Source organism: Ictidomys tridecemlineatus, chromosome 11 (genome assembly GCF_052094955.1).
Source record: "Ictidomys tridecemlineatus isolate mIctTri1 chromosome 11, mIctTri1.hap1, whole genome shotgun sequence".
Classification (NCBI taxonomy): Eukaryota; Metazoa; Chordata; class Mammalia; order Rodentia; family Sciuridae; genus Ictidomys; species Ictidomys tridecemlineatus.
This window is the reverse complement of record NC_135487.1, coordinates 121,450,825-121,522,913: the sequence shown is the minus strand read 5'-3', so window position 1 is coordinate 121,522,913 and position 72,089 is coordinate 121,450,825. Positions and strand designations below refer to the sequence as shown.

At 40.6% G+C, this 72,089-nt stretch overlaps 1 protein-coding gene and 1 pseudogene across 1 annotated transcript; both read left to right on the top strand.

Moving 5' to 3' along the window:
• Positions 1-23,320: 23,320 nt before the first annotated feature.
• On the top strand, positions 23,321-25,340 carry LOC101963390 (T-cell surface glycoprotein CD1a-like; annotated as a pseudogene).
• Positions 25,341-50,099: 24,759 nt separating this feature from the next.
• On the top strand, positions 50,100-52,439 carry LOC144368717 (T-cell surface glycoprotein CD1a-like). Its single transcript, XM_078027843.1, has 6 exons — positions 50,100-50,154; positions 50,495-50,749; positions 50,963-51,028; positions 51,409-51,687; positions 51,874-52,155; positions 52,345-52,439. The coding sequence occupies exons 1-6, from the start codon at positions 50,100-50,102 to the stop codon at positions 52,437-52,439; spliced, it is 1,032 nt and encodes a 343-aa protein (XP_077883969.1).
• The last annotated feature ends 19,650 nt before the right edge of the window (positions 52,440-72,089 follow it).

Sequence of the window (72,089 nt, the reverse complement as noted above, 5' to 3'; positions counted from 1 at the left end):
CTCTCTCTCTCTCTCTCTCTCTCTCTCTCTCTCTCTCTCTCTCTCTCTCTTCTCTTTCTCTCTAAAAATAATAGATTTCCACAGATAGACAAATTAGAAATTCAGAAATCCTGACAAATGGGGATTGATTAATGACCCCAACTCTCAGTGAAAGTTAAGATATTTACAACCAGTCTTCAGTTAATTTATATTCATAAACTGATTTAATGTCTCTTAGAAACCTACTGTATACCTACTCTACATATTGAGAATACTGTAATGAAAGAAAAAAGATCATCATGTATGTTCTGAGCTTGAAATTTTTGACTACCCACTTTGATTCTTCAGTCTATTATTTTCATTGTTTCTTTTTTTCTTGGCTTCTGGGAAGATCTTACTTGAGGTGAGCTTGGGTATAGGGGCTTAGTCTCATTTTGCGCTGGCAGCTGAGAGGAGGGAACCCAGGGAAAGGGGAACATCTAGAGAGATCCGGTGCAGGTGCCAGCACATGTAAGAAACTTTTCCATGGATTTCCTCCTGAGAAATTCATTCCTGCATTCACTTGTCCTGCCTCCATGCATCACACATCTATCCTTTATTATATGCAACATATTCACTGAGAATAGTTCCAAGATGGAATTAGGCTTGTTTAGATTACAATTCAGTGTGCATACATTATTTAATGCTGACTATAAGAGTGGAAAATTATGGGTGAAGGAGCCCAGAGGGAGATAAAATCCTACATTTACAGCAAAGTTTCATCTGCCAAGCTCCCCCCACACAATATGGTTTACTTAAAAGTATCAACTATAGTCTTCCTGTTCTTATTAAAGCAGTGGGTTAAGAAAATGGTCCTAGTGGACAAACAGCTGTCATTGCAGATGAGCATTCTACAGCAGGCAGCAGAATTCCAATTGGGAACAGAGTGAAAAAGCAATTTTTTCTCTTTGAACACCTGCTGATGCTTGTGAATGTTTATATTTCACCACTAGGTGGCGCAGAGAGCTGAACAGTTAACCCAGGCTGTGGGGCTGTGGAGTATTGAGGCTTTCTTATGAAAAACAAAAAGATTAACTTTTGAATTTTGTGTACATGTGTGACAACATAACATGACAGTAACAGACACCTCTGTACTGTCTTTGACAAAGCAACTGTGACAGGCTCACTTCAGCTGAATTACCCACCCTCTGCACATTTGACCCATGACTTTTCCTGCAATGTGGTTGGGACTCCTGAGAGAAGCCACTTAGCATTTGTCAATGCTCAGAACTGCAAGTGTTGGGGTGTAATACCCTGTGGACAATCCTTGACAATTAATGGATGGCAGGTCATGAATATGCACTCTTCTCATTTCTCAGGAATACATTTCAGAGACACAATTACTATGGAGAAATCAGAAGCCCCCAGCAAGATCAGATCCCGGTATTTTGTAGTAGTGACCAGCCTGATAACATCATGTATTGGCTTTCCCTCCTTCCTCTCTTACCCATCCTAAAGTCCCCTCCTGCTACCTGTTATCATGTCTCCAAATAAAGTTTTATCTTTAAAGCTTCCAAAGCTGATATAGACTATATGGGTTTTGTCTTCTTTTTGGTTTTAGGATCTGCATTGAAAAGGAATCCAAGCACAATCCACTACTATGTTCAGCACTCAGAAGTTCAGTGCTTCTCTTTCCAGTCAGTAACCTCTTAAAGGCAGCCAATATTCTTATCTCTGCCACCCTAGATTAATTTTGAGTCCATTTTTTGAATCTCATATTTTGTAACCTTAATTGTAAATACTATGATATGTCTCCCCTTTTTTATGGCTGAACATTATTTTTGTGACATTTATTCATGTTGCTCCATGTAGCAGTAGTTCAACCTTTTTCCTAGCTATGTAGTATTACATTATGTGACTATGCAATATTTTTTCCATTCTGCTGTAAATGGACATTTTAATTGTTGCTAGATTTGTTTGTTTGGTACTGGGGCACTCAACCACTGAGCCACATCCCCAGCCCTATTTTGTATTTTATTTAAAGACAGGGTCTCACTGAGTTGCTTAGCACCTCTCCATTTCTGAGGCAGGCTTTGAACTCATGATCCTCTTGCCTCAGCCTCCCTAGCCACTGGGATTACAGGTGTGCACCACCATGCCTGGCCTAACTGTGCATATTAATGGTGCTTGTTGTGATATTTCTACACATGCATATAGCATGCAAGAATCTAATCTCACTTTCTTTTATCTACCTCCCCCTACCTTCAAAACTTCTATGAATTACTATTCTATATTCAAGTTGAAAATTTTTAACTTTCATGTATGAGAGGGGACATGCACTCCTTGTCTTTCAGTGTCTGGGCTTGTTTCATTTAATACAATGTCCTCCAGTTCTATCCATTTTGCTGAAAATGTCAGGATTTTCTTTATGGTCTAATAATATTCCATTATGTATATATGGATTAAAAATCCATCCATCTGTTAAGGAACACCTAGACAATTGCATGTCTTAGCTCTTGTGAATAGTATTGCATAAACATGAGTGTCTATTTTTCTCTCTGGCATGATAATTTGCTGTCCTTTGGATAAACACCCAGAAGTGGAATAGTTGAATCATGTGGAAGCTCTATTTTCAGTTTGTTTGAAGAACTTCCATAATGATACTCTTCTCCATGATGAGTGTAATAATTTATACTCTCACCAGCAGTGTGTAGGAGTTCCTTATTCTCACTAGCACTGGTAGGTTATTTATTTGTTTGTTCATTCATTCATTCATTCGGTTCTGGGGATTGAACCTAGGGAATATTACCCCTGAGTTAGATCTCTAGTTCTTTTAACATTTTTTTTTGAGACATGACCTTGATAAGTTGCCTGTATTGCCCTTCAACTTGAATTCCTCCCGTCTGAGTCAGGGATGAAGGGAGTGTGCCACTGCACTCAAGAGGTCATTCTAATTGGGTGAGATGATATCTCATCATAGTTTTGATTTGCATTTCCCTCATGGACAATTCTATTGAGCATTTCTTTGTTTACTTATTGGCCATTTGTATTTGTTTGAGAAGTGCCTTTTTAGATAACTTGAAAATTTTTAATTGGACTACTTTTTTCTTTCAGTTTCCTATGTATTCTTGATATTAACCCTTTGGGAGATACATAGAAGACAAGCATTTTTACCCATTCTGTACATTGCCTCTTCACTTGGTTAATTTCTTTCTTTGCTGTACAGAAGCTTTTCAGTTTGATGTTCTTTCTTTCTTTTTTTAAATATTTATTTTATACTTTTAGGTGGACACAATATCTTTATTTTATTTTTATGTAGTGCTGAGGATAGAACCCAGTGCCTCATGCATGCTAGGCAAGCACGCTACTACTGAGCCACAACCCAAGCCCCCAGTTTAATGTTATTTCATCTGTCAATTTTTGCTTTTGTTTCCTGTGATTTTAGGGGTTTTATTCAGGAATTAATTGTCTCTGTCAATGTCTTTAGATATTTCCCTGTTTTCTGTAATAGACTGAAATTTCAGATCTTCTATCCATTTAAGTCTTTTATCCATTTTGAGTTTACTATTTCCAGGGTCACAGATGGGGGTCCAGTTTCTGTCTTCTAGATATGGTTATCCGTTTTTCCCAGCACTATTAATTGAAGAGACCATCATTTCTTCAATATGTGTTTTAGGGACCTTTGTTTAGAATTAGTTGGGTGTAGATATGTGAGTTTATTCCTGGGATCTGCACTCTGTTCTGTTGGTCTGGGTGTCTGTTTTTATGCCAATACCAATTTGTTTTTGTTACTACAGTTCTGTTGTGTGTCCTGAAATTAGGGATGTGATGCTTACAGCTTTCTTCATTATGCTCAAGATTGCTTTGGCTCTTGGATGTGTTTTTTTGCTTCCATAGGAATTGTAGGACTGGCTTTTCCTCACTCCATGAAAACTGGCATTGGTGTTTTGGTGGGGATGACATTGCATCTGTAGATTACTGTGAACAGTATAGACATTTTAACAACATAAGTTCCTCTAGTCAATGAGCATGACATGTTTTTCCTGGATGTGTATTTTTTTTAATTTCAAGGCTACTTGTTCTCTGGGTCCTGGGGTGCCATGTGGGCTTGGAAGCCTATGTCTTGCACTTTCTGCTTGGCTTGATCTCCAAGAAGCTGGGATTATGGTGATGTAGTCATCCTTGTAGTCATAGGGAAATGATGGTGAAGTTGGAAGTACAGCTGTGATTACTAGGTCAAAGGGCAGGACCAACTCTAGGAATGGGTGCAAATATAAGATGGAACCCAGCATAGATCATGGGAACTGTAAAATGTATAATATGGGTTCCAATTCTGTGACAATACAGTCATGTGAACTCTGGGTGACTCTCCAAATTGTGTTTGGGCTCTATTTTTCCTGTGGAAGTCTCCTGTGCAGTCATCTGTGGTGGCAATGGGGATCACTGGGGACCTCCTGCACCCTTTTCCCCCATAAGAAGTCTGTCTTGGTCAACCCAGGTGGGACAGAGTGTGAGAGAGACAGAGTGGCTCAGGTTGCTACCTTCAGTTTTTGAGTACTACATGCATCATGATACTTGCCTACTAATCTCTGGCTTACTTTCTTAGTCACTCCATTCTGAATATAGTTGTATATTCTTTTTGTGTGTGGGAGGTAGAAGTATTGTAGGCTACTTTATTTGGCCATAGTACTGATATCAAATGTCAAATTTTCTTTTTTTAATGTCAGGAAATTAACTATAACATTGATATGTAGTACTTTCTTATATAATTAAAATTTCTATCCCACCCAGATTGGCTCAGATCAAAGATCAACTTCTCCTTATGGAGAAAAAAGTAAGGTGGAGATCTGCAGTGGTCCTACTGTAACAGCATATGACTATACTATATTCCCGTGCTCCCCCTCTCTAGCCCACTATGAGTCAGTCACCTTATATAAAAAAAAATATTTGGTATTTATTTTGGGGGGGGATTGGATAACTTCACATAGCATTATCTTCTGTAACTGCATTCACTTACCTGCAAATGCCATAGTTTTATTTTCTTTTATTGATGAGTAATGTTCCATTGTGTATATATGCCATATTTTTTAATCCATTCCTCTATTGAAGGGCATCTAGGTTAGTTACACAGTTTAGCTATTGTGAATTGTGCTGCTATAAACATTGATGGGGCTGTGTTCCTGCAGTAGGCTGTTTTTAAGTCCTTTGGGTATAGACTGAATAGTGGGATAGCTGGGTCAAATGTTGGTTCCATTCCCAGTTTTCCAGAGAATCTCCATACTGCTTTCCATATTGGCTGCACCAATTTGCAGTCCCACCAGCAGTGTATGAGTGTACCTTTTCCCCCACATCCTTGCCAACACTTATTGTTGTCTGTCTTCATAAGAGCTGCCATTCTGACTGGAGTGAGATGATATCTTAGAGTAGTTTTGACTTGCATTTCTCTAATTCTTAGTGATGATGAACATCTTTTCATGTGTTTGTTGATTGATTGTATATCATCTTTCGAGAAGTGTCTCTTCAGGTCTTTGGCCCATTTATTGATTAGGTTATTTGTTTTTTTTTTTTTTTTTGGTGTTTAGCTTTTTGAATTCTTTATATACCCAGACTACATGTCTGTAATATTGATTTTTTTTAAATGACGGCCTATGTGATTTTGCTTGTGACATCATTGAAAAATTCTTTTAGAGGCTAAAGGTGTAGAATCAAAAGAAATACTCCTGACTTTTATGTTTTTTCATTACTGAGAAAACAGTATCTTGTACACTATGAGTGAAAGAATTCCGGGCACAAAAATATAGTGATGATTACAGAATAAGTGAAACTAAGGGTCAGCAATTTTCTAGAGTATATTTGGAGTCAAGCAAAACCTTCTCAGCAATATAAATATATATACAACACCTTGAACCAGTGCACGGGAACTGCTAAGGACCCCTCTGCATGTCATCCTTATAGTCCAGAAATATGAGAGAAAGCATGACCAGGAGAAACCTATCTGAGATAAGAACAGAAATAGGTTCTCAGAAAATAGTAGTACAAGACAGACCCAAACTTGAAATTTTCTTTTTTTTTTCCCACTGGTGGTGAGGGTGCTATTTTTTCAAATTATCTTACTGTGAAACAGAAAAAGAGATAAGGCATAAAACAAATATATAAAATTAAATGTACAATTATACATTTAACTGCAATGCAGCAAAGTTGATTGGTTTCTTGAAATCAAGTCATGAAAAGGAATATTGCAGTGCTGAGGTTTGATGTGATATTTCCTGCAAAGCATTAATGCTGGAATTTTGGTTCCTAATATAAAGGTATTGAGAGGTGTCACATTTTCAAGGGGTGAGGCCTAGTGGAAGGTCACCAAGTCATAGGGGCCACACTATAGTTTGGATGGTGAATATCCCCAAAGGCTCATGTGTTAAATGTTTGGTTCCCAGGGTGTGTTTAATGGGAGGTGGTGGAAACTCTGGAAGTAAAGTCCTTAGTTCATTGAAAACTTGCTGGTTTTTGTCCTCTTCTTATTTTCTCTCTGTGTTGTGATGCCAGGAGTTTGTTCTGCCATGCTCTCCCAGAATGATATGCAGTCTCACCATGGAACCAAAGCGATGGGGTCACCTGACTGTGGACTCAACCCTCTAAGACTGTGAGCCAAATAAATCTTTTTTTTTTCTTGGTAAGTTAATTGTGTCAGGTATTTCATTATAGGATTGGAGAACTGGCTAACACAAGACAACACCCCGTATTCATCATCAGCTTTCTATTGAGGAGTTAGGAGAAGGTGACACCTGAACTCTGAACGTATCATATGTGGAGTTTAGTATGTATGCTCAACTTCAATCCTTTCTGACATCTTCATAAATTTCTGGATTAAAAATCAGTTGAGATCTTCTCCTGTGTATGTGTTCTCACTGACTTGGCCATGCCTGATTACTTCAGCCAAACTTCTGGTGCTCACATTGAACAAGGCCATGTAAACAGTGGTAATGCAAATAAAACACATTTAGCAAAACTTATTCTTTTCTCTGTACTTTCTCTGATATGCTATATATATAGTTGATTAATATATACTTTTCTCTAGATTTTCACCTTTTATCTTCTTTTCTTTGAGTTGATTTTAACAATTTGTATGTAGTAGACATCGACTGAATGCCATTAAGAAATAAATATAGTGGGGCTGGGGATGTGGCTCAAGTGGTAGTGTGCTCGCCTGGCATGCCTGTGGCCTGGGTTCCATCCTCAGCACCACATACAAACAAAGATGTTGTGTCCAACAAAAACTTAAAAAACAAAACAAAAAAAACTAATATTCTCTCTCTCTCTCTCTCTCTCTCTCTCTCTCTCTCTCTCTCTCTCTCTCCTTAAAAAGAGAAATAAATATAGAAACAATAATGTTGTTTTACATATGTCTTATATTCTGGATCTTTTTACTTTCTTCACTTTACATTGAAACTTTTGCCTTTTGTTTTGATTATTTTTTTGGTGGAAATTCAAGCATTTTATTGAGACAAACAGAATGGTATACCTATTATTCATGTACACCAAGTGGGATTTCCATAAATTGATGATTCTCCTGTGACCCAGACCCAGATCAAGACACAGAACATTGTGATCACCCCATCCTCCAATTTGTTCCTGTTCTGTATGTTAAGCACTCTCCTGATGTTTAATAGCATAGTTTTTGCCCACTTTTATGATAAATAAACTCATATAATCTATTATTTTCTGGAATTCGCTTTCCTCAATTATTGAATTTGTAAAGTTTATCCATAATGTTGCATATATTTGTAGATCATTTATTTTCATTGTAGTATGTTTAAAATTGGATTTTATTGATATTTTCTTGTTGTTGTTGTTGTTAAATAGACTGCTGCCTTCTCTTCTGACAGAGAAAAAAATGATGATTGACTGGAGATTCCAAAAACATTATCATATAAGTTTATTCAAGGAAGTATTTAAAAGATAAGAGCAGCTCATCGTTGGATACTACTACCCGTAAGAGTTTGTAAGTTCATAGCAGCTTTGATGGAGAATACCACAATATATTTTAACAAATTTAAATCACATAATTTCATAACTTGATATGTTTAATTATATTGTTTATTTTTGAAAACCTTCATATTTAGAATTACTCACTTAAAATAGGATGGAACTTACCATAAAAATTAATCATAAATATTTATATTTCTTTTTAGTTAGCATTGGTATCATAGTGACTAGAAAACTTGGAAAGAGCAATTAAGAAGGAAGAGTTTGTTTTGGCTCATGATCTTAGAATTCTCAGACAGTGGACTTCATTACTCTGGGCTGGAGGTGAGACAGACCATCATGGCAGAAGGATGTGGTGGAGGAAAGCTCAGAACATGGAAACAAGGACACAGAGAGAGGTTTTCTCACCAAGGAGATAATATAAACCCCAAAGACACAGGCCAGTGTCTCCTACAGTCACAAAATACCTACCTACAGTTAGCACCTAGTTAATCCATATCAGTGGATTAATCAACTGCTTAGTGCACACCTCCATCTAAGCATTTCCCTTCTCAACCTTCTTGCATTGTCACACGTGAGCTTTTGGGGGTCACCTCATAACTAAACCATAATAATGTCTAAGTAAACTTTACATCCATGTCTTAAAATGGATTCTTTTAGGAATAAGAATGATAAAAATAGGAGTGAGTGATGTGGTGTTGTTCAAATTTTATAACTTAAATTATTTTGCATTCAGTTAACTTTTTATAATTCAAAAGTTTGTTCAAACCGCCCTTCAACTACTGATATGTAAATATGGAGGACATTTTGCATTTCTTTTTATGTAAATGTTTTATTTGTTCCTTTTATTTATACTTGACAGTAGAATGTATTTTGATATATCATACATAGATGGTGTATAACTTCCTATTTTTTGTGGCAATACATAATAGGAGGTTACACTGATCGTGTGTTCACATATGAACATAGGAATAATATGTCTGATTTATTATACTGTCTTCCTCATTTCTATTCCCCCTCCATTCCCCTCAGTATACCTTCTCCAATTTTGTGAACCTCCACTCTTCCCCACTGCCCTGCCACCTATTGTGAGTCAGCATCCACATATCATAGAGAACATTTGGCATTTGGTTTTGGGGATTGGCTTATTTCACTTAACATGATAGTCCAGTTCCATCTATTTACTGGAAAATGCCATAATTTCATTCTTATTAATGACTGAGTAATATTTCATTGTGTATATATACCACATTTTGTTTATCCATTCACCTGTTGGCTCATTCATCTTTTTCTTTTTATTAATTGGTTCTACTTAGTTACACATGACAATAGAATGCATTTTGACACATCATACATAAAAGAAGTATAACTGCTCATTTCTCTGCTTGTACATGATGTAGAGTTACACTGGTTGTGTAACCATATATGTACATACAGTCATGATGTCTGATTCATTCTATTTTTTTCTGCCCCTAGACCCTTTTTCCTCCCCTCCCTTCACCCCCTCTGTCTAATCAAAAGTGCCTCTATTCTTTCCTATCCACCCCCACCCCCTTATTGTGAATTAACATCCACATTTCAGAGAAAACATTCAGCCTTTGGTTCTTTGTTATTGGCATATTTTGCTTAGAACAATGGTTTCTATCTTTATCCATTTACAAGTAAATGCCACAATTTCACTCTACTTTAAGGGTGAGAAATATTCCTTTGTGTGTGTGTGTATATATACACACACACACACACACAAAGGAATATTTTATATATATATATATATATATATATATATATATATCACATTGTCTTTATCCATTTATCTGTTTGGGGGTACTTAGGTTGCTTTCATAACTTGGTTATTGTAAATTCAGCTTCTATAGACATTAATGTGACTATACCACTGGAGTAAACTGATTTTAAGTCCTTTGGGTATAAATTGAGGAGAGGGATAACTGGGTAAAATGATGGTTCCATTCCTCGTTTTCTTAGGAATCTCCAGATTACTTTCCATATCAGTTGCAACAATTTGTAGTCCTACCAAAAGTATATGAGTGTAATATACACTCATATATACACAAAGTTGTGTTCCCCACAACCTTGCCAACATTTATTGTTGTTTGTATTTAATATCTGCCATTTTGAGTGGAGTGAGAGTGAAATCTTAGAATAGTTTTGATTTGCATTTCTCCAATTGCTACTGATGTTGAACACTTTTCATATATTTGTTGATAGATTGTAATATTTCTTCTGTGAAGTGTCTGTTCAGTTTCTTAGCCCTTTTATTTATTGGGTTATTTGTTGTTGTCATTAAGTTTTTTTTTTAGTTCTTTATATCCTGGAGATTAATGCTTTATCTCTGAAGATTTTCTCCCATTCTGTTGGCTTTCTTTTTTTCATTATTGATCATTCCCTTTACTGAGAAGCAGCTTAGTTTGAACCTACCCCACTTATTGATTTTACTTCTTACACTTTAGGAATCTTGTTAAAGAAGTCAGTTCCTAAGCCAAAATGGTCAGGATTTGAGCCTACCTTTTTCTTGTATTAGATGCAGTATCTGTGTTCTAGTTTCTAAGTTTTGATCCACTTTCAGTTGAATTTCATGCATGGTAAACTTCTATGTTTAATTTCATTTTGCTACATATGGTTTCCAGTGTTCCCAGCACCGTTTGTTGAAAAGGCTATCTTTTCTCCAAAGTATGTTTTTGGTGTCTTTGTCTGGTATGAGACAACTGTATTTATGTTGTTTTGTTTTGGTCTCTTTACATCATTGTTCTACATGTCTGTTTTGGTGCCCCTGCCCTGCCATTTTTGTTCCTATGGCTCTGTAGTATAGTTTACGGTCTGGTATTGTGATGTCCTCTGCTTCACTCTTCTTCCTAAAGATTGTTTTGGCTATACTTGTCTCTTATTTTTTTTTTCAAATGAATCCTCATAATTGCCTTTTTTACTTCTAAGAAGAATGTCATTGAGATTTTTAATAGGAATTGCATTAGGTCTTTATAGCCCTATTGATAGTATGGACATTTTGGCAATATTAATTCCACCTATCCAAGAATATGAGAGTTCTTTCCATCTTCATAGGTCTTCTTCAATTTCTTTCTTTAGTGTTCTGTAGTTTTCATTGTAGAGGTCTTTCTGTTATAGTTAAAGCAAATTCCTGGGGTTTCATAAATTGACTTCCAGATGATTCATGTAAAATTGAATCAAGCCTTTATTGAAGCAGACCGGTGGTGACTGACCAGGAACATAAAGTCTATTCCAGATCAGCTCCCAACAATTGTAAGGGCACTCCTTTTAAGCTTGAAAACCACAAAAGGAATTCTATATTAGGTAAGGGGGTTAGGCAATGCAAGCAAGCCAAGTTACAGAAGTGGGAGATTACAGTTAGGCAGTTTGAAGCTTAGCCAATCACTTTAGCCCAGTCACCCCAAAAACAGAAACAGAGCCCCATTAGATAGTTCATTGTTCTTGAGGGTTTCTACAACAAAAGGAAAAAAAAAAACTACTTTCCCCAGTCATGTTATTTCTATTTGGCATGGCTGTTTTGTAGTCACTTTGGCTTTACTATCACATTTCACCTCTTTTGCAGACTAATACCCAATTCTTTTTTTTTTTTTTTGAGGCTACTGTGAATGGGGTAGCTTTCTTAATTTCTCCAAAAGCCCCCAAAATATTTGAGAATCAATTAAATAAAAGTGGTGGGGCTGGGAATGTGGCTCAGGCGGTAGCACACTCATCGGCATGCGTGCGGCCCGGTTCGATCCTCAGCACCACATACCAACAAAGATGTTGTGTCCGCTGAGAATTAAAAAATAAATATTAAAAAAATTCTCTCTCTCTCTCTCTCTCTCTCTCTCACACACACACACACACACACACACACACACACACACACACTCTCTCTCTTTAAAAAAATAAATAAAAGTGGTGAATGACCTCTACAAAGAAAATTACAGAATCTAAAAAAAAGAAATTGCCTGTTTTTCAATCCTGACATTCACATATTTCATTAATTCTGAAAAATTCTTATCCCAAATTTCTTTAAATATATCATCTAACCAATATATATTTTTTTCTTTATGAAATCTTTATTGGACTTATATTGGAATTAATAATGATCTTTTAAAATTTATTTATTTATTTATTTTGGTACTGGAGTTTAATCCAGGGGCACTCTACCACTGAGATACATTTTTATTTTATTTCTTTTGAGACAGGGTTGACCAAACTGCCCTCAAATGTGGAAACTTGCTATTTCAATATCTAGAGTTGTTGGGTTTAATGGCAGGACTATCTCTACTAGCTAAACTTCATATCTTTCAATGCCTTTTTTAATTTACAATAGGTATTATCTCTGTATTGCTTTAGAAGACATTTTCAGATCTTCTGATTCAAAAATATTTCAAAATTATTTCACATTTTCTTGTTTAATTCACTTTATGAGATTTTATATAATCATAGTAATAAGAGTTATTTTAAGCTTAAGTTTGCTTTACAAATGTACATGGTATTTTATTGTTTTAATAATGTCTTTTTTGATTGTATGATTTGTTTTCATAACTGTAAGCATTTCAAATGTAGTTCCTTTTTGTATAGAACTGAATCTAGGCTTTACTCTCCTGCCAGGTGTTTAAAACCCAAGTTGGTAAAAACTGACCTTATTACTATCTACTCTTAAGAGTTAGCTGAGATTCTGCAGAGATCATGCTTAGTGACATGTGTGAAGCCTCTTTTCTCCTTTAGCTTTCCTTTACCAGTAGTGCCATCTGCCAGGATGGGTCAGAGTCTTGATGACCATACATGTCTTCTTTTGGAAGCATCAGAGGCATTTCTTGGCATAATGTGCACTGGTTGGCTTCCTGTTCTATAGGGTCCTCTCAATCTCCCTGATTGGCAGGTCAGGTAACTTATGAGAGTTGCAGCACCCACAGAGGGGTGCAATCCTGCTTTGTTTAAAGAGAACACTTACTGGTTACCTAGAAAAACCTTGATTTTATAAACTTTTACATAATACTTAGACAAGGCTTAGATAGATACAGTTCTCTGTTATATACTTCTATCTAGCCACATATATTTAGGGTCTCAACTATATTCTTATAACCTAAAATAATAGTTGTTTATCTAATGTTTATCAAATGAGTTATGAAGTAATCATTTAAATAATTTTTAAAAAGATATAAACCCTAATTCTCTTAAGACTTAGATTTTCTAAGTATTAAAACCTAACAGATACAAAAAAATTATCTTGATAGATAAGAGCAGATCAGTGTTTTAGACTTTGTTTCATATCATTACATTAAAGTTCAGACAACTTTGACTGTCTATACTAATTGCAGTCAATTTAATTACAAACAAAAAAAATTGTAGGTTTACCTTCTGCAAACATTCTGTAACTTACTTAGATATTCAAAACTTGTTTACATCTTTAGTTTCATCTTCTCTTTTGTTTTTGACTTTAGCACATGACTATTACTTTACTGAACAAAATACCTTCTCATCCAGAAACGTTTCTTTTACCTTCTAATTTTCTGTACTAAAATTATTTCCTTACTTATAATAAACTTTTTTTTTAGTTTTGGATACTTTCTTACATTCACATTCTGAAATAATTCTTATGAAAATCATCTGAGCATTTAATTTATACAACAAATTTATCCCAGGAAAAAGTTGAATAATTCAGCATACATTGTACATGAATACCTTTTGTTCTAGTTTTCATTCAAGGGATTGGAGCACAGGATATTTTTGAGCCTGACTTCTCTCTCTTATTATTATCACAATGCCAATGAGCTTTAAGTGAATTCCCCCCTATCAATTGCACTGAAAGTCATCTTTGGGGCTTTTTTCTTACACTAGACATATTGATATTCAGTGGAAGTGGTCAATTTATATATTTATTTATTTGGTACTGGGAATTGAACCCAGGGGCACTTCAGCTCATTTTTATATTTTACTTAGAGAAAGTATCTTGCTGAGTTCATTAGGGCCTTGTTATATTGCTGAGGCAGCTTTTGAATTTGACACCCTCCTGCCTCAGCTTCCTGGGCCCAGCAGAAGTGGGCTTTCCATCCTTTCTTTAGGCTTCCTTGAATATCCCTTTGCAGAGGATTCCAACAAAATATGGAGTCACCTTAGTTTCTTTATATATATATTCTAGGTGCAGTTGTTTACCCTGACAGTCTCCCCATGCATTTAGTTTAATGGGAAACCATTATTGAAAGAATTCCTCTGTCCAAGTGATAAATATCTCCTTGCCAAATGGGGTGTCCTGTCTAACATTAAAAGGGGAGACCCTTCCTGTCCGCAGATTATAGACTAATGATGCTGGAACCTACTGTCACATATTTTGTGGACAGCAGCTTCACCCTGCATGAGCAAAAGAGGCTGCAACATAGGACAGTGACCAGGTGCTTTTTGCCCATTTTTCTACAGCATAAGCAGCTTTCTTGGGATTTTTTTTTTCTAGCTCAGGACTGGTGTCTTTGACACATAAGGAGATGAGCTGTGGCTGCCTGGGGCCAGACTGAGAAACAAAGATGTGAGTGCCACTGGGCTTAAAGGATTTAAATCTTTTAAAACCTTTCTTATGGGGTCCTAGTATCCTTGCACACAAGAGGCAGTGCCTTTTTGCATCTCCAAATTAGTTTATGACTGTTCATACTCCTTATCATGCACCTGCATAAATGCCTCTACCTACAGGATTTCTTCCATATACTTAACTCTCAACAGAACACTTCAACTATAAGATTGTATAATGATCCTGAAAATCATTCAACTGCCAGATTATGTTATGGTGAAACACCTTTATCTTAGACAGGCTTATACCTATAGGTAGCCCATTCAGCAAAGATCCTCCTTCCCAAGAGATTACTAGTAAGATCAATGTAGCATGGCCTGTGTCTTATAGAACCAATAGCAGATACACAAACAAACAAACTAACAACAACAGCAGCAACAACAAAAATACCCAAAACAAATGAAAACAAAAGAAAGAAAAGAAAAAGAAACATAGAGACAGACAACCAGAGAGGATCCCTGAAAACATGGCCGACAGAAGAGAACCTTTAAAACATACAGACCCACACATACAAATTTCTTCTACTTACTTTACCTCTGACAAACTAACTCCAATTGCAAGATTTTATGAAAAAGAAACACAGAGTTAGAAAACAAGGGAGGATCCCTAAAAAACACAGCCAAGAGATAAGAATCTTTAAAATAGATGGGGACCTTTAAGACAGACCAGCAAAGATCTTTCCCAAGAGATTTCTTATAGATCAATGCAGTATTGCTCATGTCTTAAAAGGGGCAGTAACAGATACAAACAACAACACAATCATAGGGAATTCCAGAAACCAAGGCCAACAAACAGATGAGAAACCCAGAATAAACCAGAAGAGAGCAAATATCCCTAGATTCTCAAGTTCTACTTAGCCATGACTCATACACCAGTAGCACCACAGATGTACTTACAAGGAGAGACCATATGTTCCCATGAAGAGGAAGCTTATGTGTGGAATCAAGGGTCTTGGTGTGCACACCAAGGAACTTATCAGGTGGCCAAGGGTGTTTTGAATTATTGAGTTCAGTTTTCTTTTTCTCAAAGTGGACCATGATGGAGTAGTCTATACCACACAGGGAAAAAAGATAGGAATTTTCTGGAGCAAAAGGAGCTTCAGAAACTACTGGGAATATTCCCTCAGTCCCTGGCTTTATTCAAAGAAATAGCTCCTCTGGTTTGATCCTAGGCAAACACATTCTTCCTATTCTCCAGCAGTTGGCCCTCAACAAGCTCTGCAGCCACTTTGCATCCTCAGCATGGAAGTGGGGTTCCTTGGAGCCCCAGGCCTGCCCAAGGAAGTTGAAGTATGGGCTGCTCTCAGGTCCCATCTTAGGTGCCAAATTTGTTACCAAAAGCTTGGTTCTTGTCCCTATGCCAGTCCAATAAGGAGGACACAGTTTTGAGAAAAAGGAAAAAAAATAAGTTTTATTGCTTTGCTAGTAAAGGAGAAACAAGGGACTCCTGTCCCAAAAGCTATGATTCTATGGAATATTGAGTCTCAAAATCCTGTGATTTGCAGCAAAATGAGTGGAACTGAATAACATCATGTTGAGTGAAATAAACTCAGACACCAAAAAAAAAACTGTATACTCTGTCTCATATGGGAAAGCTTTAAAAAGTCAATTGTAATATAAACTACTGATTGGTAGAAGTTGTTTGTTTTTTGTATAACCTCTATCTCCCTGTAGAAATGATCTTTTGTTTCTTGGATTTTTTGTTTATGTAATTCATTGTCAAAGTGATCTTTTGTTGTCTGTATGTGTTGTATAATGTCTTCCTTGATACTCCAAAACACCTGATCCATGTATATCCTGAAATCTTTATCTGTCATTCTTTCTGCTGTACCTGCTAATTCTTCTAATGATGAGTTGTCTTGCATTGTTTGTGGTACTTTCTTTCCTTGTCTTTTCATGTTGCTCGCGTTTCTTTCCAGCTAGGTGAGACTGGTGTGCTATTGTTTTTACCCTATAGATTAGTATTGCTCTTGTATTGTTCCAAGATCTCTCCTTTGTGGAGAAGGACAATGTTAAAAGTTCACAATATCAACAATACATCATCTATGACAAGTTTTTGTTATTAAGACATGTATAGTTAGTCTGTCTAGAAATATAGGATTTAATTATTATTTAAAATAGTTATTAGTTTCATAAAAGGCTTCCAGTTTCTGGTGGCAGAAATAGAACTAGGGGTTGGGCATAGGACATTATGTTAAGGGTGAAAGATGTGAGGTTATGGGGTTAATATATCTTAACAAATTTGAAGGAGAATCTAATAAAGGGGGTTAGTAGTAGGAGATAGACAGGACTATTTTAGGGTAGACAAGTATGTCAGAGGACAAAAAGAAGCATAGAAACAAACACATATATGTATTTAGTAAATCACATGCAGTAGAAATATTAAAAAATAGGAAGCTTAAAGAGGAAGAGAGGGAGGAAGAAAAATAAAAAGAGAAGAAAAAGAGAGAGAGAGAAATGAAAAGAAAAAGAAAAGAGAAAAAAAAAGAAAAAAACATTCTTAGAATTTTTTTTTTCTCTTCCTATAGGTGGAGTTGTGTGTTCCAGGTTGGGTCTCTGCCCTCGGGTGGTGGAAGCAACCCCTGTGAGGCTCTCCCTCACCTGCCAAGTGCCTCTCCAATCCCAGTCTCTCTTGGTTGCTCCTTGTCTCTATCCCCCTCACTTCTCCTGCCCACAGACCCCAATTGATGGATCCCTTGTCAGCAGCTCTGGGTTCACTCCAGGTGGGCAGCACCCTGGCCACCCCACACTCCTGATTAACTGAGCTCTATCTCTGTGTTGGGTAGTCACCATGTCATCACAGCTGGGTGAGGGGGAGTTGGAAACCAGAACCTGCCTAGTTGCACTCCCTCTGATAGCTACACCCATGGAAAGCTGGCAAGAAAGGTTTTAAGCTGTTACAGCTCGGGGACGGGGAGTTGGAGACCAGGCACGTTCTCATTCACACTCCCCTCTGATAGCCACACCCTCCAAAACCTGGTGAGAACAGTTTTGAGTAGGAGTGCAGGGCTGGGAACCACAACCAGTTCAGACGCCCATCTGTGCTGTCAGCCACACCCACCAAAAATTGACAGAGACAGATTTTACAAGATGGAGTTCGTCCACTTCCCACATCAGTGTGCTGGTGAGGTGGAGGGAGCTGGGCTGTCCCTACACACTGTGTCCAGAACTCGCTCCAGTGTCCTGTGCTAAGTCAGATCAAAGTCTGGTGCACTGCAGCCCTGTAGGGACAATGACCTGGCATCTCCTCTCCACTGCCAGAGAACTGCGTGGAAGTGCCCAATCTCTGTCTGTGGTGGGCTCCTGCACCACTGTCCCCATTCCTGCTGGCAAAGAATGACTCTGCTTTCTGCCTGTTCTGCGCTGTGCTTGCCTCTGCAGAGGACTCTGCGAAAATCTGCTGTTTAGGATCCTGTCACAGGTTCCCAGAAGCTGCAATTTGTCAAGGCGAGCCCCCATGGAGAAACCGTCCAACAACTCTGTCAGATTCATGCACAGAGCAGCCAGGAAGGGGATCTCCTCTACATCACCATCTTGGATCCAGTCTCCTAGTTTGGAGATTTAAGAACAGAGTGATCCCCAGGAGACTGGAGGAAATAGGCTTGTTTACCTTACAAATGAAATCTCCAGATTTTACTGAAGGGTGATTATTCCTGTGGAACAAAATATGGGGAAAGTGGCCAGAGGCAGATAAAATCCTCCTTTTACAGCACAGTGTCACCTACAAAGCTCCCCACACCAATATGGTTTACTTAAAGTATCAAATTGAGTTTTCCTTTTCATCTTAAATTAGTAGGTTAAGAAAGTGGTCCTAAGGGACAAACAGCTGTCACTGCAGGTGAGCATTGTACAGCAGGCACCAGAATTTCAGAACCAGAAAGGCTGGATGACAAGGGTCTCCTGTGAACTCAGGGATTGTCAACAGCCCTATCTGTGAAAGATCTACCTTTGAAATATCTGACAAAGAGAAAGACATATGAATTACGCCGTGTACCAAGCCACCTTGCGGAGAGGACCCAGAGAGGCAGGTTGGGCAGTGGCAGCCCATGAGTATGTGGCAGAAGGAGAGAATGGTGGAGGCTTCCTTGGAAAGAGAGGAAAGGTGAGATGTGGCAGACCAACCTTGCATGTGACTGAGTCACACTCCCCAGCTGGATGCTGAGGCACTCAGTCACAGAAATGTGGAAGAGCTTACCCTGTCCTTCTTGGGTTTGAGAGATGGTGTCTTGTGCATGGGTGTGTCTTGCTACAGCCCCATGGGTGAAGCTATGCTCACCTGTTCCTTTGTAATACAACCCCTTGCCCTGTTTAGGATAGAATCTTCCATGGAAGTGCCTTGTGTGTGTCCCCTTTTCTTACTGTGCCCTTGGGTGTGGCCTACCCAGGTGTCAGTCAACCTGCTGCAGTGGACATCATGAAGATAGACTCAGCCCCCTGAAACCTGACCCCTTGCCTCATTTGAATAGCTTCTCCTCAATAAAAGGGGTCGGTGTGCTCTCTCTCTCTCTCTCTCTCTCTCTCTCTCTCTCTCTCTCTCTCTCTCTCTTCTGCATAGCCTTAAGGTCAGAGGAGCCATCACAGTGACCCCAAAGAAAAAATCATTTGTCTCTCTTGTTCTCTTGTGTGGTTATTTTGTGCAGCCCAATTAGCCCAGTTCATCTGGAGTGACCCCTGAGCCTTTTAGTCATGAGAACAGAAACCCAACAGTGAGAGTTAAGAGGCTTGTGTGGGAGAGCAAGAGTTGTAGAGGGCTGAGAGAGAGGAGAAAGCCTGAAGGTATGATCTTTTTCCATTTTCCCAAACACTCACAATAGTTGAAAAGATCTTAGATAATACTGGGATCTAGAGTGCCATTTAGTGGCCATTTAGTGTCACTATGCAAAGAACATAGAGGCCAGATCTGATTGCACAGACAGGTAAGTTTTGAAGAGTTTAATTCTGGGGTGAGAGAGAGAGAGTCCCTAGGATAGACAGGAGGCAGCCTGGGAGACTATGGGAGGGAATGGATGAGGAGCTGCCCTTGGTAAGATGTAACTTAAGGCCAAGAGGTCTCCCAGGAACAACTCCCAATCACCCTTGGTGATTTTTTGTCAAAACCCAGTACCCAAATTAAAGAACACCTGTAGACCCAGTCGACAGTAGGGATCAGCCATAGCTGTGAACCCATGGCTTGGCATTCCTTCAACCGCATGGTAACCCTGGGAGTGCCGCACAATCCATGGTTCACTTCCTGGGACCCATAGGTCTTTTAAGTTGATCGGAGACTGGGGTCTTATGTGAAATATCTGGAGGTGGGTGCAGAGAGGGCATTGGGCAGAATGGAGGGCCTGGTTTCACAATGGAGTTTGGATCAGGGCCTGGTGATGCTCTGTCACCCTCAAAGAGGGGAGTGGGCACATGGGGGAACCTGATTCCAGGTTTTGGCAACAATGAAAGGAAAGTGAGAAACTGGAGCCTAGCGAGTGAGAAATGAAAGACAGAGTCCAAGAAGAGATACACAGGAGAGTTTATTTGTCAGAGCTGCCAAATAAAGGCCATCTCTCCATAGACTGAGAGAGATAACACAGACTTGGAGTTCAAGACTTTTATGGGGGAGGCTTAGGAATTAGAGCCAGTGGGTTCTAATGTGGGTAGTTAAGGGTGTGGTTGGAATGAGGGAGTGGAGAGCTTTTCCTGGAAAGGCCCCTGGGTGGGAAAATGGTGGCTTTCACTTATATGGCTATGCAGATGCTAAGCAATGACCTTACAAAGGGTATGACAGAGAGGGGGTTTCTCAGGAGGGAAGCTGAGGTGGGTGTTGATGAGGTGGGAGCAGTCAGGTGGCAAAGTGAGATTGTGGGAGAGGAGAGTTCATGTCTGGGTCTGAGGAAAGCTGTGTGTGTGGGGAAGGAGAAAATCAGGAGATGTGGTGGTGTGCGTGGGAGCAACAATGAGGCATTTTAGGAAGAACATAAGCATGCTTGTTCCCTAAGCCACAATGATTCAAGAAGGGGAATCCTGAGGGAAGGGCTTGTGACGAAGGAAAAATCCTGGATGTCCCTGGATAGGTGAAACACCCTGCCTTGTTGAGTTCCATTTGGCATACATCTTTTCACTGGATTTTCATCATGTTTTCCTGTGACCAGGGGGCACACCACTCTCAGTGATCTGTATAAACATCTCCTCTGTCACAGGTGTTCTCTTTCATTCTGGTCCTGGTCACTTCCCACCTACTTTGTCTCTTGACTTTCTCCTACAGTGTTGCTCTCTCTCAGCTCCCCCAGCTCTCAGCATCCCCCAGGCAGCTCCCAATGGTCTCCATCCTTTCCTCTCTCCTCCTCAGACCTTGTCTTTCCCCCTCCACAGCTGAGAGCTCACTCAGGGGTGCAGTGGACTGGGGAGCTGCAGATCCTCAGTGGGACTCTGACCCAAGCACCAGCTGTTACCTGCATCCTCACCAGGAGCCACTCTGCCAGAGGACCGTCAGGGGGAAAGAAACTTTGAATTCTTCTTCCCCTCCCTTTATACTTCCCTTGTTATGGTTTAGGTATGAGGTGTCCCCTAAATGCTCATGTGTGAGGCAGTGCAAGAAGGTTTGAAGGTGAAATGACTGGGTCATGAGAGCCTTAACCCTATCAGTACATAAATCCCCAGACAGGGACTGAGTGTAATTTTGTGCTGGTAGGTGTGGTGAGGGAGGTGGGCTCCTGGGGTGTGCCTTTGGGGTATATATTTTGTCCTTTCCTCTGCCACACTCTTCTGCCATGATGTCCTGCCTCATCTTGGGCCCTGAGGAGTGAAGTTGGCCATATATGGACTAAGAGCTCAGAAACTGAGACCTAAAATAAACTTTTTTTTCTTAAAATTGTTCTTGTCAGGTCCTTTGGTCACAGAAGCAAAAACGCTCATGAAAACACCCCTCTTCCTCCTTCTCCTGCATCTGTTATATCCTTTGTTTCTCTTATCTGCTCACAACCTTTTGGTCCCAAAACCTCATTCCTTATTTAGTTAATTTTCTTCCCTCTCTTTCTTACCCAAAACCAAGTGTCCTCTCCTTGCTTTCTTTACCCCACACTCAAGAGCAGCAGTCATATATTTTGTGCCTTCCAGGGAAAAATGAAAATGTGGAGCCCTGTCCTAGTCATTCCTGCTGCTATCACAGCATGCCATAGACTGGGTGGTTTGTAACCACTAGAATATTATTTTTATAGAGTCTGGACAGTTCAAGATCAAGGTAGATTTTGATTGTAGTGGGACCTGCATTTAGGTTCATGAAAGACACTTCCAGAATATTTCTTCTCATGGTGGAAATGCTATGGGGCCTCCCTGGGGTCCCTTTTCTAAGGCACTAGTCTCATTTCTGAAGTTGAAACTGCATGACCTATTCACCTCCCAAAGCCTCCTCCCTCCTATTACCATCATATGGTTGGTTAGGTTTCCAATGTATGAACTTGGGGAAGACACAAAGATTCAGATTATAGCAGGTTTGTGTTCAAATTGCTCTTCAAGGGAGTTCTCTTAAAGTTACTAACATGCAAACCTTCTTTGTTTCTATGAAAAGTTACATGGCTGTTTTTATTTAGTTTTCTGTTTTTACATCCCTTGGGCACAGGGATACTGTCAGGATGATTGCAGGAACTCTTAGGCAGCTGAGGAGTGGGGCTCATTTCATGATGACATGCAAGCTACCCACTGGTTGCCTGGTTCCTGATGCCCCAGCTCTTCTAGTGATCTCTGCCTGTGCTGGACTGAAATAGGAATTTAATCTCCCTTTTCCCAAATGGTCACCCCAACACTTTGCACATAGGTAACCACTGAGAAACTAGAACCAAATTATGTGGAGATTCATGTGACAGTTGGAACAAGAGTGGGCAAGTGGCTCACCCTGACCAAGTTCAAAACAACTTGGTGAGGACTCTGGATGGGATCGCTGCGTCTCTGTCTCCCTCAACTCATGAGATAGTGGCAGATGCCGATGACAGAAAGATCCTTCTGTGAGACATGGTCAGTGCAGTGGTGGCAGGATGGAGGTGGATAGAAAGACTCTAGAGTTGCCAAGATTTGAGACAGTGGGAAGCAGGTGGAGTAGTGCTGAGCATGCAGATGAGATTGTGGGAGGAAGGATATTTCATAAGCTGAGGAGGCTCCTATGAGCTCCTTTGCAAGTTTCATTGAAATTTATTTGTGAAACACAAATTCAATAAAATTATGATCAAATTCAAGGTGGTGATCATGGAGTATTACATACTGAACTGGCTGCATGCCCCACAAAGCAGCCCTGGGTACAGGATCCACAGACTCAGTAGGTGATACTGTTTCAGAGGACAATCACAGGGGCTTCTGAAAAGGGAAATAAAGTAACCAGTGATGTCAGGGATATGAATGAGGTGGAGTGGGGGTGGGGCAGGGAAGAGGACACAGGGGGGATAATTCAAAAGTATTAAAATGACAGAAAATGCTTAAGATCCTGGGTTCCATACCCAGCAATAAAAGAAGTGTCCCTTGTGGTAAGGGACTTTTTAATGCCACAGAAGACTTGTGCCATAGCAGTTGAAATAAGGGAAGATGACCAGGATGGAAATTTGTGACAATGAGAGAAGTTGGAAGACTGGGAAGAGAGTCAGAATAGCTGGGGTAGGGGAAATGGAGTAGGTGCTCAGGGTTTTGGGAGGGAGCAGATTTTTTTTTTTTTTTTTTTGGTTTCAGGTAGAAAAGTTTTGTGTTTTGGTTGAATAAGGAAGTCAGAAGAGAGGTCTGTGGGGTAGGTTTGTTTAGAACAGAAATCAAAGGACGACTTCTCTGAGAGAAAGAAGTAGCAGCTGCAAGGGCCATGCTGTTCCTGCTACTCCCCTTGCTCGCTGCTCTGTTCCCAGGAGGTGACAGTGATGTTGGTAAGAACTGGGGCAACTGACCAAATGTGTGTATGTGTGTGTGTGTGTGTGTGTGTGTGTGTGTGTGTGTTGATGGCAGTTTCCCCTGCACATACCTGGAGAGAACGAGGGCCAAGCTGGCCCCATTCTGCATGTCCTTACTCAAGCCCTCTGGGCTGTCATGGAGGATGTTGGTAGAGCATGGGACCCTGGGGGCCAGCAGATGTCAGCTAAGGTAACGTTGGCTCTCCACTTTCCCAGATTCTGAGTCTTCCCAAGAGGTCACCTTTCTTTCCCAAGTCTCCCTTCCAATGTTTCATTTTTGCCTATTCTATCTATTCTTTTGCCACAGGGTTTGAGGAACCTGTCTCCTATCATGTCATCCAGACGTCGTCCTTTCACAACCATTCCTGGGTACATCTGTGGTCAGCCTGGTTGGGGGAGCTGCAGACTCACAGATGGAACAGCAGCTCTGGTACCTTCATTTTCCTGTATCCCTGGTCCAGGGGCAACTTCAGTAAGAAGGATTGGATGGATATGGAAAAGTTGATCCAGTTATACTTCATGAACCATCGGGAATTTTATATTTCTCAATTAATGTTTAAAGGTGAGTTCACTTCTCTTGCTGGGAGAAAAAAAGGGATGAGGGGTAGGGCATCTCAGTGAACTTTTATTATTTAAGGAAGCAGCCTTCTCTGCTCTGAAACTTGCTGTACTCTCTTCAGCATAAAACTGCAATCAAACCCTGGGCATGTGCGTAAACATAACCAGATTATCAAAAAGACTAGTTTTTGCTAATTATGAACTTGTTAACCTCTGACCAAACCACGCTGGGGTCCATCCTTTAAACTTCCCAAACTCCCTTCTGCTTCTCTTGTCTTTTGCTTTCATCTCATTCCATTTTTGTCCTCTTTCTCCCTTTTCTACCCTAATTCACTACTCTTCTTCCCCAGATCCCTTTGTTCTACAGCTGGCAACAGACTGTGAACTGCACTCTGGGAAGGGCTTCCTAGGCTTTGTGCGTGTAGCTATCCAAGGACATGATTTCCTGAGCTTCCAGAATAAAACATGGTCACCATCTCCAGAGGGTGGAAGAAAGGCCCAGAAAGCCTGTGAAATACTCAATCTGAACCAAGCCTACACAAATAGGATACATTGGCTCCTCAGTGACACCTGCCCACGTTTAATCTTGGATCTTCTAGATGGAGGGAAAGCTCTTCTCCAGCGACAAGGTCAGTCTTATATCCAGTCTCGAAGAATTTTCATATTTTAAAATGAAATTCAGAATAAAAAGAGAATGATGAGTGAAATTTAAGAACTAGGAATGATGTGTCTTTGTAGGCTGATGTGGAATTCTAAACTTCTCAGTCTATGTTAGAGTCGAAATGTCTTCTCTGTTCTTTGCAGTGAAGCCCAGTGCCTGGCTGTCTAGTGGTCCCAGCCCTGGGCCTGGCCGTCTGCTGCTGGTGTGCCACGTGTCTGGCTTCTACCCAAAGCCCGTGTGGGTGATGTGGATGTGAGGTGAGCAGGAGCAGCTGGGCACTCAGCAAGGTGACATCCTGCCCAATGGTGATGAGACGTGGTATCTCCAAGCAACCCTGGATGTGGAAACTGGGGAGGCGGCTGGCCTGGCCTGCAGGGTGAAGCACAGCAGCCTAGGAGAGCAGGACATTCTCCTCCACTGGGGTGGTAAGAGTGGGACCCAGCTGGAGATGGGATGAAGGGTCTTATAGCAGAGCAAGAGGACCAGGTAAAAAATTGGGATTTACAAATTCCAGACCCCAAAAGAAGACAAATATGTAATTCAAAGAATGGAAGAATTCAAATTGAGGGATCTATAGATGCAGATTGAAACACCATTGTTAGTATCCACTTGAATTTGCAGCACCTCCTAGTGCCCTGGGCTGGATCCTCTTTGCTGTGATAGTGGCCCTGGCTCTTCTGACAGGTCTTGGATATTGGTTTAGGAAACGCTGGTGAGTTCTTTGTATCCATCTATTCTGTTCATCCCTCCTCCCCAATGGTCTTCCCTTCTCTTTTTGACTTTTTCCTCACTTTTCCTTCTCCCCTTAGCCCCCATTCCCATTTTCTGCTCAGTTCTCACCTTCACCTTATAAAGGTCTGTTCTTTTTTTTGTTCACTTAGGACACAAAGTGAAGCTCCCTGCAGTGCTTGCTCTCTTTGAAGTGAAGACCCAGCTACTCAGGTGCCCAGTCTACACCTGAACACTACATGGGGATGACATCACTTAGACTCTCCTTGTTAAAACTTTGCAATTCATTTCTGCTCCATGATAATTTACCAATATGTGCTCAACGTAATCTTGCAGGATTTGTTGTTCTGACCCGGCTTCTGTGGGTTCAACTCTGAATGGAACAGGATGTTAGCAGTGTCAGCCTGGTTAGACGTAATATATCATCAGATACATTTCAGATGTCACATCCTCCAGGGGTCCTTCCTTGATCTACAGTGGGAAGCCATCTCCCCTACATCTGTGCATCCCCATATTTCACTGTACACCCCTCACTTCCTAGCATCTGTGGCAGGTGTGTAGTTTTGTTTCTTCTTTTAAGTTTTTAAAAGTTTGAGAGCAAAGCATTTGCTTTATGAATAACTGTATCCTTGGTGAAGTGTCTGGCATGCATGCAACAAATTCTTAATAAAACCTGGGTTGATTATGTAAGGTTTGTAGTTTTTTGTTTGTTTGTTTGTTTTGTTTTTTAAATTCTATGTGGTCCTTATACCTTAGGCATAGTTGAGACATTTGATGTTCTTCTTGTTAAGTCTTGTTTTGCCAGGAGACTTCATGCTTTCTTAGTTCTACATTCTTTTTCTGAGTCTCTCAGGGGAAACATAGTTTTGCCTCTTACCAATTCTGTAATTAGATTTTAGGGAAATATTAGCATAAAACTATTGTTCCAAGTGCTCTAAACCAAAAGAGCAGGGGAGGATGAAGGTCCTCCATATTCAGTGTGGTTTATGGTCAAGCAGCAGATTCATTACATGGGAGTTTGGTAGAAATGTAGACTCTGTGGCCTGGTCTCAGATTACTGAATTCCAGTTTTCCTTTCAACAAAATCATCAGAAGATTCACAGATACATTAAACGTTGAGAGGCACCCCATGGTGGTGACACCTGAAATAGGGCCAAGGGTATCACTGAAGAGGGAATCAAAAATGAGGAATCAAAGTGCTGCCCTTGAGGACTGAAGTAGGTCCAGGTGAGTAAAGTTCATTCTCAGGAGTCATGTTCTCTACAGTTGCTGCTGCAAACACTGTTAGTGAACACTGAGCCATGCTCCTAGGGTAAATAAAGGGCCACTTTCCTTTGAGTGTCTGTTCACACTGTTTTTGTTAACTGATCAATACATAACCTTGTTTTTTGTTTAAAAATCTTATTTAATATATATTTACAAGTAATTGATTGTGTCCCATATTTCTTTAAACAGAAACATTATCAGAGAAATATTTAACAATTTCCTGACCCTGATTGATGTGATCACAAATTTCCTAGGCTTTCAACCTTCCTCCATTGCTGTCTACCATATGTTAAAAAAAATCTGTTATCTCAATAAAACACAAATATGATTGTTTGTCAGTTTGTCATACCTTTATCATAGTATTACAGTAGTCACTTTATAACTTATGTCACCTACCAATCATCAAATTTTATCTTTTTTTCCAGTGCATTGCATTGTTTACTAACATTGAACTCTCAGACAACAGCATTATAACAAAAGCTGACATAAAACACCTTCTTCCACTGTAATAGGCATCACCTTCTTCAGATTATGAACACGAGATAGCATGTTAGAGATGTGTTTGGGGTCATTTTAATTGACAATATCAGTGACAAAGACCACAAAGTGTGAAAAACATGGCATTCACTAGGCCACACAGGATGCTCATCCTGCAGTGAGAAGGGAAACCTGAAGACAGAGCTTCAACTTTTTTGACTTTCATAGGGAATGTGTTCTTCATTTGACTCCCGTTTTGCAACAGTCTGTACATATCTATGAATGACTGCAAAAGCACTGTCAGTACTTAATGTGGGGTTATAAAAGTTTCCACAGGTAGACAAATGAGAAATCCTGACTAATGGGGATTGACTAATGAACCCAACTGACAGTGAGAGGTATGTCATCTATGACCAGACTTCAGTTACTTTAAAATCCATAAGCTGATGTAACAAACAGTTCTTAGGCACTTACTATGCAGCAGGTGCATAGTAAGTACAAAGTATTGGAAAGAAAAAAGATCATCACTGTGTTCTCAGCTTGAAAATTTTACCTACTCAATTTGATTCTGAAGTTTAGTATTTTTATTGATTCTTTTGTTCTTATCTTCCTGGAAGGACTTACTTGAAATGACTTCGGGGAAAGGGACTTGGCCTAATTTTGCTTAGGCAGCTGAGAAGAGGGAACCCAGGAAAAGGGAAACATCTAGACAGACAAGGTGCAGGTGATATAGCACCTGTAAGAAATTTTGTCCCATGGATTTCTTCCTAAAAAAATTAATTCCTGCATTCACTTGTCCTGCCTTCATTCATCCATCATACATCTATACTTTATTATATGTATGGCAAACATATTCACTGAGAATAGTTCCAAAATGAAATTATGCTTGATTAGATTACAAATGCAGTGTGCAGATTTTATTTAAAGCTGACCATAACTTAGGGAAACTATAGGGGAAATATCCCAGATCCAGATAAAATCCTCCATTTACAGCAAAGTTTCATCTACAAAGCTCCCTACATGAATATATTTATTTAAAAGTACCAAATGGGGGGCTGGGGATGTGGCTCAAGCGGTAGCATGCTCGCCTGGCATGTGTGCGGCCCAGGTTCAATCCTCAGCACCACATACAAACAAAGATGTTGTGTCCGCCGAAACTAAAAAATAAATATTAAAAATTCTCTCTGTGTCTCTCCCTCTCTCACTCTCTCTTTAAAAAATAAAATTAAATTAAAATAAAGTACCAAATGGGGTATGCCTGTTCATCTTAAAGTAGTGGGTAAAGAAAAATATTTCCAACAGACAAACAGTTGACACTGCAGGTGAGCATTCTACCTCAGGCACCAGCATCTCAATTTGGAACAAAGTGAAACAGCAAATTTTCTCTTTAAACACCTGCTGACACTTGTAAAATGTTTATGTTTCACCACTAGGTGGCGTGGAGAGCTAAACGGTTAACCCAGGAGGCTGTAGATTATTGAGATTTTCTTAGGAATAAACAAAAAGATTGATTTTTGAATTTTGTGTACATGTATGACAACATACCATGACAGTAGCAGACACCTCTGTGCCATTCTACTAAAACAATAGTGGCAGAGGCTCACTTCAGTTGCATGTCACATCCTCTGTGCCTTTGTTCCTAGACTTTTCCTGCTATGTGATTGGGACACCTGAGAGAAGCTATTTAGCATTTGCCAATGCTCAGAACTGCAAGTAACACCCCGTGGACAATCCTTGACAATTAATGGATGGGAGGTCATGAATATGTACTTTTCTTATTTCTCAGGTAGATATTCAGAGACAAAATCAGTATAAAGAATCAGAAGCACCCAGCAAGATCAGATCCCAGTTTTTTTTTTGTTGTTTTGTTTGTTTGTTTGTTTGTTTTTGTAGCAGTGAGAAGCCTGATAACATCATGAAATGGCCTTCCCTCCTTTCCTGTTTTACCCTTCCTAGTGTCCCACTCATGGTCTCTGTTATCATGTCCCCAAATAAAGTTTTATTTTTAAAGCTCTCAATGCCAATATAGACTACTTTGGTTTTCTCTTCTTTTCTCTTTTAGGATCTCCACTGTGAAAAAAAAAAAAAAACAAGCATGATCCACTACTCTTATGAAGAATATTTTCGGCACTTAGAAGTTTCCATCATGGCTTCTCTTTCCAGTTAGTAACCTCTTAAAGGCAACCAATACTCTGATCTCTATCAACATAGACTAGTTTTTTATTTAATTTTTTGAAACTCACATTCTGAAATCTTAGTGGTAAGTACTCTGATATGCCTGTCTTTTTTTTTAACTGAACATTATTTCTGTGGCATCTATCCATGTTGTTCTTGGTTTTGTGTATTTTATTTAAAAATCGCATTTAATATATATTTACAAGTAATTCATCATGTGCCATATTTCTTTAAACAGAAACATTATCAGAGAAGTATTATAGTAGTAGTTCAACCTTTTTTGTTGCTGTATAGTATTATATCACATGATTGTACATTTTTTTTCCATTCTGCTGTAAATAGATGTTTAAATTGTTGCCAGATGTTAGCTATTTTGAACAATTCTGCTTTTAGAATTTTTGTATATATCTTCCTTCCCCCCCTCTTTGATGGTACTGGAGATTTAACCTAGTAGCACTCTATTTCTGAGCTACATCCTCTTTTATGTTAAAATTTTATTTTTAGATAGTGTCTTTCTAAGTTGCACATGGTGGCCAGAAACTTGTGATCCTCCTGCCTCAGCCATCCAAATAGCTGGGATTACTGGTTTGTCCATATTTTTATGAACATAAGCAGTTGTTTCTATTGGGAATACACATAGAAATGAGATTTCTGGGTCAGAGATGATGTGTTTTTTTAAATTTCTCTATTTTACATTTTATTTTTACTTATTAACACATGCTAACTGCACATATTAATGGTGTTTGGTGTGATACTTCTACATGTGCATATAGCATGCCAGGATCCAATCTCATTTTTTTTATTTACCTCTTCCTTTCATTGTAACTGCTATTAATTACTATTTTATATTCAAGTTGAAACTTTTCAGCTTTTGCATCTGAGAGAAAATATGCACTACTTGTTTTTTAGTTTCTGGGCTTGTATACTTAATATAATGGCTTTCAGAATCATCCATTATGCTGCAAATAGAAAGATTTTCTTGATTGTTGAATAATAGTCCAATGTGTCTGCATAGATTATAAATCCATCCATCTGTTGATGAATACCTAGGACAATTTTGTATTTTAGCTCTTGTGAAAAGTGTCACACAAACATGACTGGCTAGGTTTCTCTTTGGCGTGATGATTTGCTTTCCTTTGGATAAACAACCAGAAGTGAAATGGCTGAATCATGTGGTAGATCTAGTTTGTTTGTGGAAACTCCATACTACACTAAACTCCATATTTACACTGTCACCAGCAGTGTGTAAGAGTTCCTTATTCTCACCAGCACTGGTAGGTTATTTATTTATTTATTTGATTCTGGGGATTGAACCCAGGGGAATTTTACCACTGATTTAGATCTCTAGATTTTGTTTTATTTTATTTTTTTAAACTTAGAGACAGGTCTTGATAAATTGTCCAGATTGGCTTTGAACTTGAACTTCTCTTTTCTGAATCAGGGATTAAGGAAGTATTCCACTGCACTTAAGTAGTCATTATAAGTGGGGTGACATGATTTCTCATTATAGTTTTGATTTGCATTTCCCAGATGGCTCATTATAGAGAGTATTTCTTCATTTATTTATTGACTATTTGTTTTTGTTTGAGAATTGCCTTTTTAGATCACTTGCCCATTTTTAAATGGACTATTTTTTTTCTTTTAGTTTCATAGGTATAGTTTTTATAATTTCTTTTACTTGTTTTAGTTAGTTATATATGACAGTAGATATATGTCATATATTAGTTATATATGACAGTACTTTGATATATCATACATAGATGGGATATAGTTTCTCATTTTTCTGAGTGTACATGTCGTAGAATCATACTGGTCAGGTAGTCACATATATACATAGAGTAATGTATATTACTGTTTGTATATTAATGTATATTAATGTATACATTAATATAATGTATATTAATGTATATTAATGTATATGTCTGTTTCATTCTAGTGTCTTTTCTATTCCCACATACCTTCTTCTCTCTGCCCTTTACTTCCCTCTACCTAATCTATGGTAACACTAATCTTCTCTAGTGCCCTTCCCTCACTTTATTGTGAATTAGCATCTACATACTAGAGAAAACATTCAGCCTTTGTTTTTTGGGGATTAGCTTAATTTGCTTAGCATGATATTCTCCAACTCCTTCCATTTACTGATAAATGCCATAATTTCATTCTTCTTTAAAGATGAGTAATATTCCATTGAATATATATGCCACATTTTCTTTATCCATTCATCTATTGAAGGACACCTAAATTGGTTCTATAGTTTAGGCATTGTGAATAGAGCTGCTATAAACAATGATGTGGCTGCATTACTGTAGTATACTGATTTTAAGTCCTTTAGGTATAAACTGAGGAGTGGAATAGCTGGGTCAAATGGTGGTTCCATTCCAAGTTTTAAGAGGAATCTCCATACTGCTTCCCATAGTGGTTGCACCAATTTGCAGTCCCACCAACGATGTCTGAGTTTACCTTTCCCCCCACATCCTCTCCAACATTTATTGTTGCCTGTATTCTTGATGATTGCCATTCTGACAGGAGTGAAATGGAATCTTAATGTAGTTTTGATTTGCTTTTCTCTAATTGCTAGAGATGTTGAACACTTTTTCATGTGTTGTTGATCAGTTTTATTTCTTCTTCCATGAAGTGTCTATTCAGTTCCATAGCCAGTTTATCAATTGAATTATTTTTTGGTGTTAAATTATATATATATATATATATATATATATATAGAGAGAGAGAGAGAGATAAATACACACACACACACACACACACACACACACAAACACACAAGCAATTAATGCTTTATCAGAGGTGCATTTGGTAAAGATTTTCCTCCCAATCTGTAGTCTCTATCCTCACCTTATTGATTGTTTCCTTTGCTGAGAAAAAGCTTTTTAATTTGAATCCATCCCATTTATTGATTCTTGATTTTACTTCTTATTCTTTAGGAGTCTTGTTAAATAAGTCTGATTCTAGGCTGATGTGGTGTAGATTTAAGCCTATTTTTTTCTTCTAATACATGCAGGTCTCTGTTCTAGCACCTAAGTCTTTGATCTATTTCTAGTTGAGTTTTGTGCAGGGTGAGAGAGAGAGAAAAGTTTAGTTTCATTTTGCTGCATATGGATTTCCAGTTTTGCCAGCGCTATTTGTTGAATAGGCTATCTTTTCTCCAGTGAATGTTTTTGGCACCTTTGTCTAGTATGACCTAACCATATTTATGTGGGTTTGTCTCTGTGTCTTCTATTCTGTACCATTGGTCTACAAGTCTATTTTGTTGCCAATACCATGCCATGTTTGTTACTATAGCTCTTGATATTAACCCACCATGAGATACATAGTTGGCAAGAATTTTCTTCTATTATTCATATTGTCTATTCACATTGTTAATTGACCCCTTTTCTGTACAGAAACTTTTCAGTATTTTTTTTCTTTTTTGTATACTTTCAGATTTTATGTTAGATGTTGTTTCATTTGTCAATTTTTGCTTTTGTTTTCTATTATTTTGGCAGAGGGAGTTATCCAGGAAATCAGTGTCTCTGTCAATGTCTTGAGATACTTCCCCTGTTTTCTTCACTAGTTTAAAATTTCAAGTCTTTTATTTATTTGAGTTGAGTTTTTACAGGGTCAGATATAGGAGTCCAGGTTCTGTGTTCTACATGTGAATATTGATTTTTCCCAGAACTGTTAATTGAAGAGACCATCTTTTAGTCAATATGTGTTTTAGGGGCCTTTGTTGAAAATCGGTTGGGTGTAGATCTGTGAGTTTATTTCTGGGATCTCTATTCTATTCTGTTGGTCTGGGCACCTGATTTTATGGTAATATCAATCTTTTTTTGTTACTACAGTTCTGCTGTTTGTCCTGAAATCAGGCATTGTGATGATTCCAGCTTTCTTCTTTATGTTCAAGATTGCTTTGGCTCTGTGGGGTCTTTTGGGCTTCTACGTGAATTTTGGGACTGCTTTTCCTAGCTTTGTGAAGAATGTCCATTTATATTTTTGATGGGGATTACTTTGAATTTATAGATTGCTTTTAACAGTATGTACATTTTAACAACATAAATTCTTCCACTCCATGACCATGAAAGAACTTTCCTTTTTGTTTCTTTTTTTTTAAATTTCAAAGCCACTTTCTCTCTGGGTTACATGTTGCCACATGGGCTTGGATGCCTGAGTCTTGGACTTTCTGCTTGGCTTGGTTATCCAGTTGGGATTGTGATGTTGTAGTTGGGATTGTGGTGTTGTAGTTGGGATTGTGGTGTTGTAGCCTCCTGAATGATCATTGGGAAATGATGGCAAAGATGAAAAAATAGTAATACCCTGTAGTTACTAAGCCACAGGGCAGGAAAAACTCTAGCAAACTTTAGTCCAGTTGTAAGATGGCACCTAGCCATAGAAGCTTAGATCATAGGAACTGGATAAAGTAAAATGTATTTCTGTCCCATCTGGATTGGCTCAGAGGAAAGAGCAGCTGGAGATAAGATAAGCTGGAGATCCACTGTGGTCCCACCATGACAGTTTTTGATTGGGCAGATTTCCACAGAATTCATAGAACCCAAACATAGTATATCATATCTATATGCATATATCTATCTATCCATCCATCTATTTATCATTCATCATCTATCTATGTCTATGGTCTGGATTCCTTATTTTCTATACTTATTTTATATATTTATTCTTTTTTTATATAACCTGTTTCAGGTTATAAATCATTTAATTCTTAAATTTTATAAATCCTTTAGATTTATAAGAAATCTTAATAATTATTAGCATAGCTTTCCTACAATGTATTTTTCCAGTGCTTCTTAGGTATTTTTGCTTTTTTCTTGCTATTAATCATTTACAAAATTGTCAACTTTTATGGAAATACCAGCTAAATTTGACTCAGATTGCACAGATATCTAGTTTAATTTGAGGAGACTGACATGTTTGTAATATTGACTTTATTTTTTTAAAGAAGACTGTGTGGCCTTGCTTGTGAGATCATTGAAAAATTCTTTAAGAGGTTAGAAATATAGAAGATATAGAAATATTTCTGGCATTCATGTTTTTTTTTATTACTGGGAAAAGAGTATTCTGGACACCGTTCATGAAAAAATTCCAGGCACAAATCTAGTAAGGATTACAAAATAAGTGAAACCAAAGATCAGTAATTTTCTAGAGTACATTTGGAATCAAGTAAAACCTTCTCATCAACATCAATATAACAACACCTTGAACAAGAGCACAGGAACTGCTAATGACCCTCTGTATGTCATCCTGAATGTCCAGGAATAGGAAAGAAAGCAGGACCAGGACAGACCTATTTGAGATAAGAACAGAAATAGATTAAATAGATTTTCAGAAAGTAGAAGCGCAAGACAGACTCAAACTGAAAATTTTCTTGTTTTACTGTTTTTTCCAGTGGTGATAGTAAAGTCAGGCAGTGGTGACCAAAAGGAGGTGGATATAAAAAGGCTGCTCAATGAGGTTTCATTGATATTTCCCTCCCAGATGAGACCCTCAGAACAGGGTGGGTCCAAGGAGAAGTGTGCAGGGATGGATCAGACTGGAATTTTTATTGGGCTTAGGGCAGAAACGGAGGGCTTGGGACAAGAAAGGGGGGTTTCCAGAGTCCCTTGTCCTACTGGGGTTGGTCAAGGGAGCTGGCTAAGATCCAGGATTGCTAGGAGACCCTGGTGATCAGCTGGAGCTTCCCTGGGTGCCTGATTGGTGGTTCTTTTGCTTGGTGCTTTGTTCCTCAGCCACAACCATCGACTTACATCCCAGCCTTTTTGATGATATAGGGCAGCAAATTTTATCTGGCTACTTTCTGCTGGCTAGGGGCTCTGTGGGGGAAGGGGATGGCTCAGATATCAGTTCAGTGGAGAAAAAAACTGTAGGAGTGTAGGAGCATCTGATTGTAGGTCACTCTGGCAATTTCACCCATGTGCTTTTGGGTGAACCTGAGGAGTCAGGGAGATTCATTAATAGATGCCCTATGACTAATATAGAAGTGAGAATGGGAGTCAGCCATATAATGAGGACTGAGTTTAGCCAGCCTGGCCAAGGGTCATTTGATTGTTGCTGTTTAAGTCTTTTACCCAAATGATGGAGGGTATCAATATTCTTTTCAACCAATCCAGTTTCATTAATATAGTAGCAGCATTCTTCTTTCAGGAATAGACATGTTCCTCCTTTTTCTGCCATCAGGAGATTAGGGCTCAATGGTTCTGTAATGAAACTTGGGAAAGAGATGTTATCTGCCTTTGTAGGGAAGCTAGAGAGGTGGCCAATGCCTCTACTTCTTCCTGAACTTGTTGTTCAAGCTTCTGAGTAGAGGTTACTGCATAACCAAGTCCTTCTGCCCCAAGTCCAGAGGCAGCAAGGGAGGAGGCCAGGGAGAGTCCAACTACTACTGGTAGAAAGACGGCTCTTCTTGTCCTGGAAATGGAGGTAGTAACAAGCCATGTTAATTCAGCATCACTGCACAGAGTTAATTGAGGGACCCAAGTGGAAGGAACACAGAAAGCAAAGGGCATGTTGAGGCTTAGATTTTTGTTAGGGTACCATTGCACCAGAAAAAGAACCCTGGCAGAGCAAAGGATGGGGAAGAAATTTGAAAAATCGATCAGGGTTCTGAACCACAGGATGTGTAGCAGCAAGGAAATTCCCTGATGAGTTAAAAAGGAGGTCCCTTCTCAAAGGCTAGAGATGGGGTCCCTTGGGGTATGGTTGTGGTATTGAGAGGAAGATCAATGGGAATCACAGTTAATGGAGTATGATCCAAACCTGTGCAGAAGAAATAGTCTGAAATATTATTAACTTTGGATAAATTGAGAAGCTGAAAGCCCTGATGTATTAGGACCATCTATGAAAAAGGGTCAGCTTTAGGATGGGCAACTGCATCCAGATGCTCCTGGATGGTTTTGTGACTTTGAAGGAACACTTGTATATAAGTTCTCCATGTTCTTATAGGGGCTGAAGGGTGCTTGGCTAAACCCTAAGAATAAAATTTACCATCAACACCAGAAGACCATTTCAGGTCCCATGGGTTCCAAATAGTTAATTTGGTGTATGCTCATTTCTCATAGCAAGCCTTATCTTGGATGCTTTTCTTGCATGAATTATAAGGGCAGCCACCATAGGTGTTAGGCCAGTGTTTACAAGATTCCTCAGTTTTTTCTGTCATAAAGCACATCTTTACTGCACATAGGTGGGATGAGGTGACCAGGTTGAATCCAGTAATGTTAAGGGTGACTGCCTGATTGCAGCCAGTGGAAGGGCAATCATCTTAACCCCAAAACTGAGAGTGGTGGTGCCATCCTGGTGCCATGTTGCTTGGGTGTAGAAGTGCCATCAATGGGTTGGGATAGAAGCTTGAGAGAGGTTAATGATTAGTACAAGAAGAAGAGGGTTGGTGAGAAATCCAGGGAGGTTCCAATGATTGAGGATGCAGCTCCCATAGTAAGACTGTCACCCGGTTGAAGAGTGTCTGATTCAGTTTGTGGTTGTGCTGGGTTTGAGGGAACAGATGACACAGGAAGGCACTGGTCTTTGTGTTCCCTTAGGATTTTGTGTAGAAGTGTGACATGGGGCAGGTAGGACACAAGGGGAGGAGGGGTGATCACAAAGCTTCAGTTGATTAAGAAAGGGTGCTCATAGTGTAGCTCAAAGGAGCTCAGGCCTGAGGGGGCTTTAGGGGCTGCCCTAATTTTGGTGAGGGCCAATGGCAGGAGATTGGGCCAGGACAGCCTGAGTTCAATAGCAAGTTTAGAAGATGATCCTTGAGAATGCTGTTAGCTCTGTCAAACTTACCCGAGGATTGGGGTTGGTAGGGGATGTGGACCCTCCAAGTGATGTTGAGGCCTTTGGAGACCAGTTGAACAACCTGAGAAGTGAAGGCTGGACCAGTGTCTGAGTGGATAGAGGTGGGAAGTCCAAACCTGGGAATGATCTGCTCAATGAGGATGGAGGCTATGGTGTCAGCAGTTTCCCTGGAGGTAGGGAAGACTTCTATGCAATTGTAAGAGAGTGCTATCCCCCAAGTACAAGCAATCACATCCTGGGTCAAGGCTTGCCCAAAGAGGTGGGGACTGTTCCTGGAGCCTTGGGGTAGGACTGTCTATGTCAGATGTTGAGACCTAAAGGATGTAGGGTCTTCCCATGTGAAGGCAAAGAGGTAATAAGAGTCAGTATGGAGGGGCACTGTAAAGAAGGCAGCTTTAAGATCCAGGACAACAAAGTGAGTGGTCAAAGGGGAGATATGAGAAAGAAGAGTGTAAGTGTTGGGAACCACCAGGTGGATGGGAATAACTGCCCTATTAATTAGACAGAGTTCTTAGACTAAGCCATAAGCTCCTGAGGGTTTGCGTACTGGCAGTATGGTAGTGTTGCGGGGAGAGTCAGTAGGAATGAGGAGTCCCAGGGCAAGTAGCCGGTCTGTGATGGGTTTAAGTTTATCTATGTAAGTTTTGGAGATGGTAAATTGGGACACACAAAAACTTTAGTTTAGGATTTCAGCTGGATAAGAACTGGCTTGTGGTGGGAGGCTATAACTGACTTGGAGGTGTCCCAGACTTGGGGATCAACTAGATCAGGGGACAATGATTGGCACAGTAGATACTGTCAGTTTATTAGAGAGAGTAAGGATTAGAGGCAGAAGAAGGTGGGTGGTATTATTCTTGGGGTGTAGTTGGAGGGTGGCTCCTAGTAGTTGGAATAGTTGGAGAACATCTCTGCCTAGGAGAAGAACCAGACAGATTGGAATAAGCAGAAAGAATGTGTGAAAGGATGTCCCTCCAGGGCACAGGCCAGCTTAGCAGTTCAGTTTGGAAAGGAGGGTTTGCCAAAAATCCCCATAACTGAGACCTGGGAAGGAAACAGAGGCCCTGAGTGAGCAGGCAATAGGTAGCCCCCTTTTCCACAAGGAAGGTTATGGACTTATCCACTACCTGGAGTGGTACCCTGGACTCTGGGAGGATGATAAGTGTCCTCAAGTCCAAGGTTCTTCAGTCTTCTTTGAAACCCAATAGTTCAAGTGAAGGAACCACTTGGCTGGTCATACCCCCACATGGAGGAGATGAGGAAGGGCCAGCCATAGGGCAGTAACTCTTCCAATGTCCTGTCTGCTTACAGGTGGGGCACAGCCTGGATAGGGGTTGTGGGTTTGGGCATTGGCAAGTGTAGTGAACTTCGCATACACATTTGAAGCAAGCCTCTGGTGAAGAGAAATGCTGGTTCACTGTGAAGCTCTCGCCAGAGCTGTAGGCCTCAGAGCTGCTGCCAAGGCCTGGTTTTGGAGTGTTACCTTTTTCTGCAATTGAGCCTGCCTCGCTAGTTCAGCTGACTCCTCCCAGGCATTGTAGATCATTTTCATCAGGTCTTGGATAGGGGTCTGCGGGCCCTCCTCAGCTCCTTTGAGCTTTTTTTCTAATATCATGGGCCAATTTAGTAATGAAATGGGTTGCTAACACTGTAGCTCTGGATAGAGACTCTGCATATTTGGTGAGGGCCTCTTTAAGGTGGTTGAGAAATAAGGCTGGATTCTCATCTGGATCCTGGGTAATTTCTCTCAGCTTGTCGGAGTTAATCACCTTATTGGAAACCACCTGCATGCCTGCTATAAGTTATTGGACCCTGAGAGCACAATGATGATGACCTTGTTGGCCATCTTGATAGTCTCAGTTGGGTTCAGTTAGGGGAATGGCTGCTTCACCTGTGGGGAGAATCATACCTGTTAGACGAATTTAATCAGCATGATCTAATGCAGTTAGCTGGATGAGGGCTCACTCATGGGGGTAAATGTGGAGGAGAGAACCATATAGATGTGATGCCAGGTAAGATCCTAAGTCTGAGAGTGGTATTTGAATTCCATAATATGAGTAGAAATGTCAGCAGAGAAGGACCCAATGTGCTTTTTGATCTGGGAAAGATCTAAAGGGCGAATGAGACATATACTTGGACAATCCCTTCAGCACTAGCCACTTCCCTGAGAGGACAAATGGGCTCTGGGTTGCTGGTAAAAGGGCCTGGTGGGACCGGATGTGGGCAATGACAAAAGAAAAGAGAAGTTAGTGGGTGGAGGTTTCCTTTGAGGGGAGAGGGTTAGGGTTGTATGAATAGAAGAGGTGGGCAGGGAATTGTGGCTGCAGGAGAGGAAGACAGAGAGAAAGGGAAAGGAATGGAGGGGAAGAGTAGAAGGAGGAGGAGGAGGGGAGGGTGTATGTGTGGGAGGGGAAGAAGGAGAGGATTGACCTGGGTAGGGAGGGGGAAGATGGGAAGATGGAGCTGAGATCAGCTGAGATGGACCTGAGAATGAGGAAGGAGAAGGAGAAGAACAAAGGGGAAGGGATTTCCTAGCAAGGAAAACTTTAGCAGTTGGACAGGTAGAGCAGAGGGGAGGACAAGAATGAACCTCAAAAAGCCCAAATGTGCCTCCGGATGTAAGGAACTTCTGCCAACTTCCCTGTTTGGTGACAGAAATTGTCCAATTCAGTGATAATTTAAAAATCAGAAGTTCTTTCTGGGGGCCATTGTGCCCTATGGTCTAAGTCACACTGGGGCCAGGCCACAGAGGAGTAAAACACAAGGCGGTTACAGTGTAGGTCTTGAGTGAGCCCTAACTTATCAAAAGACACTCCAAAAGAGTTTTGGGGTCTAAGGAGAACTCAGTGTTTTCCATGACCTTCTGGCACCTTTGAGGGTGGGTGAAGGCAGAAAAAGTCACCCCAAATTCTTACTGCACTCACTCAAGGAACAGATGAGGGCTGGGCAGGTGTTTCTGTATCTCTAAAACTCACTGTGGACCCAAAAGTATCAGAATATCTCACACAAGGACCAGGATATCTTCATAGCTCCAAGGACCTTGAACAGAATGAGTGGGGTGGGGGGGGTCTATGGCTCACGTGTGACTTATGGATAGACCCACCTGACAGAAAGGGGCTGGAAAGTCAGAGGAAATGAGGAAACTTACTGTGGACCTGGATAAAAGGAGAAGGAAAGAAGGAGCAGCTTAGGAATTTTCTGGTTTGTTTGAAGGAGAGGATGGACCTCTTCCCCAGATGTAAGTTATGGGAGAGGCCTCAAAACCCTCTCAGGTTTTGTCACCAGATATAAGGCTAGGCAGCAGTGACCAAAGAGAGGTAGATTTTAAAGGCTGCTGAATGTGGCTTCATTGAGATTTCGCTCCCGAGCAAGACCCTCAGACCAACAGGGTGGGTCCAAGGATAAGTGTGCAGGGCTGGACCAAATTGGAATTTTTATTGGGCTTAGGTAGGAAGGGATGGCTTGGGACAGGAAAAGGGGGTTTTCACAGTCCTTTGTCCTACTGGGGTTGGTTGGGAGAGCTGGCTGAGATCCAGGATTGACCAGGAGATTTACTGATTGGCAGGCAGTTCCGTGGGTCCTAATTGGTGGTTCTTTTGCACAAGCAGATTGCTTGGTGTTTTGTTCCTCAGCCACCCCCACTGACCTAACAGTGGTGGTGGTGCTACTTTACAAATTATTTTACTGTGCAAACATAGAAACAGGTAAGTTATAAAGCAAATATATAAAATTAATACAACAAATATACAATCAACACCAATGTAAAAGTGTTGACTGCCATTCTTACTGGAGTGAGATGGTATCTTAGAGTAGTTTTAATTTGCATTTCTCTGATTGTGAGAAATGAAGACCTTGTTTTCATATATTTGTTGATTGATTGTACATCCTCTTCTGAGAAGTGTCTGTTCAGGTCCTTGGCCCATTTTTTCAATTGGGTTATTTTTTTTTTTTGGTGCTTATCTTGTTGAGTTCTTTATATTCCCTAGATATTAGAGCTCTATCTGATGTGTGAGGGGTAAAAATTTGTTCCCAGGATGTAGGATCCCTATTCACCTCACATATTATTTCTTTTGCTGAGAAAAACTTTTTAGTTTGAATACATCCGATTTGTTGATTCTTGGTTTTAATTCTTGTGCTATACTCACTAGTCTTCTAAATCTGGATTTATATTAAAAAGTTAAATTATTCTTAAGCACATCCTTTAATCTGAAAGAATAGTTTTCACTCTAACTACAGATTTTATTTTTATGTTTCCTAGTTTTCAATCTCTTCTACAACAATTAATTAATTAAAAAAAACAAAGAAATAAGAGTTAAGTGAAGAAGTAGGAGGCAGAAGAAAGGAGAGAGAAGCAGAGGTGGGAGAGAGAACACTCCCATGGGAAGAGAGAGAAGGACAGCAAGTCATACAGAACATCAGAGTCACAAGGGATAATAGCTAGTATTTAGTTCTCTAGTCATTTTAAATATAAGGACACCAAGGCCAGGGTAACTCAATGCAGGTGTTCCATTTAGGAGATCACCAAGAAGCTCAGGCCGAATGTCATTTAACTACAAGAAATTTTCTGTGAAAAAAAAAACAACAGGCCATATATAGGGAAGTCAGAAGGGCAAGAGAGAAACTTGAGGAAGTGTGGGAGGGGGAAGGAGAAGCCCAGTACAGGAGGGAAGGGTGTTGGAAAGGGAAGAACTGGGAGACAGGCGAGCAATAAATGAAAGAGGGAGACCAGGAAGAGATACAAATGGGAGTTTACTTGTCAGAGCTGACAAATAAAGGCCACCTCTCCATAGACAAAGAGAGACAATACAGGCCTGAATTTGGGGGCTTTTTTGGTGCCAAGCTCATGGATCAGAGCTTAGTGGGTCCTAATGCAGGTATTTTAAGGGTGGGGTTGTTATGAGAGAGTGGATTCACACTTGGGCAGAAATGAATGTGGGCAGTGAAGGATGGGTGTACATCAATCTTCTGTAGTTTCCTCCTCCCGGGAAAGGGCAGAGTCTGGAAACTTGTATGGGCTCCAGGTGTCACTGAGGCATTGGTGATGGTCAGGAGGTGCCCATTGATGTTGACTCTGGGTGGCCCAATTTTGGTGAGGGGTTAAAAGTCCTATTACAGAAGCTGGTTCATGGTTTGGTTAGAAATCCTTTGAATGTGGTCTTGAATAGGTCTAATGATGCAGGGGGAAAGCATTAACAGAAGGTCTATGACAAGGAGAGAAGTCAGAAAATAAAGTGCCCACTGTAAAAGGGGGTTACTTAGCTGCCATTCTTCAGCAGAGGAGAGCTGTTGTTTCAGGTGTTCAAGGTCCTGTTGGCATTGTTTTATCTTGTCCTTTATTATACCAGACTGATTGACATACAAATAGCCCTCCAGACAAAGTCTTCCTTTTTCAGCAATAAGAAGATCAAGGCCCCTTTGATTCTGCAGAAGTTAAAGAAGGAAGCTATGGTTAGACTGGTTAGAATAAGGAGGAGGACAACCACAAAAAAGGGAAGGAGGGCACTCATGGTTCTCCAATGTCCTCGTGGCTCTCAGAGATTGAAGGAAGATTGGTGGTTCTGGCCTTGGAGAAATGCAGCTTGAGAAGACCTGTGGGTGTCATTGTGTAAAGGGCAGAGAAAACCATTTTAACTGGGAATTATGACCCCAGTATGAAATGCCCTCAAGGTGGGCCGCCAAGGGAGTGGTAAGAATGATCTGATAGGGTCCAGTCCATTTTGCAGAGAGTTGAGAGGAGGAGGGAGGGCCTGTTGTGGGGGGGGGTGAAAAGGTACCAGGACACCAGGAGACTCAGTGGGAGAAGGGGAAGAGGCAGAACTAGGTTTTGCCAGAACAGCATTTCTGTATTGACAAAGAAGGTTCTTAATGTATGCAAGAAGGGGCCAGAAAAGATGAGAAATAGAGGTAGTGGAGAATCAGAGGGTGGTGAGCTGAGCAGAGATATAGGTTGTCTACATAGAAGCTCAAAAGGGGAGATCTTAAGTGTCTTCTTTTGAGAGCCTGTAATCTAAGAAAGACCAAGGGAAGGAGTTTAGTCCAATCTCAATGTCCACCTTGCCAGAGAACTGGGGATGGTAAGGGATATGAAAATGCCAGGAGATGGTGAGGGCTTTAGCTACAGACCTTGAGACATGGGAAGAATTAGACTGGAGTGGGGAGGGGAGGCCAAATAAACAGAAGACAGGTGGGCAGAAATTGGAGATAGAATGTGGGGTTGGGAGTTCCCCATAATGAGGAAGCGTGTTGGAGTGGCTAGAGGCAGGCGTTTCTCATCTTTAGGCAAAACCAGAGTAGGGGGCTGAAGCTATAGAGGGGACAAGAGTGAAAAGTTGTCATCACCATAGGATTTACTGGCCCTGAGGCTGAAGCCTTGTGGGGACTAAAAGAACGACCGAACAAGGCTTGTCGTCGGAGAAAATGCCCATTTATTGGAACATTACAGTGTACATTTATAGAGTCCAAGAAATTCAAAAGAGCCAGTACAAGTATGGGGCATTCACTGATTGGTGGAGGAAGGTCATGAGAGTCAACAAGGCTAAACATTGATTGGCATTTTTCCCCTGGGCACCTGGTAGGTTTCCAGTGGGCACCAAATGCTGAGGCCAGTTCCTGCTGGCGCCAAATGCTAAGGCAGGAAGAGAAGCACTGTGAGCGCCATCTTTGGGGCCTGAGCGACTCCTAACAGGGACTAAGAGAAGGGGGTCACACCTGCTACTTCCATAGTCCCAAGCTTTGCCCAATAAAGTTTCCTGGTTGCCTGGCCAGGGCTTTCAAGAGCTCTGCTGAGGTGAGAACCAAGCCCAGAGAGTGAACTTGCCAAAGGGAAGGGATGGATGAGAAGCCATGGTCAGATATCAGGGGAAAGTCCTCTAGAAGCACTTGGGTGCCCGGAAGGGAGGAGAGAGCCACTTGGTCACTTGGCCTGGAGGGGCAGAAGGCATAGGGGGAAGAAGCCAGGAACGACTCCAAATAAGAGCCCTTGTTGAATGGAGAAAGATGTGTGATTATTATCCTGGGCCTTCAGGACAGGGTTCCCAAAACAACTCAAATTCCCAGAGGAGAGAGCTAGACCAACAGGAGGGTTTGGGCCTGGATATCAATGAAGGAAAGGTGGCACAAGACTAATCACACACATACCTGGGCTAAGCAGAAGTCTGAGGGGCTGCTCTATGCAGAGGAAGGGAAAGCAAGGAGAATGAATAGGTCTAAGGAATCCCATTTGCAAGAGGGCTTCAATGATAGGCTGTCAGGGAGAAGTGTTTGTCAGGAGAGTGGATGTTGTGATTGGGCCAGAAAATGGAAGGGGTTTTTAAGATTGATGTGAATGAGCTCATGGGGTCAGGAAATAGATGGACTTGAAACATCCCAGACAGTAGGGTTCACCTTGGCAGGGGGAATGGGAAGGCTCTGGCAGATGGAATACAGGGGTTGGTCCTAAGGTCAAGGTGAGGATCAAGGGAGCAGCAGATATGTCTAGATGGAAGCATATAAGAGGGGAGAAGGAAAGTGTGGCTCCCAACTTTGTGAGGATGTCCCTTCCCATAATGGGGGCAGGGAACTGTGGAATGATCAAAAAGGAGTGAGTAAAAACTAGAGAACCAAAGGCCCAAACAAGACTAGATGTTTGCATGGCTGGTAAGGTTTTATAGGACAAGTAGTATGCCCCCAGAACTCCTTGAGGACTGAATATGTAGCCCCTTTTTCTAGGATGAAGGAGACAGGCCTACCTGAAAGACACTGAGTTACCCTGAGTTCCCGCAAAGTGAGGTTAGTGGTCCCATGGTGGGGACCTGGGCCTCATCAGTCCTCTGCTTGTTTAAGTTGACCAAAGACAGGAGCCTTACCTGAAATGTCTGGTGGTGGGTGCAAAGAGGGCATTGGGCAGAATGGAGGGCCTGGTTTCACAGTGCAGTTTGGATCAGGGCCTGGGGATCTTCTGTGACCCTCAAAGAGGGAAGCAAGCACACTGGGGAACATGATCCCAGATTTTGGCAACAATGAAAGGAAAATGAGGAATCAGGAGACAGGGGAGCGAGCAATGAAAGATGGAGACCAGGCAGAGAGACACAGGAGAGTTTATTTGTCAGAGCTGACAAATAAAGGCCATCTCTCCATAGACAGAGAGAGGCACACAGACTTGGGGTTCAAGACTTTTATGGGGGAGGCTCAGGGATTAGAGCCAGGTGGGTTCTAATGTGGACAGTGAAGGGTGGGGTTGGTCACTTAAGATGGCTGCCCAGATGCTAAGCAATGACCTTACAAAGGGTATGACAGAGAGGGGGTTTCTCAGGAGGGAAGCTGAGGTTGGTGTTGGTGAGGTGGGAGCAGTTAGATGGCAAAGTGAGATTGTGTGGGGAGGGGAGTTCACATCTGAGTCTGAGGAAAGCTGTGTGGGGAAGGAGAAAATCAGGAGATGTGGTGGTGTGCAGAGGAGCAACAATGAGGCATTTTAGGAAGAACATAAGCATGCTTGTTCCCTAAGCAATGATGATTCAAGAAGGAGAATCCTGAGGGAAGGGCTTGTGACAAAGGAAAAATCCTGGATGCCCCTGGGATAGGTACAAATCCACATTGCTGAGTTCTATTTGGCATATGTCCGAATCACCTGGATTTTCCTTATGTTTTCCTGTGACAGGGAGCACACCACTCTCAGTGATCTGTATAACATCTCCTCTGTCAAAGGTGTTCTCTTATTTTCTGGTCCTTGTCACTTCCTGCCTGTTTTGTCTCTTGACTTTCTCTTACAGTGTTGTAGGGACAAACGGAAAGACACCAAAGATAGCAGGAAACAGTTTTATTTGGCTGCAGCCAGGTTCAGGAGGCACAGCTTTTGCTGTAATCAATCAATCCCCTGAGCCCCGAGTTCAGGGAGTTTCAGAGTTTTATTCCCAGCATGTAAGGAGAGGGGCTCAGAATTTCCCAGTCTGCAGAAGTTCACGTAAAAGCAGCTTTTTCTTACACTGTTCTTGGCAAGTTAACTCTTCAAGGACAACACCTGAGAAGGGGGGAGCTTCTTCTCCCCTTTCTTTCCTCCCCTGCCAGCTGTTACCATGGAAACCAATTGTAATTTATCTTAAAAATGTAGGCATCTCTGTGAAGCCCAGCTCAAGGCCAGAGGCCTAGTTTGCACATTTCTTCAAAGTACTATACTGGATACGTTTGTGAAAAACTAGTAAGGGGTGTCCATCACTTGGAGTCCTGGTATCTTCCTGGTCAGTGGCCAAGTAACACTGGGCAACAGGAAAATAGGAAGTTTGTCTACATTGGACTCTTTTGCAGAGACTCTTTTGCTGACAGTCCTAAAATCAGCCGTGGTGGAGAGGGCTTTTCTGTGGAGAAAGGGGGTGCCACTTCAACAGTGTTGCTCTCTCTCAGCTCCCCCAGCTCTCAGCATCCCCTAGGCAGCTCCCAATGGTCTCCATCCTTTCCTCTCCCCTCCCCAATCCTTGTCTTTCACCCTCCACAGCTGAGAGCTCACTCAGGGGTGCAGTGGACTGGGGAGCTGCAGATCCTCAGTGGGACTCTGACCCAAGCTCCAGCTGCTACCTGCATCCTCACCAGGAGCCTCTCTGACAGGGGACAGTCAGAGGAAAGAAACTTTGAATTCTTGTTCAACTCCATTTATGACTCCCTTGTTATGGTTTAGGTATGAGGTGTCCCTCAAATGCTCATGTGTGAGACAGTGCAAGAAGGTTTGGAGGTGAAAGGACGGGGTCATGAGAGCCTTAACCCAGTCAGTGCATAAATCCCCAGACAGGGACTAACTGAGTGTAACTGTGGGCTGGTAGGTGTGGCTGGGGAGGTGGGTTCCTGGAGGTGTGCCTTTGGGGCATATATTTTGTCCTTGATGAGTGGAGCGCCCTCTCTCTCTCTCTCTGTCTCTCTCTCTGTCTCTCTCTGTCTCTCTGTCTCTCTGTCTCTCTGTCTCTCTCTCTCTCTCTCTCTCTCTCTCTCTCTCTCTCTCTCTCTCTCTCTCTGCTTTTTGGGGCCATGTCCAGAGCTGCTTTCCTTTGCCACATTCTTCTGCCACCATGTCCGGCCTCACCTTGGGACCTGAGGAGTGAAGGTGGCCATCTAGGGACTAAGAGCTCTGAAACTGTGAGATCAAAATAAAGTTTTCCTCCTTCAATTGTTCTTGTCAGGTCATTTGGTCACAGAAGCAAAAACGCTCACAGAAACACACCTCTTCCTTCTTCTCCTGCGTCTGATATGTCCTCTATTTCCATTATTGATTCACAACATTTTGGTCCTAAAACCTCATTCATTATTTAGTTAATTTTCTTCCCTCTCTTTCCTACCCCAAATCAATTATTTTCTTTTTCCTTTCCCCACCCTACACTCAAGAGCAGAAGTCATATTCTGTGAGATCCAGGGAAAAATGAAAATGTGGAGCTTTGTCTTATCCATTCTGGCTGTTACTGCAGCATGCCATAGACTGGGTGTGAGGGTGGCCTGAGTCCTGAGCCTCAGCAACTTTGTTTTAAAAACTCCAGTTTGAAACCTGCAGTCTCCCCAGGCACACTCACGGAGCCCTCCAGTATGGCCCCTCACCCAGATAAACAGAGTGAAGCCTCTGGTGGGCTGTCCTCAACTGCTAAGAGGGAAAGACAAGAAGACCAGGGTGGAGACCACCAGACTAGAAGTTTCTGACACCAGGGCAAATGATGTCACTGAGAAACCTGGTGGTAGCTGATAAGGATTGAAAACGAGGGTCAAAAGTCCCAAAATTTAGTATAAACAATAGAGCAAATGAACAGAGATTTCAGCCAGCGGATCTGGAGGTCCTGATGAGGACCTGACATCCCATCACTTGTCATTGTTTCCTAATCTTCTGTGTGATCCTCACCACTCTTAAATTCTACCACCTGGTCTGGACCTTGGTGAGAGCCACAACTCTACCCTAGGGCCCTCTCCTCAATCGGTCGTCCACTCCACACCAGGAAAAGCCTGCCTTGGTTCTGGACTTGGTCACTGTGGTCTAAGTGAGTGTGCATCTGCTGGACATAAAGCCTAAGACTTAAGTCTTTTGAACTTAGCATGTAGAAGGAATGTATGTTATTTGCCTGTCATGATTAAGTGTGTATGCAGCGCTTAGAATTAATCCAGAATCATTTGCTGTGAATTAATTAATGTAGAATTGTTTGCTGTAAATTGATTATGTTTATTGCAGTGACTAGTATTAAGAATTGTCATTTTCTAGATTAAGAACCAATACAGTGAAATTGTACTGAGTAATTTGAGTGAATAAAGCATTGAAAGGAGCAGAAGAGTGTGGACATACTTTATTTCTCCCCTCAACTGCATACACCACAATTTTGCCCCCTCATGACACTGGGCAATTTATACCCACTAGAAAATTATTTTTCACATCATTTTAAAAATTATTTTTCAAATTATTTTTGGACAGTTCAAGATCAAGGTAGATTTGGTTTGTAGTTGAACCTGTATTTTGATTCATCAAAGGCACTTTCAGAATGTCTACACATGGTGGAAAGGTTATTCAATCTCTCCGGGGTCCCTTGTATAAATAAGGCACTGATCTCATTTCTGAGGGTTGAAACAACGTGACCTAATTACTCATCAAAGGTCCCATCACCTAATATCATCACATGGGTGGTTAGAATTCCAGTATATGAATTTACAGAAGACATACAGATTCAGATCATAGCAGGTTTGTGTTCAAAATACTCTTTCAGGGAGTGCTCTTAATGGTACTAATGTACAAAACTGTTTCATTTCTATTGAAGATTATGTCTCTGAGCTTTTATTTAGTTTCCGAATGTTGCAACCCTTGGGCACAGGGATATTTACAGGATAATTGCAGTATCTCTTAGGCACCTGGGATTCCACTCCATGACTACATGCAAGCCACGTACTGGTTGCCTGGTTCCTCCTTCCCTAGTTGTTCTAATGATCTTTGCCTTTGCTGAACTGAAGGGGAAGTTAGTCTCCCTTTCCTCAGTGGTTACTCCAATACTTGGCACATGGGTAACCACTGAGAAACTGGAACGAAATTATGTGAAGATAGGAACAAAAGTGGGCAAGAGGCTCACCCTGACCAGTTACAAAACTACTTGGTGCAAACTCTGGAGGGGATAGCTGCACCTCTATTTGGCCCACACACTGTTGGGTGTATGTCCCATTCTCTGTTTGTGCCTGCAAGGCATGAGATAGTGACAGGGCTAATGACAGAAGGGACCTTCAGTGAGACATGGTCAGTGCTGTGGTGGTGGGATGGAGGGGGAGAGGCAGAGTATAGAGTGGCCAAGGCCCCAGACAGTGGGGAGCAGGTGGAGGAGTGTTGAGGATGCAGGTGAGGTTGTGGGGGGAAGAACCCTTCATAAGCTTGGGAGGCAACTATGAGTCCCATGCAAGGTTCCTTGAACTTCACTATGAAACACTAATTCAATAAAATTACTATGAAATTCAAGGTGCTAATCATGGATCTTTGAGTGTATTACTCAAGTGGCTGCATGCCCCAGAGAGCCAGTCCTGGATACAGGATCCACAGACTCAGTAGATGACACTGTTTCAGAGGACAATCAGAGCAGCTTCTGAAAAAGGAAATAAAGTAACCAGTGATGTCAGAGATATGAATGAGGTGGAGTGGGGGTGGGGCAGGGAAGAGGTCACATGGGGGATACTCCAAAGTTATTACAATAAGAGAAAATGCTTAAGATCCTGGGTTTCATACCCAGCAATAGAAGAAGTGCTCCTTGTGGTAAGGGACTTTTCAGAGTCACATGTGACTTGTTCCTTAGCAGTTGAACTAGGGGAAGATGAACAGGATGGAAATTGTGACAGTGAGAGAAGTCAGAACACTGGGCAGAGAGTCAGAATAGCAGGGGAAATGGGAAACAGAGTAGGTGCTCAGGGTTTGGGGAGGGAGCAGATTGTCTTTGTTTCAGGCAGAAAGTTTTGTGTTTTGGTTGAATAAGGAAGTCAGAAGAGAGGTCCCTGTGGTAGGTTTATTTAGAACAGAAATCAAAGGACGACTTCTCTGAGAGAAAGAAGCAGCATCTGCAAGGGCCATGCTGTCTCTGCTACTCCCCTTGCTTGCTGCTCTCTTCCAAGGAGGGGACAGTGGTAAGAACCAGGGCAACTGACCAGTTTGTGTGTGTGTGTGTGTGTGTGTGTGTGTGTGTGTGTGTGTGTGTGTGTGTGGTGATGGCAGTTTCCCCTGCACACACCTGGAGAGAACGAGGGCCAAGGTGGCCCCATTCTGCGTGTCCTTACTCAAGCCCTCTGTGCTGTCATGGAGGCTGTTGGTAGAGCATGGGACCCTGGGGGCCAGCAGATGTCAGCTAAGGTAACGGTGGCTCTCCACTTTCCAGATTCTGAGTCTTCCCATGGGGGCACCTACTTTCTCAAGTCTCTGTCTCCCAATGTCACATTTCTCCCCATTCTATCTATTCTTTTGCCACAGGGTTTGAGGAGTCTATCTCCTACCATCTCATGCAGACATCATCCTTTCACAACCATTCCTGGGTACATGTGGGCTCAGGCTGGTTGGGGGAGCTGCAGACTCACAGATGGAACAGCAGCTCTGGTACCATCATTTACCTGTATCCCTGGTCCAGGGGCAACTTCAGTAACAAGGAGTTGATGTATGTGGAAAGGTTATTCCAGTTATACTTCAATGAACATCAGGACTATTATATTTCTCAATTAATGTTTAAAGGTGAGTTTCCTTTCACTGTTGGGGAGAATAAAGGGATGAGGGTGGGGCATCTCAGGGAGCTTTTATTCCTCAGGTAAACAGCCTTCTCTGCTCTGAAACTTATTCTACTCTCTTCAGCATAAAACTGCATTCACACTCTGGGCACGTACAATAAACAACCAGATAAAAACTTCTGTTTTTACCACTTAATAACTGTTCTCTTATTGGCTGCAGGGCTGTGTTTTACTAACTCACCTCAGAGGGAGCCTGTGGCCACCCTTTTCCCCAATCTTCAATCAGGTACTTTCAGCTTCCTCACTTGTTGGGTGACTCTGTAAAGGGTGATTTTCTCTCCCATTTAATCTCTTCAGTCATCCTGGTGTAAACTGTCAGAGTGACCATGGATACATTCTCCCAGGTTTGTTAGGGTCTCAGCTCTCTCTCATTAAGGCTTTTCTCCCCTACACCATTGCTGTCACTTTCAAACAATTCCCTCCCCTCCTGATATCGCCATCTTTTCCTCCACCTCCAGCTCCTACCAGTGGCCTTTCTGTGAAACTCTGATCAAATCACACTTGGGTTCTTTCTCTTAAACTCCCTAAACTCCCTTCTACCTCCACTCATTCCATTTTCTCCATTTTCTCCCTTTTCTCCTCTAATTCATGACTCTTCTTCCCCAGATCCCTTTGATCTGCAGGTGACAGCAGGCTGTGAACTGCACTCTGGGAAGGGCTTCCTAGGCTTCAAGCAGGTAGCTATCCAAGGACATGACTTCATGAGCTTCCAGAATGAAACATTCTTACCATCTCCAAAGGGTGGAGAAGAGGCCCAGGAAGCCTGCAAACTGCTCAATTTCAACGAAGCCTACACACAGAGGTTACATAGGCTCCTCAGTGACACCTGCCCCCGTTTCACCTTGGGTCTTCTTGATGCAGGGAAGGCTCATCTCCAGCGACAAGGTCAGTCTTGTACCCAATCTTCAAGGATTTTTCAATTTTAAAGTCAAATTCAGGATAAAAAGAGAAAAGGATAATGTGTGACCTTTCCAGAGTGGAATACATGTGTCTCTGTAGACGTATGGGGAGTCCTAAACTTCTAAATCTTTGTTACAGTCTGTGTCTGGATGTCCTTTCTGTTGTTTGCAGTGAAGCCAGAGGCCTGGCTGTCCAGTGGCCCCAGCCCTGGGCCTGGCCATCTCCTGCTGGTGTGCCATGTGTCTGGCTTCTACCCAAAGCCCGTGTGGGTGATGTGGATTCGAGGGGACCAGGAGCAGCAGGGCACTCAGAGAGGTGACATCCTGCCCAATGCTGATGGGACATGGTATCTCCAAGCAACCCTGGATGTGGCAGCTGGGGAGGCAGCTGGCATGGCCTGCAGGGTGAAGCACAGCAGCCTAGGAGGGCAGGACCTCGTCCTCCACTGGGGTGGTAAGAGTGGGACCCAGGCTGGAGATGGGGGGATATCTTCTAGCAGAGCAAGAGGACCAGGTAAAAAATTGGGATTTACAAATTCCAGACCACCAAAAAAAGAAAAATATGTAATTCAAAGAATGGAAGAATTGAGGGCTCTATAGATGCAGATTGAAACATCACCATGGTGTCCACTTGAATCTGCAGCACCTCAGAGTGCCCTGGGCTTGATCCTCTTTGCCGTGATAGCGGCCCTGGCTCTTCTGACAGGTCTTGGATTTTGGTTTATAAAACGCTGGTGAGTGCTTTGTATCCATCTATTCTGTTCATTCTTTCTCCCCAATGGTCTTCCCTTCTTTTTTTGACTTTTTTCTCACTTTTCCTTCTCCTCCTGGCCACATTTCTATTTTCTCCTCAGTTCTCACCTCCACCTTATGAAGGTCTGTTATATTTTTTGTTCACTTAGGACACACTGTGAAGCTCCCTGAAGTTCTGGCCCTCTGAAGTGAGGACCCAGTCCACACCTGAACACCACAGGGTGATGACATCACTTCTACTCTCCTTGTTAAAACTTTCCATTCATTTCTTCTCCTTGATCATTTACCAATATATGCTCAATGTAATCTTGCAGGATTTGTTGTTCTGACCCGGCTTCTGTGAATGGAACAGGATGTTAGCAGTGTCAGCCTGGATGAATAAAATGGACCGACAGATGCATTTCAGCTGTCACATCCTCCAGGGGTCCTTCCTTGATCCACAGTGGGAAGCCATCTCTCCTCCATCTGAGCTTCCTCAGATTTCAACTGTGCCCCTCATTGCCTAGCATCTGTGGCAGGTGTGTAGGTTCATTTCTTCTCACATGCTTTTTGAGTATCTGTATCCCTGGCGAAATATTTGGCCTGAATATGACACGTTATCAAAATAAAACCTGTGTTGATTATGTAAGATTTGTAGGTTTTGTTGTTGTTGTTTGTTTTACATTTTTAATTCTCTGCCTTCTTTATACCTTTGTTGTAGTTGAAATATTTGATGCTCTTCTTGTTTAAAGTCTTGCTTTGCCAGGAGATTTCATGCATTCCTAGTTCTGCTTTTTTTTTCTGAGTCTCTGAGGAGAAACATAGTTTTTCCTCTTACCTTTTCTGTTATTTTATTTTAGGCAAATATTAGCATAAAACTATTGTTCCAAGTGCTCTAAACCAAAAGAGCAGGGAAGGATGAAGGTCCTCCATATTCAGGGTCACTTATGGTCAAGCAGCAGATTCATTACTTTGGAGTGTTGGTAGAAATGTAGGCCCTGTGGCCTGGTCTCAGACTTACTGAATTCCAGTTTTCATTTCAACAAAATCATAAGGTGATTCGCAGATATATTAAAGGTTGAGAGGAGAGGCACCTCAGTGTAGTGATACCTGAAATATGGCCCATATGCATCACTGAAGAGGGAGTCAAGAATGAACAAAGTGCTGCCCTTAGGATTGAAGTAGGTCCAGGTGAGTAAGGTGCATTCTCAGCAGTTAGTTCTCTACAGCTCCTGCTGCAAACACTGTTAGTGAGCACTGAGCCATGCTCCTCGGGTAAATAGGTGAGTAGTTTTCTTTGAGTTTCTTTTCACAATATTTTTGTTAACTAATGAATACATAACCTTGTTTTTTTGTGTATTTTGTTTAAGAATTTTTTAAAATATATACTTATAAGTAATTCATTGTTTGCAGTATTTCTTTGAACAAAAGCATTATCAGAGAAGTGTTTAACAATTTCCTGTCCCTGGTTAATGTGATCCCAAATTTTCTAGGCTTTCAGCCTTCCATCAATGCTGTCTACCATATCAAAAAAAAATCTGTTGTTATCTCAAGAAACCCCAAAGTTAGTTGTTTGTCTAGTGTTATCACAGAATTATAGTTGTCACTTTAAAAAGTAACTTCACCCATTAATCACCAATTATATCTTTCTTTTTCCATGGTATTGCATTGTTCATTAACATTGAACTCTCAGACAACAGCATTATAACTATAACAAAAGCTGATCTAAAATACTTTATTCCTCTGTTATTCACATCACAGCCTTCTTCAGTTTATGAACACTAGATAACATGTTAGAGGTGTGTTTGGGGCCATTTAAATTGACAATATCAGTAACAAAGAGCACAAACTAGGAAAAATGTGGCACTCACTAGACCACACAGGATTCTCATCCTATAGTAAGAGGTAAAACCTGAAGACATTTTTTTTTTTTACTTTCATAGGAAAGTTCTTCATTTGACTCCCATTTTGCACCACTCTGTACATATCTGTGAATGAATGCAAAAGCACTGTGAGTACTTAATTTGAAGTGATAAAAGTTTTCACAGGTAGACAAATGAGAAATTCAGAAATCCTGACTAATGAGGATTGACTAATGACCCCAACTGACAGAGTTAAGACATTCATGACAGACTTTAGTTACTTTAAAATCTATAAACTGATGTAACAAATAGTTCTTAGGCAACTACTTTACACTTACTATGCAGCAGGTGCATAGTGAGTATAAAGTATTGGAAGGAAAGAAGATCATCTTGAAAATTTTGCCTACCCAATTTGATTCTGCAGTTTATTGTTTTCATTGTTTCTTTTGTTCTTATCTTCCTGGAAGGACTTACTTGAAATGAATTTAGGGAAAGGGACTTAGCCTAATTTTGCTTAGGCAGCTGAGAAGAGGGAACCCAGGAAAAGGGGAACATTTAAACAGACCAGGTGCAGGTGACATATCACCTATAAGAAATTGTTCCATGGATTTCCTCCTGAAAAATTCATTCCTGCATTCACTTGTCCTTCCTTCATTCATCACACATCTAGCTTTTACTATTTGTATAGCAGACATATTCACTGAAAATAGTTCCAAAATGAAATTAGGTTTGATTAGATTACAAATGCAGTGTGTAGATCTTGTTTAAAGCTGACAATAACTGGGGGACTTTAGGGGGAAGAGCCCAGATGCAGACAAAATCCTCCATTTACAGCCAAGTTTCCTCTACAAAGCTCCCTACATGAATATATTTTACTTAAAAGTATTAAACTGAGTTTTCCTGTTATCTTAAAGTAGTGGGTAAAAAGAAATATTTCCAACAGACAAACAGCTGTCACTGCAGGTGAGCACTCTACATTAGGCATCAGAATCTCAATTTAAAACAGAGTGAAACAGCAAATTTTCTCTTTAAACACCTGCTGACATTAGTCAATGTTTATATTTTACCACTAGGTCACGTGAAGAGCTAAACAGTTAATCAAGGCTGTAAGGCTGTGGATTATTGAGACTTTCTTAGGAATAAACAAGAAAGATTGATTTTTGAATTTTGTGTACATGTGTGACAACAGAACATGACAGTAGCAGACACCTCTGTGCCATTTTACTGAAACAATTGTGGCAGAGGCTCACCTCAGTTTCATGTCACATCCTCTGTGCCTTTGTCCCTAAACTTTTCCTGCAATGTGATTGGGACTCCTGAGAGAAGCTACTTAGCATTTGTCAATGCTCAGATCTGCAAGTGTCAGTGTGTAACACCCCGTGGACAATCCTTGACAATTAATGGATGGGAGGTCATGAATATGTACTCCTCTCATTTCTCAGGTAGATATTCAGAGAAAATCAGTGTGGAGAATCAGAAGCCTCCAGAAAGATCAGACCCCAGGTTTTTGTAGCAGGGACCAGCCTGATAACATCATGTATTGGCTTTCCCTCCTTTCCTCTTTTACCTTTTCCAGTGTCCTACTCATGGTCTTTGTTATCATGTCCCCTAACAAAGTCTTATTTTTAAAGCTCCCAATGCCAATATAGACTACTTTGTTTTTCTCTTCTGTTTTAGGATCTCCACTGTAAACAAAACCCAAGCATGATCCACTACTCTTATACAGAATATTTTCAGCACTTAGAATTTTCCCTCATGGCTTCTCTTTCCAGTTAGTAACCTCATAAAGGCAACCAATTTTCTGATCTCTAACAACCTAGAGAATTTTTCATTTCAGTTTTTAACCTCACATTCTGGAATCTTAATGGTAAGTACTATGATATGTCTTGCCCACTTTCAAGTGGAATATATTTTTTTTTTAAAGAGAGAAGAGAGAGAGATAATTTTTTTATATTTATTTTTTAGTTTTCGGTGGACACAACATCTTTATTTTATTTTTATGTGGTGCTGAGTATCAAACCCAGAGCTCCGCGCATGCCAGGCTAGCACATTACCATTACCGCTTGAACCACATCCCCAGCCCTGGAATACATTTTTTGCTAAGCATTATTTCCCCAGCCCTGGAACACATTTTTTGCTAAGCATTATTTCTGTGGCATTTTTAATGTTGTCCCATAACAGTAGTTCAAACTTTTTTGTTTTTGTGTAGTATTATGTCACATTATTTTACAATATTCTGCTATAATTGCATATTTCAATTCTTGCCAGATTTTAGCTATTTTGAACAATACTCCTTTTAGATTTTTTGTTCATTTCTATTTCCCCCTTTTTGATGGTACTGCAGATTTAACCTAGTTACACAATATTTCTGAGCCACATCCCCTTTTATTTTTAAATTTTATTTTGAGATAGGGTCTTTCTAAGTTGCTCAGCGTGGCCAGAAACTTATGATCCTCCTGCCTCAGCCGTCCAAATAGCTGGGATCACCTCTTTGTGCCTGTCTATATGAACATAAGCACTGTTTCTCTTGGAAATATACATAGAAATTAGTTTTCAGGGCCAGACATGATTTTTTTTTAATTTCTCTATTTTACATTTTATTTTTACTTAGGAACCCATACTAACTGCACATATTAATGGTGTTTGGTGTGGTATTTCTACATGTGCATTTAGCATTCAAGAATCCAATATCCTTTTCCTTTATCCAAGTCCTCCTTCCTTCATAACTACTATTCTATATTCAGATTGAATCTTTTTAACTTTTATGTATGATATAAAATATGCACTACTTGTCTTTCAGTGTCTGGGCTTTTTTGATTTCATATAAGATCCTCCAGAACCATTCATTTTGCTGTAAATAGAAGGATTTTCTTTATGGTCTACTAATAGTCCATTGTGTATCTATAGATTATAATTCCATTCATCTGTTGATGGTACCTAGGCCAATTTTATATTTTAGCTCTTGTGAAAAATTTTGCAGTAACATGACTGCCTAGCTTTCTCTTTTGCGTGATGATTTGCTTTCCTTTTGATGAACACCCAGAAGTGAAATGGCTGAATCATGTGGTAGATCTATTTTCAGTTTGTTTGTGGAAACTCCATCCTACACTGTTCTCCATGGTGACTGCACTAATTTACACTCTCACCAGAAGTGTAGAGGAGTTCCTTATTCTCACCAGCTCTGGTAGGTTATTTATTTATTTATTTGACTCTGGGGATTAAACCCAGAGGAATTTCACCACTAAGTATATCTCCAGTTCTTTTTTTAAAAAAAAAATTATTTTGAGATAAGTCCTGATAAATTGCCCAGATTGGCATTAAACTTGAACTCCCGCTTTCTGAGTCAGGGATTAGGGGAATGTGCCACTGCACTCACACAGTCATTATAAGTGGGGTGAGAAGATTTCTCATTATAGTTTTGATTTACATTTCCCTAATGGCTCATTATTAGTGAGTAGTTCTTCATTTATTTATTGGCCGTTTGTTTTTGTTTGAGAAGTGCCTTTTTAGATTACTGACCATTTTTAAGTGGAATACTTTTTTCTTTTAGTTTCATATGTACTCTTTTTTTCAAAATTTTCATTTGTTTTATTTAGTTATACATGACAGTAGAATACATTTATGCACTTTGATATATCATATATAGATGGTATATAACTTCTCATTTTTCTGAGTGTACATGTTGTAGAATCATATTGGTCATGTAGTCACACATGTCCATACAGTAATAATGTCTGTTTCATTCTACTATCTTTCCTATCCCCATATCCCTTTTCCTCTCCTCCTTTCACTTCCTTCTACCTAATCTAAGGTAACACTGTTCTTCTCTAGTGCCCCCTGCCTTATTGTGAATTAGCATCTGCATATTAAAGAAAACATTCTGCCTTTAGTTTTTTTGAGATTGCCTAATTTCACTTACCATGATATTCTCCAATTCCCTCCATTTACTGGAAAATGCCATAATTTCATTCTTATTTATGGACGAGTAATACTCCATGTGTATAGACACCATTTTTTTTATCCATTTATCTATTGAAGGACACCTAGGATGGTTCCATAATTTAACTATTGTGAATTGAGCTGCTATAAACATTGACATGGCTGTATCAATATAGTAGGCTGATTTTAAATCCTTTGGGTATAAACTGAGGAGTGGGATAGCTGGATCCAATGGTGGTTCCATTCCAAGTTTTCTGACAAATTGCCATAGTGCTTTCATAGTGGTTGCATCAATTTTCAGTCTCAGCAGCAATATATGAGTGTACCTATTTCACCACATCCTCTCCAACATTTATTGTTTTCTGTATTCTTTGACAGTTGGAATTCTGACAGGAGTGAGATGGAATCTTAGCGTAGTTTTGATTTGCTTTTCTCTAATTGCTAGAGATGTTGAACATTTTTTATATGTTTGTTGATCAATTATGTTTCCTCTTCTGTGAAGTGTCTGTTCAGTTCCATAGCCCATTTATTGATTGGGTTATTTGTGTTTTTTTTTTTCTGGTATTAAGTTTTCTGACTGATTTATTTATCCTAGAGATTAGTACTTTATCAGAGGTGCATGTAGTAAAGATTTTCTCTCAATCTGTAGGCTATTTCCTCGTGTTATTGATTATTTACTTTGCCAAGAAAAAGCTTTTAAAGTTTAATCCATCCCATTTATTGAATCGTGATTTTACTCCTATGCCTTAGGAGTCATGTTAATGAAGTCAGATCGTAGGCTGATATGGTGAAGATTTGGGCATGCTTTTTCTTCCATTAGGTGCAGGGTCTCTGTTCTAGTGCCTAAGTCTTTGATCCACTTCTAGTTGAGTTTTGTGCAGGGTAACAGAGTGAAGTTTAATTTCATTTTTCTGCATATGGATTTGCAGCTTTGACAGCGCTATTTGTTGAATAGGCTATCTAGTCTCCAGTGAATGCTTTTGGCACATTTGTCTAGTATGACATAACCATATTTATGTGGGTTTGTCTCTCTGCCTTTTATTCTGTACCATTGGTCTACAAGTCTGTTTTGTTGCCATTACCATGCCATGTTTTTACTATAGCTCTTCCTACTACCCTCTGTGAGGTACATAGTTGACAAGTATTTTCTCCCATTTTGTACATTGTCTCTTCACTTTGTTGATTGCTTCCTTTGCTGTACAGAAGCTTTTCAATGAGATGTTATTTTATTTGTCAATGTTTGCTGTTGTTTTCTATAATTTGAGGGGTTTTAACCAGAATATCATTGTGTCTGTCAATGTCCTGGGATATTTTTCCTGTTTTTTCTATTAGTTTGAAATTTCAGGTCCTTTATCCATTTTGAGTTGAGTTTTTACAGATTCAGAGATAGGGGTCCAGTTTGTATGTTCTACATGTGGATATCCACTTTTCCCAGCACTGTTAATTGAAGAGACTGACATTTCTTCAATATGTGTTTTAGGGGCCTTTTTGAGAATCAGGTGGGTGAAGGTAAGTGGGTTTATTTCTGGGAACTCCACTCAGTTCTGTTGGTCTGGGTGTCTGTTTTTATGCCAATACCAATCTGTTCTTGTTACTACAGCCCTATTGTGTGTCCTGAAATCAGGTATGTGATGCTTACAGTTTTCTTCTTTATGCTCAAGATTGCTTTGGCTCTTTGGGGTATTTTTTGCTTCCATATAAATTGTAGCACTCCTTTTGTAGCTCTGTGAAGAATGTCCATTGGTATTTTACTGGGGACTACATTGGATCTGTAGATTACTTTGAACAATTTGGACATTTTAACAACCTAAATTCTTCCAGTTAACCAGCATGGGAAGTCTTTCCTGTTTGTGTGTTTTCTTTAATTTCAAGGCTAGTTGTTCCCTGGGTTGTAGGGTGCCACCTGGGCTTGGAAGGCGAAGTCTTGGACTTTCTTCTTGGCTTGGTCTCCAAGTAGCTGGGATTGTGTTATCATGGGGAAATGATGGCAAACTTGAAAGTTCACCAATACACTGTGACTACTAGGCCATAGGGAAAGACAAGCTCTAGCAGTGGGTCCAAATTTAAGATGACACCAGCCTAGATCATCGTGACTGGAGAAGGTACAATGGGGACTCCCACTCTGTGACAATACAATCTTGTGAATTCTGGGCAACTCTCCACATTTTGTTTGTGGTTAATGACGTCTGTGGAAATCTCCTGAATAGTCATCCGTGGTGGCAATGGGATCATTGGGGATCTCCAGCTTACTTTTTCCCCATAAGAAGTCTATCTTGGTCAATCCAGGTAGGATAGAGTGTGGGAGAGACAGGGTGACTCACGTTGCTACTTTTGGTTTTTGTGTACAACATGGATAGTGTTACTTTTCTGCTAATCTCTGGCTTACTTCCTTAGTCACCCCATTCTGAATATAGTGGTATATTCTTTGTGTGTGTGTGTGTGTGTGTTTCAGGAAGAAAATTGATAAGCTGCTCTATTTTGCCATATTACTGACATCAATTTTTTATATGATAACAAGACAGTAATTTATAGCATTGATAAGGAGTACCAACTTTCTTGTATTATGAATGTGTGTGTGTGTGTGTGTGTGTGTGTGTGTGTGTGTGTTTCTCACCCGGATTGGTTCAGAGCCAAGACTGACTTCTCCTTATGGTGAAAGAGTCAAGTGGAGATTTTCAGTGGTCCTATTATGACAGTATACAGCTGCACAGATTTTCACAGAACCCCCAGGCCTCCAACCTGGTATATCATGTCTCTATCTATCTCTCTATCTCCATGGTCTGGACTCCTTATTCTCTTTGCTTATTTTGTATATTTATACATTTATTCATGAAACTCTGTGTCACTTATTTAGATTTATAGTAAATCTTGATAGGCATTAGAATACCTTTGCTACTTTGTATTTTTTCCAGTATATATTGGATATTCTTGATTCCCTCTTTGCTTTTAAATAGTTATAGAATTCATTGTCAACTTTCATGGAAATACCTACCTGTTGAATTTTATTTAAATCATACAGATATGTAGATGAATTTGAGGAGAATGATGTCTGTAATATTGAGGGGTTTGTTTGTTTTTTCTGGTTTGTTTGGTTTTTACTTTTTAAGGAAACCTGTAGTGGTTTTGCTTGTGACATCATTAACATTTTTCTTAGAGGCTATTGGTAGTAGAATACAAAGGAGTATTCCTGGCATTCATGTTCTTTATTGCTGGGAATACAGTTTTTATTTGTACACCATGCATGAAAACTTCCAGGGATTGAAGAGAGTAAGTGAAACCAAGGGTCACTGATTTTCTAGAGTACATTTGGAGTAGAGCAAAAACTCAACAAAATCAGTAGACATAACAGCTTAGACAAGTGCACAGGAATTGATAAAGACCCTTTGTATGTCACCTAGAAAGTCCAGGAATATGAGAGAAAGCATGACCAGGAGAGACCTATTTGAGATAAGAACAGAAATATGTGGTTAGAAAATGGTAGTGCAAGACAGACCCAAACTGAAAATTTCCTTTTTTTTTCCCCAGGGCTGCTGGTTAAAAATATTTTATTGTGAAACATAAAAAAGATAAGGCATAAAGCAAATATATAAAATATAAAAAGACAATTTTACATTCAACTTCAATGCAGCAAAGTTGATTGGATTCTTGAAACCAAGTCAAGAAACAGAACATTGCAGTGCTGAGGTTTGGTGTGGTTTGTCCCCAAAGGCTTGTGTGCTGGAATCTTGGTCCCCAATGTAAAGGTATTGAGAGGTGGTGGATCTTCAAGGGGTGAGTCCCCAAAGGCTCTAGTGTTAAATGTTTGATTAACAGGGTGGGTTTAATGGGAGGTGGTGGAACTTCTGGGAGGTAAAGTCCTTAGGTTTTTGAAAGTTTGCCTTTGAAGGGGATTGTTGGACCTCTGTTTCTTTCTCTTTTTTGTCTTCCTCTTTTTTGGTCCCTGGATTGTGATGTAAGGAGTTTGCTCTGCCATTTTCTCCCTGCATGATGTGCAGCCTTGCCATCGACCCAGAGTGATGGGGCTACCAGATGTGGGCTAGAACCTCTAAGACTCTGAGCCAAAGAAACCTTTTTCTCTTGGACAATTAATTATCTCAGGTATTTCACTATATTGATGGAAAACTGGCTAACACAGGATACTTGCCTATATCCATCAGCTTTCTACTGAGGAGTTAGAAGTTAATACGTGAACTCTGAAGGTATCATAGGTGGTGTTTAGTGTGTAGCTTCAAATTCAATCTTCTCTAAGATTCTCATAAATTTCTGAATTAAAAACCAGTTGAGATATTCTCATGAATGTGTATGTGTTCTCCCTACCTTGGCCATACGAGATTACTTCAGCCCAACTTCTGGTGCTCTCAGTGAGCAAGGCATGCAAACAGTCATCAGGTAAATAAAATATATTCAGTGAAGCTCTCATTCTTTCCTCTGCACTTTCTCTGATATGCTATACTTAGGGTTGGTTAATATGTACTTTTCTCTAGAGTATTGCCTTTTATCTTTCTATTCTTTTAATCTTGTGTTGAATTTAATCATTAGTATTCAGTAGACATAGATTGAATGCTTTTGAGAAATAAATATACAAACAATAGCTTTGTTTTACATTTGTCTTATATTCTTAATTTCCAGGTCTCTTGACTTTATTTCTTCACTTTGGAAAATTAAAATTATTTATCAGAATTATTGACTTTACCTTGAAGCTTTTAGTTTGTTCTTTGTTTTCTTTTTAAATTTATTTTTATTTTTGTCAAAATTTTGAATGTTTTAATGAGGTATGAAAATGATGCAAAATTAGTCATGTACACCACATTGAATTTTCATAAATTGATCATTCACAGATCAAGAAACAGAACACTACGGTCACCCCAAAACTTCAACTTGTTCCTGTTCTGAATGTTAAACACTATTCTGATGTTTAATAGCATAATTTTTGATTTTCATTCCTCTAAATGGACTATATAGTCTGTTATTTTCTGGGATTTGTTTTTGTCAATTATTAAATTTGCAAATTTCATCCATAATGTTGCATATATTTGTAGACCATTTATTTCCATTGTGGTTTGTTTAAGTGGATTTTAGTGTTATGTTTTGCTTTTTTGTTAAAGAGATAGCTATTTTCTCTCTTGACATAGAATAAATGGTGATCCACTAGAGATTCCAAAAATATTATCATGTATGTAGATTGAAGAAAGTATTAAAAGATGAGAGAAGTTCATGGTAGGACACTGCCACTCATATGTATTTGTAAGTTCATAACTGATTTGATGAAGACATCACAGTCTATTTTGAAAGATTTTAATCACATGGTTTTCATAACTTGATATGTTCACTTATTTTGTTTATTTTGAAAGCCTTTATATTTAGAATGAGTCATATGAAATCGAATGGAACTTACCATAAAAATCAATCATAAATATTTATATGTAGCACATTTTCTTTCTCTTTATTTAAAAAATGTTCTAATTAGTTAAACATGACGATAGAATGCACTTTGACACGTTATACATAAAGGAGTATAACTTCACATTCTTCTACTTGTACATGATGTAGAGTTTCATAGGTCATGTCATCATGTATGCATACGTGATCATAATATCTAATTTCTTCTATTATCTTTTCTAACCCCCATATCTCCTCGCCTTCATTCACTCCCCTATTATCAAAAGTACCTCTAATCTTCCCTAGCCACCCCTACTTATTGTGTATTAGCATCCACAGGTCAGTGAAAACATTTAGGCTTTGGTTCTTTACGACTGGCATATTTCACTTAGCATTTGAATGTCAGCTACATCCATTTACTAATAAATGCCTTAATTTCATTCTTCTTTAAGGATGAATAATATTCCATTGTGTTTATATAGCACAGTTTCTTTGTCATTTCATCTTTTGATGGGCATCTAGGTTAGTTCCATAGCTTGGTTATTGTCAATTGAGCTGCTGTAAACATTGATGTGGCTGTATCACTATAGTAAGCTGATTTTAAGTTCTTTTCATATAAACTGAGGAGTATAATAAAATGATGGTTCCACTCCCAGTTTTCTGAGGATTCTCCATACTACTTTCCATATTGACTGCAACAATTTGTAGTCCCACCAAAAGTATATGATTGTATAATTTTCCTCACATCTTTGCCAACATTTATTGTTGCTTGTATTCTGTATAATTGCCATTCTTACTGGAATGAGATGAAATCTTAGAGTTGTTTTGATTTTCATTCCTCTAATTGCTAGAGGTGTTTAACATTTCTTTATGTGTTTGTTGATAGATTGTAATTTTTATTCTCTGAAGTCTCTGTTCAGTTCCTTAGCCCATTTATTGACTGGGTTATTTTGTTGTTGATTCTGTTAAGCTTTTTGAGTTCTTTATATATCCTGGAGATTAATGCTCTAGCTGATGTTCAGGTGGTAAAGATTTTCTCCAATTCTTTAGGCTCTCTCTTACCATTATTAATCGTTCCATTTGCTGAAAAGAAGCCTTTGAATCCATCTCATTTATTAATTCTTGATTTTACTTCTTGATCTTTAGGAGTCTTGTTGAGGAAATTGGTTCCTAAGCCAACATGGTGAAGATTTGGGCCTACTTTTCCTTCTATTAGAGGAAGAGTCTCTGGTTTAATTCCTAGGTTCTTGATTCACTTTAAGTTGATTTTTGTGCAGGGTGAGAGATAGAGGTTTAATTTCATTTTGCTACATATGGATTTCCACTTTTGCCAGCACCATTTGTTGAATAGGCTATCTTTTCTCCAGGGAATGTTTTGGGCACCCTTGTCTAGTATTAGATAACTGCGTTTATGTGGGTTTGTGTCTGTGTCTTTGATCCTGCTTCATTGTTCTATATGTCTGTTTTGGTGCCCATGCCGTGCCATTTTTGTTCCTGTAGCTCTGTAATATAAGTGTAAGGTCTGGTATTGTGATGCCTTCCATTTCAATTTTCTTCCTAAGGATTATGTTTGTTCTTTTCTCTTATTTTTTCAAATGAATTTTATGATGGCTTTCTCTACTTCTACGAAGAATATCACTGGGATTTTAATAGTAATCACTTTAAGTCTTTATAGCACTTTTGGTAATATGGACATTTTGACAGTACTAATTCCGCCTATCCAGGAGCATGGGAGATCTTTCCATCTTCTAAGGTCTTCTTAAATTTCTTTCTTTAGTGTTCTATAGTTTTCATTGTAGAGTTCCTTCACCTCTTTTTTTTAGACTGATTCTCAAATATTTTATTTTTAGCAGGGGCTATTATGAATGGAGTAGCTTTTCTAATTTCTCAAAAAAACCCACAAAAACTTGTGACTCAATCTAGCAAAAGTGGTAAATGACCTCCATAATGAATGCCTTTTTTTTTTTTGGTTTTTTTTTTTTTTACATCTTGAGATTCACATGTATCATTAATTCTGGACAATTTTCTGTCAAATTTCTTTAAATATATCCTCTAAGTATTATGTATTTTGTCTCTTTATGCAATCCTTATTGTACTTATAATGGGATTCCCAATAATCTTTTTACTTCAATTTATTTTTTCTTTGGTATGGAATTTAACCCAGGGGCAGACTACAACTGAGTTACATTTTCATTTTATTTCTTTTGAGACAGGATCTCACTCAGTTGCGCATGCTCCTCAAATGTGCAAACCTGCTACCTCAGTCTCCAGAGTGGCTAGGATTAATGGTAGGACTACCTCACCTAGCTAAGCTTCATATCTTTTGATACCTTTTTATTTTCAATAGGTTTTTATCTTGTATTACATTAGAAGAAACTTTTCAGATCATCTGCTTCAGAAATATTTCAAGTTTATTTAACTTTTTCTTGTTTAATTCACTCTTTTTGAATTTTTTAATATAATCATGGCAATAAGAGTTATTTTCAAGGTTAAATTTGCTTTACAAATAAACATGGTATTTTATTTTTATTTTTTAAAATTTTTTATTTTATTTTTTTAAAAACATGGTATTTTATTTTTTGGTATGATTTCTTTTCATAACTTTAAGCACTTCAAATGTAATTTTCTTTCTGTGCGTTTTTTTTAGGGGGAAATAAAATATTTGTTTTGTCTGACAACCTCCATTCATGTTAGATTATATTTTAGCTTTTTTCCTCTGTATTTGAACTGTGGCCTAATGCTAAGAAAGGCTTTCTGTATGGGTATTCTTCACAGTTTGTTTGAGGGAGTTCTCTTGATGCACTTTGCTTTAAATTTCATCAAATATCATAGAAATATTGCAAATTTAATTTTTTTGAATTTTACTACATATTTTGTCCCAATATTATGGAAGCAGTTATTTCAAAACCCAATACTCAGAAAAGTTATTTGTAATTTTCAGAATGAGAGAAACAGAAGAAAAAGCAAAGCCAACCTACATTGAATAAGTTGATAGACGAATTCCCTTTCCTATGTAATTGGGTGATGTTTTTCCAGTTTATTCACAGATGGGAATGCAAGAAACCTCCTTTCCAACTGTGACCTAAGAACTTAACTTCAGATTCAAGAGACCAAGACAGCCCAACCCCTAGGGAACCCAGATATGACAATATCTTTCACACACTGGTATCAAATCCTATTTGCCTGTCCTGATTTGCATTACTTCTTTGATTTGTTCCCAAGAGGACCTCCCTTATTTCATCCTAAACGCAGCTCTACATTTAAAAGAGATAAAATATCATCTCACATTTCCAGGTGTTTTCTACTGGCACATCTTGTAAGCTATGTAGTGGGCCATCTGACAAGGAATATCATCCTGTGTCTTCTCTATTTACACAGAGGATTCCAAGAGCCATGTGATAAGTTAACATTCTGGGTTTGGGAAGTGAGTCAAAGAGGAAGGATGGAGGTTAGACTGAACTGAGAGGAGGGAGTGAGAGAGCAGAGATGAGGCCCTGGGAGCTGAGGTAAAAGCTAATTGAAGGAGGACACTGCAAACCTGGGGGGGTGGGAAGGGAGCAGGGAGGAGCAGAGTGGGGAGGAGGACACATGGATGGGAGGAGAGGGGAGCACAGCATGTCACAAAGAACATCAGAGCCACAAGGGATACCAGCTGATACCCCATTCTCTTTAGTCCTTTTACATCTAAGGACACTGACCAGAGTAACTTTGCAATTCAAAGCAGGTGTCCCATCAGGAGATCACCCTGACTGTCAGCCTCAAGCTCCTGTCACTACAAGAAATTGACTGGGTAGTGCCAAAACCACACAGAACACATGCAGGGAGCCAGCAAGGCGAGAGAAACCAGAGGAAGAGTGGGAGGGGAAAGGAGGAGCCAGTGCAGGCAGGAAGTCATGACTGGCATGTGGGTTTCTCTGGGAGGGAAATTGAGGTTGGGTTGGTGATGTGGGAAGTCAGAGGGCTGAGTGAGATCATGTGGGGTGGGCAGCTCACGTCGGAGTTCTGGGGAAATCTAGGTGTGCAAGGAGAAATTCAGGAGTTGTGGTGTGGTGTGCAGGGGAGCAACGTGTAGCATATTAGGAAGAACACAAGCAAGCTTGTAGCCTAAGCAGCAATGATTCACGAATAGAAATTCAAAAGAAGTGCATCCTGGATGAATTTAGGGTGGCTGGGATGCCTTGGATGGCTGAATTCTAATCAGCATATATGTTACTCACGATGGCTTTTCCCCCTGTTTTCCTGTGACCTGGGAGCACACAATTTTCTGGTTCTGGTCAATTCCCACCTATTTTGTCTTTTTTTTCTACAGTGTTGCTCTTTCTCAGCTCCCCCACTGCTCAGCCTCCCCCAGGCAGCTCCCAATGGTCTCCATCCTTTTCTCTCTCCTCCTCAGACCTTGTCTTCACCCTCCACAGCTAACAGTTCACTCAGGGGTGCAGTGGACTGGGGAGCTGCAGATCCTCAGTGGGACTCTGAGCCAAGCACCTGCTGCTACCTGTGTTCCTGACCAGAGCCAGCCCACCAGAGGAAGATTAGGGAAAGGAACTTGAATTTTTCTTTATTTCTTTTTGTAACTTACTCCCTTCATTCTTCTATTGTTATGGTTTACATATTAGGAGCCCTCCAATTGCTCATGAATGAGACAATGTAAGAAGGGTTCAAGGTGAGACGATTGAGAGCCTTAACTCAATCAGGAAATGAATCCCCCTGATAGGGATTAACTGAGTGATGAGTGCAGGCTGATAACATGTGGCTGGGGAGGTGGGATCCTGGGGCTATTCCTTTGGGGTATATATTTTGTCCTTGATGAGTCCAGCTCTCTCTCTTCTCCTTGGTAGCCGTGTCCAGACCTGCTTTCCTCTGCCGTAATGTTCTGCCTCACCTTGGGCCCTTAGATCTGGAGTTGGCCATCTATGGGCTGAGAGCTCTGAATCCCTGAGAAATACAGGGGAAAGAGGATACTTGGTTGGGGAGGGATGTAAAAACAGCAAGTCACCCAGAACATCAGAATCACAAGGGTTAATAGCTAATATTTAGTTCTCTCTAGTCATTTTAAATACAGGGACACTGAGGCCAAGGTAACTCAATGCAGGTGTCTCATTTAGGAGATCACCTTGAAGCTCAGTCTGAATAACCTTTTACTGCAACAAATTTTCTGTGAAAGAAAAAAAACAGGCCCAATGTAGGGAAGGGCAAGGGAGAAAGTTGAGGAAGTGTGGGAGGGGAAAGGAGAATCCCAGTGCAGGCAGGAAGGGTGACAGGAAAGTGAAGAACTTGGAGATAGACTAGAAAAAAATGAAAGAGGGAGACCAGGCAGAGAAACTCATGAGAGCTGACCAATAAAGGCCACCTCTCCATAGACAAAGAGTGGCAATACAGGCCTGAATTTGGGGACTCTTTTGTGCCAGGCTCAGGAATCAGAGCCTGGTGGGTCCTAAAGCAGGTGGTTTAAGGGAGGGGTTGGTGTGAGAGAGGGGTGACACACCCTTGGGCAGAAAAGAATGTGGGCAGTGAAAGGTGAGCCTACATCAATCCTCTGTATCTTCCTCTTGCTGAGAAGAAGCAGAGTCTGGACTCTTGTTGTGGGTTGAGGCATTGGTGATGGTCAGGAGGTGCCTAGTGATGTTGACTCTGGGTGGCCCAATTTTGGTGAGGGGTTGAAAGTCCTATAACAGAAGCTGGTTCATGGTTTGGTTAGAAATCCTTTGAATGTGGTCTTGAAGAAGTATAAAGATGCAGGGGAAAAGCATTAACAGAAGATCTATGGCAAGGAGAGAGGTCAGGATATAAAGTGCCCACTGTAGAAGGGGGTTACTTAGCTGCCATTCTTCAGCAGAGGAGAGCTGTTGTTTCAGGAGTTGAAGATCCTGTTGGAGTTGTTTTATCTTGTCCTTTATTATACCAGACTGATTGACATACAAATAGCCAGACAAAGTCTTCCTTTTTCAGCAATAAGAAGATCAAGGCCCCTTTGATTCTGCAGAAACTAAAGAATGAAGCTGGGATTGTATGGTTAGAATGAGGAGGAGGGCAAACACAGAAAAGGGAAGGAGGGCACTCATGGTTCTGCAGTGTCCTCGTGGCTCTCAGAGATTGAAGGAAGATTGGGGGTTCTGGCCTTGGAGAAATGCAGCTTGGGAGGACCTGTGGGTGTCATTGTGTAAAGGGCAGAGAAAACCATTTTAAACGAAAATTATGAACCCAATATGAGATGTTCTCAAGTTGGGATGCCAAGGGGGTGGTAAGAATCACCTGATAGGGTCCAGTCCATTTTGTAAAGAGTTGAGAGGAGGAGGGAGGACCTGTTGAAGTGTAAAAAGGTACCAGGACACCAGGAAATAAAGTGGGAGAAAGGGAAGAGGCAGAACTAGGCTTTGCCAGAACAGCATCGCTGTTTTCACAAAGAATGTTCTTAATGTATGTAAGAATGGGACAGAAAAGATGTGAAATAGAGATAGTGGAGAATCAGAGGGTGGTGAGCTGAGCAGAGAGATAGGCTGTCCACATAGAAGCTCAAAAGGGAAGATCTTAAGTGTCTTCTTTTGAGAGCCTGTAATCTAAGAAAGGCCAAGGGAAGAAGTTTAGTCCAATCTAAATATCCTCCTTGCCAGAGAACTGGGGATGGTAAGGGATATGAAAATGCCAGGAGATGTTGAGAGCCTTAGCTACCGACCTTGAGACCTGGGAAGTATTAGACTGGAATGTGGAGGGGAAGCCAAATAAAGAGAAGACACGTGGGTGGAGATCGAAGGTGGGATTATTGGATTGGGAGTTCCCCATGGTGAGTTGGCATGTAGGAGTGGCTACAGGTAGTTGTTCCCATCTCTAGGCCAAACCAGAGTAGGGGGCAGAAACTATAGAGGGGACAGGAGTAAAAAGTAGTCATCACCACAGGATTCACTGTACCCAGGGCTGAAGCCTTGTGGGGACTGAGAGAAGGAGGTCATCACCTGCTACTTCCATAGTCCCAAGTTTGCCCAGTAGAGCATCTTGGTTGCCTGGCCAGGGCTTTCATGAGCTCAGCTGAGGATCTGAGAACCAAGAAAAGACAGTGAACTTGCCAAAGGGAAGGGATGGATGAGAAGCCACCCATGGTCAGATGTCAGGGGCAGCACCTGAAGAAGCACTTGGGTGTCTGGAAGGGCAAGGAAAGTCACTTGGTCACCAGGCCTGGAAGAAGGCAAGGGAGAAGAAGCCAGAACAAGCCCCAATAAAAGCGCAGGGTTAATGGAAGAAGATATGTGATGATTATCCTGGGCCCTCAGGCCAGGGTCCCAAAGCAGCTCAAATCTCCAGAGGCAAGACCAATGGGAGGGCCTGGGCCTGGATACCAATGAGAGAAAGGTGGCCAGGACTAATCAACACATACCTGGGCTAAGCAGAAGTCTGAGGAAGGGAAAGCAAGGGGAATGAGTAGGTCTAAGGAATCCCTTTTGCTAGAGGGCTTGAATGATAGGCTGTCAGGATAGGAGTGTTTGTCAGGAGAGTGGGTATTGTGATTGGGCCACAAAATGGAAGGGGTTTTTGGATGGATGTGAATGGGCTCATGGTGTCAGGCAATAGAAGGACTTGAAACATCCCAGACAGTAGGGTCCACCTTGGCAGGGGGTAATGGGAAGACACTGGCAGATGGAACACAAGGGTTGGTCCTAAGGTAAGAGTGAGGATCAAGGGAGCAGCAGGCGTGTCTAGATGGAAGCATATATGAGGGGAGAAGGAAAGTGTGGTTCCCAACTTTGTGAGGATGTCCCTTCCCATAATGGGGACAGAGCACCATGGAATTATCAAAATGAAGTGAGTAAAAACTAGAAAACCAAAGGCACAAACAAGGCTAGATTTTTGCATGGCTGGTAAGGTTTCATAGGATGAGTGGTAGGCCCCCAGAACTCCTTGAGGACTGAATATGTAGCCCCTGTGTCTAGGTGGAAGGAGACAGGCCTACTTGAAAGAGGCTAAGTTCCCGTGAAGTGATGGTGGTGAACCGGTGGTGGAGACCTGGGCCTCATCTGTCCTCTGTAGCCAGCCCCATGAGTTTGAAAGGGGAACAAGAAAAGCTAGATGACCGGTCCTGCTGTGAGCTCAGGGACAGTTAGCAGCCCAGTGTTCCTTCTGATGGCATTTAGGACAAGGGCCCTAGAGGCTTGGGATGTGAAAGAGGCCAGTGACCCATCTGACCACACCTCTAACAGGGTTAGGGTGGTCCTGAGGGAAACTTTTAAGGCCCAGTGGAACCAGGGACAGATGCTGAGGCTGTACAATGGCTTGAGCAAGCATGTGATATTTCTGCTTCTGGGCCTTCTTATCTTTGTGTTACACCTTAAAAGTTACTTTCAGAACCTCAGCATGGGGAGTTATGGGACCCCTCTCAAGGTCCCCTAGTTTGGTCTTAATATTGGGGAAACTCTTGGAAAAAAATGTAGGTCTCCTATTTGGAGTCTCCGGGTCCACATTAGTGTACTGTAATAAAGTCTTGGTC

Bases quoted from the DNA above. Each gene is read 5' to 3' on its own strand.
- LOC144368717 (XM_078027843.1), top strand. From the start codon at position 50,100: ATGCTGTCTCTGCTACTCCCCTTGCTTGCTGCTCTCTTCCAAGGAGGG. The intron at 50,155-50,494 runs GTAAGAACCAGG...CTTTTGCCACAG, and splicing joins CTTCCAAGGAGGGGACAGTG to GGTTTGAGGAGTCTATCTCC. The intron at 50,750-50,962 runs GTGAGTTTCCTT...TATTGGCTGCAG, and splicing joins TTCTCAATTAATGTTTAAAG to GGCTGTGTTTTACTAACTCA.